Source organism: Erigeron canadensis, chromosome 7 (genome assembly GCF_010389155.1).
Source record: "Erigeron canadensis isolate Cc75 chromosome 7, C_canadensis_v1, whole genome shotgun sequence".
In the NCBI taxonomy this organism is placed as follows: Eukaryota; Viridiplantae; Streptophyta; class Magnoliopsida; order Asterales; family Asteraceae; genus Erigeron; species Erigeron canadensis.
The window spans coordinates 8,623,819-8,676,407 of record NC_057767.1 but is presented as its reverse complement, the minus strand read 5'-3'; the positions used below and the strand labels follow the sequence as shown (position 1 = coordinate 8,676,407).

Below are 52,589 nucleotides of genomic sequence, written 5' to 3'. Positions count from 1 at the left end.
GATCCTAACACATTGAAACCCAGTTCCTTTGTGTCATGCCATCAACAATCATAAATGTTAAATTAAAAATTCATACATTATATATTAAATATAAAATACATACTAAAAAGTAAAAAATATTACGTTATCCAATGGACGAATGAATTGTTTTGTCATACCAAGTCTTAGGAATTTTTCATCATACAAAGATTTAATTTCTTCTTTGGCTTTTTGTAATGGTGTGATATTCTCAAATCCCAACCCGAGAAGATGATCCTTTCGGTCAATTTTTGACTTGTTGAAATAGGCAGTGAAATCTAAAAGAGGATTTTGTTCAACTTTATATAGCTTTTCTTGATAGAAAAGTATATTCTTTTTAAATTCCTCAATTTGTTTTTTAAGATTTTCAATCTCAATGCCTTTTAGAAAACAATTATGATTTAAGTCAGAAATTTTTCTTTCGAGTTCAACATTGTTTGGTTTAGCTTCTTGAAGCTTTTTGTTAAGAATATCAACATCCATTTGTCTTGCATTTACCCGAAGCCATTCATTGGTCTTTTGAATTTCAAGATCTTGATTGGCTTTTTCAAGTTCATGAATGGTCTTTTCAAGATTTTGATATATTTGTAATAACTTAGGATCCGGAGAGGCATTCAACTTGACTCATGATTCAACAATCTCCAATGTTTCTACACACACACACTCTATTCATTCTCTGTTCAAAAGGAACATTGAGAATTACGTCATGATTTAACTTCAAGAAGTCCAAGACCAAGATTGATTCAAGCTCTCCAAAGACAATGAGAAAGCTTTGAAGACTTGTTTCAACTCACCAATTGTCTTCACCACCGGGCTCATCAACTTCATTCCTACAAGATAACATAACACGTACTTCATTCATTACAATATATCACTAAGGGGGATAGAAGGTTCATTTTTTTTAATTTTTAATTTTTAATTTTTCTTATATTTTTATATTTTTTTTCAACATAAACCCATTCCAAAAAAAATCAAAAATTTTTTGAAAAAATTAAAAAATTTAAAAAAATACAACTTACACATATGTAGATCCATTTTTTTTAGTAATTTATTACTTTTTGAATCTACACGTGTGGAGAATTTTTTTTTTTCTAATTTTTTAAAATTTTAATTTTTTTTTTTGAAATGGGTTTTCACTAAAAATAAAAATAATAATAATAAAAATAAAATAAAAATGAAAAATAATGAAGAAAAAAAAAATTAAAAATCAACATTCTCACCCTTCTCTCCTTAAGCAACCTTTTCATTTGATCTCTCTCCTTTATATATATATATATATATATATATATATTAGTTTTGGAGTAAAAAAGGTAAAAAAATAAAGAAAAAGTAAAAAGTAAAAAAAAAAAAAAAAAGTGGAGGGAGACACATGTCACAAGTCCCCCCCTCCATGGATAGTCCCCCTCCCCCATTTTCCTACCAAATTCTTCTTGCTTACGTGACGCCACATGGCAGAAGTCCCCTTCATAAGAGCTTGCCTCACTCCTTTTAGTCTAACTAATAAAATGATATTTATTCATATACCCAACCAGATTTTAATTTTGTCTTTAATAGTTTAACTGATGAAAGAAGGTCAATTTACAGTCTATAAGACTCTCACCTGGACTTTAATTTGGGGGAATGATATATCTACAATAACTATTTGTCATCCACAACAATGTATGTTTTACGCAGTTGTAAACTGTGTGCAGTAAAACATGTACATTTGTTGTAGATGGCTAATAGTTATTGTAGATTTATCACTTCCCTTTAATTTGTATAGGGAAGTGATATTGTGTAAGTCCCAACTATTACTAGATGGGTGCTGAAGACACCTCTATGTCGATGGTGAGTGAACTTTGCAACACAATCAATTAATCTGGATATGACCAGTTTAGATTGATTGTGTACCAGGTTAACTGGAGTTAATGTATTAAGGTGACAGAATGTGTAATACAATGCAATAATATAAATGACAAGTATATAAATTGGTGAGACAATATGTAATTTTCAATTGTATTTTATTTATTGATTGTTTAAATAAAATACAAGGTTGTTGCGGAACCAAGATAATACAAGAATGTAAATATCCTAACAACCCATGAAATACAATTGATCTAAACTTGGAAATTCTCCTTAACAATCGAAACACTTAAAGTTGTGAAATGTTCCTCTTTGCGATTGAGAGAATATTGCACAAGTTCACCAATATTGCAGAATATATGTATTTGCAAAGTTGTGAAAATGCTTGTGCAAGGACCTCTATTTATAGTCGAAGATTGAGTATAGGGATCTCAACTTCGACGTACAAATATGGTTGACAGCACACAAAAGTATTGTTAAATAATTCTTTGTGTGTGCTAAATAAAGTAAGACAAAAGATTACTTTATTCAACCACTCTACATCTTTGTACTTTTATCTAGAGACAATATTATTGTCCGGTTAAAAGGATGTAGTGTAAAAGGTCCTCCTCGTAATCAGTGTAAAGCTTTGTAAGAGCATTTACACTGGAGGATTCTCCAGTTGATTGATCTGGTAGATTGTCAACTGGGCTTCGCTGCCATTGTCAATCTCTGTCTTCCATTTGTTGTCTTTGACTTCAACTGGAAGGTCTTCAGATTCTAGTCTTCAGATCTCAACTGGAGAAAGTCATCAGTTGCTAAAACTGTACAATGCAACTGGACTTCTAATATTTCGGACAATTCTGCATGCTCTCCAGATGTCGCTGGAGAGCTCCAGTTTATAGCTTAAACTGGACCTAACATATTGCAACAACAAATTTTAGTCATATACAACAAATCCTGCATAATATAGTTGCACACTGCGTAATACAATATTATACCTTTGTTGTAAATAGCTAAATTTTGTTGTACAAATATCACTCCCAATTTGTATATCTTGGACTTTTTGACACAAGACTACTGCCTTATGTTCCCCACCTTAATTATTTTAAGGACACAAGTGTCTCAAATAATACCGACTTGTTCTACCCAAAAACAAAATGTTCTTTCCGTCCAATTAAACCAATCTTTGACTTAAAGCTGCATGGAATGTGTGTATCATATTTCATATGATATTTGTAAATGTTAAGATGGTATGATTTTTTGTATGGAATTTGTTTGGAATTACTACATGTATGAAAATGAATATGGGTAAAAAAATAATATGAAATTTTGAAAAAAAAAAAAGTAAAATGACAAAAGCATTCTCATGTGCAAGCAGCGCCGGCTTAACCTTTTTGGTGGCTCTAAACGACACCAATTTTCGGGGTTTTTCTTTTAAATTCTAACAAAAAAATTTCTTTATATGTATATGTTACTTTCTGGATTTTTTGAAATGTTTATTTACATATTCAATAAAGAATGTAGATTTTTTATTTTATTTATTATAAAAATAGCCTTAACTATTAAAATATATGAATTTGATAATTACCTAACTTTCATGTAAAAAACAATAAAATAAAATTTTATTTTAATTCAAATTGGAGGCCTTATTATTATGGGGACCTTAGGCCCATGTCTAGTTCTTATCTATATTATAACTAAAAAAGCAGGTTCAGGTATACTTGGCATCCCTTAAAGCCCTTTTTAAACTTAAAACTCTCTCATAATTACTGTAGCTCTTTTTTTTTATTTTCTTATTAAATATATAATTATATTTAAAACTCTTTTATAAATCTTTTTCTATCAAAACAAATCTTTTTAAATTTTAAACATATATAATATATTTCTAAAACTTTCCCAATAAATATATATACAAGTTTTATAAAAATTATAATATCTACAACCTAAATTTTTATTAATTATTCTCATTCATATTATTTCTCTCTTTCCTATCTTTGATAAACAAATCAAGTTCAGTAAATTTCTAAACAAAAAAAACATACGGTTTTTTTATATCACTTTAATTTTATTTTTGGTATTTTGTTCGTGTTTGTTTATTATTTGGTATTAAATTGTTATGTTATTGTTATTTTTATCTCTTTTGATTTAGTTTGTTGTCAATTGTAGTTTGATTATGGCTTCTTTTTCTACTACAAAAGAGTTTATTTATTTTAAATTTGTTTTGTTCATGTTTTGTTATTTTTCACCTGTTTTGTTATTTATTATTTTGATATTTACTTTTGATATTTATATTTTAAGACTATCTTTTTATCGGACGGGCCTGAAGACTAGGACGCTATAAAGCGCCAATGTGTGCAAGTCACTTGATGGCCCTTAAATGGATAAGCTATAATGGCATGGACTGAAAAACGACTACAAGGAGGATTTAGGTAGTGATTTTGCTAGAGGGACTAAAATTGTGATTTTCGAAGGACTACGGTACATAGACATTTTCGTACTAACAAAAATATACTAATTCCAACAAAAAATCATACCATCTTCTAAAAAAAACTACATAACCAATAAATATATTCATGACATCTTCTAAAAATCAAAACATACACATACAAATCTTGATCTCCAGTGGTGGCGGTTCGGAGTTGTGGCCGGTGAATGATAGAATAGTAATGACGTTGGGGCATGATAAGACGGTAATTGGATGGCCCAAAAGCCAGTTTGCTGCAATTTGATTCTCCCATAAATGTTATATACACATCTTGTCGAAATGTACCTTTATTTTTCAACAAACCAAAAGTAAAAACAAATTTATCTTTCGATAAAAAAAAATAAAAATAAAAAAAAGAGAGAAGTAATATTCGAATAAAATGATTCATTTGCACACGAAAGTCCAAAACAATTACAATAAGCGACCCCAAAATCTATCGTAAAATATGTATCGTTTATACCGTCTCTGGTCCACCGGATACCAGCCATTTCGGCCCAAGACCACATACATATATTTTTCTGGACCTTGTTATTGTTTCTAGATCTACAAGTAAAAGACAAAATGGACCACTGGATGCGTTCCCTTAAATGGGCCATCGTTCTTATTTTCGTATAGTCTTTGATGTAAACGATGTAATCTGATATTAACATGTTTTTATGGGTTATATATTATTTTAATTTAGTTTTGCAAATTGTTGTGGTCATCGTGTAACATATCAACGTTTATTTATAGCAGGTCCTTCAAAATACCAATAAAGCGTTATTAAGCGCTTTGAATCTCTTGATATAGTGACAAGGACAATACAAGTATCGTTCTGAGAGAAGTGTAATTGGAAAGCACTACACTAATCCGTAAGGCAATTTCCTAAGAGTATCATTACCACTACTCCGAGTTACCGAGTAAGTTATCTTTATTCGTCCAATCCGAGATGCCATTCGATCGATCTTTAGGTACACATTACTCTCATTAATACCTATATATCTAACGTTAAATACGACAAGACATCGCGATCCGCGAATTATGATAGGTAATGTGCATAGCAATAATTCTAACATGCAAATAGGGGAGACCTTGATCTAGTTATCCATGTAATATTATAACAATAATAATAATATGCTTTAGGAATAATAATAATGTGCATAGCAATAATTTTAACATGTAGTGAATGTATCGCAAATGCATGTTCAACTTGGAACATCGGCACAATGCAATGCTTGTTAGTACCTAATAAGACTAGTAGCTAGGGAAATCAAACTATTTCATGATCACCATGTTCAATGCGTGCATTTTCCGCTACTTCATGTCTTTCGATAAATAGAGTCACAAAGACACAGCACGCGTTGAAACAGTGGCAAAACGAGTCATGCAAGAGATCTACGACTACAATATATGCTGTGTACTTATGATGGAATCTGATACAAGTTTTGTGCACATTGAACATGATTTCATTTACGACACTCAGTATTCTATATGTTAAATGATGTATCGTAGAAGTACTCCTAGTGAGAGACCTTTACTTTGGTTAACTTTAAAATATGTAGAAATAGCTTAATAGTTCTCATAGAATAAAAAGAGCCGTTCAAAGACATAACTATAAAATCGTTTTTCATGGCTTTTGTATGTTTCTGAATATGAATCGCATCTGATGTAATTTTATGTCAAACAGATCATTCTGTCGCTTGAGTGAGTTGACAATAGGTGTAGTAGACGCGTGAAAGACTAACGCGCATAAACAAAAATCATAAAAAGTGCTTTAGCAGTAACATCCGCAGACATTTATGATCTTGAATGCACTGGATGGGTCCCCATGATTGTCTCTATCTCCTTGTTGATTGGTATCATCTTCAATATGTAAACCGAATCTGATGCTTCAATAAAGAGAAGGGACATATGTAGGCGAATCAGGTTCCCTTTTATACTTGTAAACTACTGATCCTCATGAGTTATGTGTGTATATATGCACATTAGTTTTACAATCACAAAAGCATTCTTTTCATTTACTTCATCTAACTGAGTTTGTAGTTCTTTTGATTATATAACATCACCTTATAAAATTGCCATGTCTTCAGCCACTGATCGTACCTGCTGCTCTGAATGTCAAGAATTTGTTTCAAATGATGGAGACACACACATAGAATCAAGACGAGAGCGTGCTAAGTTTGTTAGTGATACAAAGGGTCTTGGTAGTCACCTTAAAAAGATGTTTCATAGAGGAGATATGCCAATTCCCAGATCAATGAGTAGTCCTGAGGATTCAACCCTTGAGGCAATAAGAAACTGGGAAAGAACAAAAGGAAAGCGTGCACTTCTTTGTGGTGTAACTTATGAAAGACAGAAGTATAAACTTAAAGGACCTAACAATGACGTGATAAGCATGCAAGATCTACTAATAAAACGGTTTGGGTTTCCAAGTCGCTCTATCCATATTCTTGCAGGTATTCCTAATCTTTTCAGTATGACTTGCATCGCATCATTCTAGAGATGGGGTTTTCAGTATATTGCTTACGAATGGTTATTTTTGATTAAACTGAATGCACAATATATTTCTAAGAAAAAACTATATCCTTGCTAAAGCAATGCACTTTATTTTCTTATCATAAGTGACATACTAGTTATTTATGAACTTATAAATTTAGACAGAAAATGCTTCAGGTCACTCTAACCTGCCCCGTTTGACTAATAGTCACCAGTTTTGACCTATTGCCTGACCCGCCCAATTTGCCACAACTGTTGATTATGGATACACTATCTAAACATTCCATGGAGTAATTAACGTTTGATTAGAATCACGTGATTGACATTTTGATATGACTTGCAGAAATGGACTCGTACCCTCATCCAACAAAAAGAAATATTCAAGAAGCTTTGAGGTTTCTTGTACAGGATAACCACAAAGGGGACTCGCTAGTGTTCTATTTTTCAGGTCATGGGTTAAGGCAACCTGACCTTTTTGATGATGAGATTGATGGGTTTGACGAAACAATATGTCCTTTAGATTTTAGGACTGCAGGAATGATTGATGATAACGAGATCAATGATACCATTGTTAGACCTCTCAAAAAAGATGTCAAACTTCATGCGATCATCGACGCTTGTCATAGTGGAACAATTCTTGATCTACCATATGCCTATAGCAGAAACGAGTATGTCTCATTAAGCATGTATATGAATATATTATAGATGTGACAAAATGGGTGGGATGGGTAACGGGTCAAATTGGTTAGTTGTCATGAAAGGCAGTGTCAAAAAATATATTACAAACAGTTAGTGCGTCAAATATGATAACAATAGCTACAGTATAACAATAATAATAATAATAATATGCTTTACGAGGTTTTGTCCAGAAAATATACTTTTTTTGGCCTCTTAAAGCTTGGGCAATCCTACCTGCATTGCGAGTAGACTAATCCCAAGCGATTCGCTTTGCTAGAGAGTTTAGGCTAAAGATATAGCTTGTGACTTCTACATTGAGATGCACAAGTCCTTACCAATCGATCGACCACCTCCCTAGTGGTTCAAAAAATACAAACTTTAAAGACCTTCAACACGTTTGACCCATTTACCTGTTTCCTTTTTAGCAAATCCATTTTTTAAACATTTGACACATCAGAGGTATTATAAAACCTTAAATGATCATTGATAAATATTTGGGTTGATGTTACCAACTCTAATATTGAAGGCAGATTGTTTCTTACTACCGGTCTTGATAGTAATTTTTTTTGTTAATCGGACAGGTATGATTGGTTAGATAACAACCCTCCTTCTGGTTTTTACAAAGGTACTAGTGGAGGACACGCCATTTCTATCAGTGCGTGCGAAGATAATCAACTTGCTGTAGATACATCTGTGAGTAAATCTTATTCACTAGTGCATTTTCTGGTTTACTTAAATCAATTTGACATTTTGGTTTTGAAACTATTATTCACTTGGTGCAGGCTTACTCAAACGATGGAAAGCAAATGGAAGGTGCTATGACTTACATTTTCAGAAAGGCAGTTTGGGGGAACACAAGACTGACTTATGCTAGTCTCTTGGCTTCTATGCATAGAGATATTTTGGTTGCCAGACAAAAATGTTTCAGTCTTCGAGGGATATTTCACCGTAACAGACTACAGGTGAGAACTGATTCTTTTTTTTCTTTTTTTTTTTATTTATTTATTTTTTTTTTGGAAAGGCGATATTTCATTATCATACTAGCAAGACGCTAGAATTAACCGTACAGATACAATCAAATAACAAAGTTCAAAAAAATAAAGTTACAGAAAAGAGAAATCATTCCATTGAGCTTCATTGAACACCACTTTCTTAGCTCGATGTCTCACCCAAAGATAACCGAGGGACTTGATCTCTCCCAGAATATGAGAGATCTCAGCCTTCTTGTGATTAAAGATCAAGTTGTTTCGGGCCTTCCAAATTGCCCAACACGACAATAAAATTACCGCCTGCACCATAGACTTACGGATCTTTGACCCATTAATGGTTTTATGCAAGAAAATAAGGTCCTTAGTAGAGAAAACAATGATGGGTGATAGATGACACCAAACTTCTATAGCATGCCACAACCCGTTAGAAATGTGATCCAAAGTTTCTGAATCCTCCTCACAGAAAGGACAAAGAAAGGACTCCACTTGAACATTACGCCTCAAGAGTGCAAGTCTAGTAGGTAAGCGGTCCATCAGAGCTCTCCATCCGAAAACATTCACTTTGAGGGGAAGCCAGTTAGTCCAAGGGAAACATCCAGATTAGATGAAAGAGAGGTAGAACATAACAGGCGCCTCGCTGATTTTACTGAGAAACCCCGATTTGCATCAATCTCCCAACACCAGGCATCAACTCTAGTATTAAGAGTGACCTGGTTTAAAAGCAAACATAGGTTATGAAACTCATCCATCTCTAGTTGGGTTGTAAAAGCTCTCCGCCATTCCCATATACATTGAGTACCATTCACCCCCATAGCCAACCTATTTACAAGAAACCATGTCTGTAAGTCTTCTTTTGACTTGTTTGAGGTTCAAACATAATACTTTCGTGTTTCAAATCTAACATACAATGGGCATTTATTGTTTATTAAACGTTTTTTCTGATCTTTATGCTGCAAAAAGGTAGATCCAGGGTATACTTACTGATCCTATATTCCTATGGGCTTATTGAACATTCAGGAACCCCTGCTATCATCTTCGAAAGTATTTGATCTAAACGAGCCGTTTGTATTATAATTTCATCACACCAAGGAGCCCCAAAGCTAACTTTGCAATAAAACGGATGTGTATCCAAATCCAGCTTTCAGAATCTGAAGAGTGTTCCCAGACATCAACTATAATCATCTATTCTTACAAACTTATAGATACATGAGGTCTCCCGCAGTACACTTACATCCAGGTTAAAAGCGGGTTGTACTAATGTATAGGGAATTCTTTTTACCACATCGGGTGTTAATTCTATTTTGTTTGGTTTGATGTGTTATTTGTGAGTGCCATGGGCATCTGCTTCTTTATCTGAATGTATGAAAAGGGCAACTAATAATAGATTCGTTTCACTATTCTTAGGTAACTACTTATCATGTCGAATCAAATTTGTTGTTTTTGGCTTAGTTAATGTCAAATGAGGCAATTATACTAGTGCTAGTCAGCAAAAGACTAACTACTATAAGAAACCAACTTTAGTTAACTTTATGATATAAAGTGATAGACTAATAGTGCTCGAAGAATATAAAGAGCGGTTGAAAAACTTAACCAAAAGAATGGTTTTTTAAGGCTTTTATATTTTCTAAATATGAATCATATCTGATTTAACTTTACGTCAACCAGATTATTTTCATTTGAGTGAAGTGGCAACAGTTGTAGACGCGTGAAAAACTAACGGGCATAAACAAGAAGGGAAAATTGCCAAAAAAAACAGTAACCTAAAAGTTATAAATTGAATTTCAGACTCCTTTTGGACATTTATAAATTTTAGGTTTCTTAAAACAGGATCTATGTTTTCACTATTGAATTCTAATACTCTAATAAATAATCAAAACTTACTAAAGAAAATAAATGAATAAATAACATACCTTTTAGTTGTTATAGTAAACAACTAAAATTATCCCTCCGAATCTCTTGGAAGCAAGCACCACAAATGTCGTGCCTCTAATGGAATCACACCCGGCGACTCAAAAAATAATAACTAAGTGTGGATGAACTATAGAAGAGTTCTTTCAAGAGGAGAAAGAAGGAGGCGAATACTCAAGCCAAGAATGTGCAAAAAGAATGAATCCCTAAGGCCTTATATATAGCCTTAGATAGCCTCCATAGTTTTCCTATCCCACCGATGTGGAACAAATTTCTCAAAAGAAATTTTCTTCTCCTTTATTGCTTCTATTCTATTTGAGTCTCGAGGGCAACCCAAAAGGACTGTGCTTTTATCAATTATAGTTATGGCTTAGACACCTAATCCAACAGTCTCCCACTTGGATAAGTCTAATAATTATTATTGCCAATATAACTGCCTAATTGATCAGCAAATTGTAGCCTCCAAAAGCCGTTGTCGAACTCTAACCTAGTTAGTTACGTGTCCTTAGATAAGAGATCATATAATCCTTCGTTCTACAAGATATCATTTGAACATGAGACATGGAACATAATCAATCTCATTGTCCAGTACGTTGTTTCTCGATTTCTGATTTGTAATGACATAGAACTTCTAATTGAACACATCAATTTAGTCCTGGTCGGGCCCGACACTATATGTCAACATCAAATCATCGAGGGGCCCAAAGATATCGCTTTTCCCGTTAGGGCAAAAGGAACGAATAAACTTTGACTTATATGCTTGCACCATTTATTCATCAAATCATGCACAACAATACGTTTTATAACATCAAGTTACTGATGCGTTTACATATTATCAATGCACAACTGACTCGTAAATCACAACTCATATATCTCCATTTAAAGATTATAAGATATTATCGTCTCAGAATTACTCGTGATAAATTCCATGAAGTAATTCTCTGACCATGGGTTAATCCAATACTTAAATCTCCATTTCAAAGTACTCACGAACATTGCAGCAATACCATTGCTATGTCTAAAACTCTTTAGACAATCTACAAATCCATTCATGACAGTCTTTATTCACTACTTACTTCCGAAAGTATGATCGACTGTGGAATTCGAATAATCAAATTATTCGGGAAGTAAAACATGCAAAATGAAACACAATAATAAACAATTGACAAAAGGTAGTAAACAAACTCATAAATAATTATCTATTATTTAATCACCAAAAGTCAATCACATTTATTTGTATAAGTTTCAAACTAACTATCTAACTACTAAAACTAACATCATCTCTCAGCCCAATGCTCCTAGCATGCTGATTGTGTTTAACCCTACTCAGACCCTTTGTGAGTGGATATGCAGGATTCCCTTCAGATGAAACCCTCTTCACTACGAGGTGACCTTCTTCTATTTTGTGTCTGATAAAATGGTATTTTCTGTCGATATGTCTAGATCTGCCATGATCTCTTGGTTCCTTTGTCAATGCAACCGCTCCTTCATTATCACAGAAAATTCCCATTGGCTCCTTGATGGTTGGCACAACTCCAAGATCTCCGATGAAGTTCTTCAACCAAATTGCCTCCTTTGATGCTTCGCTCACCGCTATGTACTCTGATTCACAAGTAGAATCAGCCACTGTGTTTTGCTTGGAACTTTTCCAAGTAATTGCTCCTCCATTTAAGGTAAAGACCCAACCAAATTGGGAACGAAAGTTGTCTCTATCTGTTTGAAAGCTGGCGTCACTATACCCAGTTATTCTCAATGTATCACAACCACCAAGTACTAGAACCCAGTCCTTAGTCCTTCGCAGATACTTGAGAATATTCTTAACCGCTACCCAATGAGCTTTACCTGGATTTCCCTGATAACGACTGACCAAACATGTTTTAATCACGGTCTGTGTCACTTTCACCTTACAAACATGTTTTAATCACCAGAAATTCCAAATTTTAGTTCTCTAAGTTATTCCAAATCCCAGTAGCTATGAGAAGTCAACTCATGAGTCAATAAAAAAGTGGGAACCGAGAAAAGGAAAGCGGGCACTTCTTTATGGTGTAACTTACATTAGGCAGAAGTATAAAGTTAACGGAACTAGTAATGATGTGAAAAACATGAGAGAAGTACTCGTAATACGATTTGGGTTTCCATCTAACTCTATCCGTATATAGTCTTGCAGGTGTGCCTAATCCTTTCAATAGAAATTATACTAATACTAGAGGTGGCATTTTCAGTTCGTTACTTATGACTGGGTATAACCTATTATGTTGAATCCATAAAACTAGCTTACAATATTTTTAGCAATGCATAAAACCTCCAAAAACAGTTTATTAAAAAAAAGTATAGTAACCAATTTACTAATAGATGAAGTGGTATCCGTTACCAATGGCTCACATGTGAAGTTGAAAGACGCGGGTTTTGTGTATATATAAACACTTTTGGGACTTTCGACCCAGTTGGCCCATTTTCTTTTTATCAAGTCTGTTTTTCATCAAAGATAACCCAAATTTCGACTCATTCTTAAATTAATGGATTGACGTTATCATCTCTGATATGACATCATACTACCAAATGGCAGAGTCTGGCGGGTTATTCATCAACCAAAGTGTTGTAGGTTCTAGTCCCATTGTAAATATGTGTGGATTTGTTTAGTAATTGTCTTTAAAAGAAAGAAAAGTATATTGATGTCATATTATTTCAACTACTAGTATAGATCTTTGAACTTGATAGTTCATTTTTAAAATGCTCGGTCTCCGAGGGATGTTTCACCGTGAATATCATCTAATTTGTTGATGTTGGTGTATAAATAGTACAACCCAACGAATATCTATCCAAATCTTGCTTACAAGATCCAAAAGAGGGGGTTGGTAGACATGAACTGTAAGTGACACACACGCGGTAACAACAATCCTCGTTTGATCAATAAGAATTATTGGCTACAATCTCACCACATCATCCTATTGATCGAATCATATGAGCCAAACAACACCGCATAACAAAATTACCCTAATTCAATCATATTATTGCCAGAACTTAAGGTAGGGAGGAGTACTCGTGAGTACCTCGAACCCGATCGGCTACACCGCCGCAACCTATCGGGTAGCGATCGGGTATGTGAAATCGGGTAGGGAATCGGTTAGTGAAGCCGAGCTTGGGTTCAAAATTGGAACGTTAAAACGCGTGGGTCCCCTTTCGATCTTTATAGTTTTGACCGTTTTATAAGTAAAAAATAAAATAAAATTGAAGTTGCAGGTGACTTGGCCGGTGAGATCTACGAAGAAGAAGGGATAAAAATTGAAAACATATATACATTAATTAATACATATATTAATATATTGCAAATGTTTCAGAAAGACCCCTTGTTTTTTGTTATATTTTTGAGTTTTGCATGACAAATTTGAAAAGTTTCTTTGTTTACCCCTAAACTATAATTTCTCAATTATTTTTGTGTTTTACGAGTATGGTTTTTATTATTATTATTATTATTATTATCATCTAATGTTTATTTTCAATGAAATGTATAGTGTTTTAGGTTTATATAGTTTCAATTTATGTATATAATATATTAAAAAGAAAAAGAAATTGGGTATGTATTGCTAGTGATTAGGGTAAGAATTGGGTAGTGGTAAATGATTTGGGTAGAGAAAATGTACTCCCTCCTACCTAAGAGATTCTTTTTTTAACTAGTAAAAAAAGGGGTAATATTGTATTTTACATATAACAACTCATGTTTTACAACTGTCGAATTAAATTAAGGAATCATATATAGTTATGTTTGATACAAAAGCTTGCAGCTGAGGCTATAGTTAACGGCTAGGGGCTGGAGTTTGAGGTTGAGGCTAGGGGCTGAGACTTTTTTTTCAACTCTCTTCCTACGAACTTTTAAAATAAAGACCTTTTGGGGCTTTTAGGAGTTTTTCGGGGCTAGAGCTTTTGATTTTTTATGTATTACCAAACAGGGCTATAATTTTCAAAGGAGCTTGTTTTTAAAAGCTACGGGCTTTTACGCCCTTAAAAGCCCCTAAAAACCCTTTGTCATTATTTGGTTACGTATAAAACAAAGGGAATTATGAAATGCAATTTTATGTAATCTATATACAACTTATTAAAGCATAAATTATTTTATTTATTTATTTTTTTTATCAAGATGATCCAATATATCTAGTTTATAACCTTTAATTCAACCTACTTACCATAATATCTTTAATAAAATAATTTATACAATATATCTTTCAATTTTTAAAATAACTATATTATCTCAATTTATGTTAATTACATTTATGTACTCGACTACTCGTAGTCGTGGGTCACCATCAATCGTCGCCATATAGCGTGCTCAAAAGTCTAATCATTATCGAAGAATCAAATAGTTTATTCAGCTTGTTATTCTCTGTGTTTAATTAATCAATTTCAATTGATTTAATGTATTTCATTTGTTTTTGATAGTGATATTCACATATTACGTACATCTCAATAGATTTATTTCACTTACATATTTTTTGATATTATTTTACTTCATCCATATAGCTTAAACAAGAATTTTAACCTGGGCGTTGCCCCAGAAGACATAACGATACGTAAAAGGTAGATCGTGTATAAGGTCCCTGACACATACATAACAATAAACATACGATAAAAACGGGAATAAAAAACTATTTGAAAACTAATTATTTAGTTCGGACGGAAACATTACATTATACTCTAGCTGTTAGTGGGTGATTATCTAGCTGTTAGAATCATTTAAAAGAAATAATTAAACCAAAAAAATGAAATATAAAAAATATAGCATTTTCTGACAAATAGCAAAGTTTTAAAAATTGAGACTTTTGTTATAGCATAAAAAGTAAAATATACTGTTATATTTCTCTGTTAGTCTGTGGGTACGTGGCTAATGCCCGCAGTAAAAAGTATATATTTTTATTAGTTAAAACACTTATGTAAAAAAAAAATATTAGTTAATAGAAATAAGGAAAAAAAGAAAAGAAAAACCAAGAACAACAAAAAAAATAAAAATAATTATGAGCGGCAAAGAGTATTGAAAACCGAATGTTAAAAAAAATATACTAAAACAATAAAATAAAAAGAAGAAAAAAAAACAAAAATTACATGTGAAAAAGGTATAAAAATCAAATGTTTAAAATACACAAACGAATATATAATGAAAAAAAAAACAAAGAAAACGGGATAAAAAAAAATTATATAACATTTGAGTAAAATATATAACATTTAAAAGTGTAAAAAAAGTATAAAAAACAAATGTTAAAAAAGATTTTAAAAAACCACAAATTATTAGGATAGAAATAGTTGTATAAACTTAAGGGTTAGAAATAATAAAAAAACAACGGAGGGGAAGAAAAGTAAAAAACAAAAAAAGGGGATTAAAAATGCAAAAACCCAAAAAAAATGAAAGAAAGGAGGGACAGGTTTCAAACCCAAGATCTTCACCCCCAATGTGTAACACATAAACCACTCCACCAAACCTCACATTTGTTTTATATTTGACAAAGATTATATATATATTAAATATTAAATGGGCAGACGTGGACAAAAAACTACTATTGTTAAGCATGTGCTTCTTTGTATATACTAGTAATTTTATCCGCACTTCGTTGCGTGGTTAACATATAGTAAATAAACTTCGTTAAAATATAAGCAATGTTTGATGATAGTTACAAAAAGTATGACATTAGTTAACATATCTGTAGTTTCTATTACAACAAATTTTTAAGTTTTAAAAAGAAATAATTTAAGTAAAAAAATTAGATAAACGTTAGCATTAAACAATGCAAAATAAATTTAAGCATTAAGGTTTGCAAGTGGCATATAACTCATGTAGGGATCACATAGACAATATTAATTTGGCACAAATACAATACACTCTAATGGCGATTACAACTCAAAATAACAATTAACGATTGTTTGTTAAATTGGAAGACCGTTAGGCAATACTAATTTAACACAAATACAATATAGTTTAACGGCGGTTACAGAAAACGATAGATACCCAAACAGCAGTTAATGGAGAAAAGGAGGCACAAATATAATATACTCTAACGGCGGTTAGAGCTTAAAATAACAACTGACGATCGTTAGTTAAATTGTAAGACCGTTAGACAATATTAGTTTGACACAAATACAATATACTCAAACGCGATTACAGAAAATGTTAGATACCCAAACAGTAGTTAACGGCCGTGGACGTTCGTTAGAGAAAAGGACCTAATTTGCAACCTTTTTTGAACAACAAATAACGACCGTTAAAGATAGAGGAAACACAAAATTGTTGACATCGGCATGATGTCAACAAGTGAATAGTAGAATTTGTGAGGGGGCTTAAGTTACTTTTTAGAATATATATAATATATATTAATGACTAAATGAGTATCATTTGATTAAAAAAGTATCTTTAGATTAAAATTCAAGTGGCACCACTATATCATTAATCTATAGGCCTCATACAATTTCTTTTCCTTATAAAATGGTTTTCGCTATCATATAATATATATATATATATAGCCAAAAAATAAAATGAAAACCACATAAAATGTCAAGAACTGCGAGAACTAGTTTTAAGTAAAAGGGGTAGGGATAGTATGGTCAATTGATAAATACAATTATTATATTAATTAGTAAAAGGGGAAAAACCCACATGAATCGTTCATCATCACCCCCACTTGTACGCTTCTTTTTGTTATCAGAGTAGTAGTTACAAACAATTCCCCCTTTATATCCATGAATTCGTCTATACATAAAAAGGATTTACCATAGGATTACAAATCAGTTTCCTTCAAAAAATAGGTAAAAATGTACTATAAATAATGATATCATAATTCATTCGGATTCAATATATGCATCAATTTTCCTTGTTAATAATCATGAAATGATTGAAGGTTTTCATAATTCGTCCCTTTTTTTAATTTGTTTTCTGTTAGTTGGTATAATATTGGATATGCTTGATTGGTAAAGTTTGTATAACATTGGAGTTGCTCGATTGGTAATCTAGTATATATGAACATGTGAATTCATTTTACAATTCAAATATGTCACTAAATTAAGTATATTATAATCCTATTCATGTATCTTCTTTGAATTTATAATCCAGTTCTTATCACAATTTGGAGACGACTCAAGTGAAAATGCAGGTGGGGAAGATCCTGTTAATACTATAGATAGAAGAAACAAATTGCTAACTCTGTGGTTATCCAGAGTTATAACATTCCTTAGCACAATATTAGGAATTGCATATACGATCATAAGGGGAAAAAAGGGTAACCAACTTTGATCAAATTTCTTTTTCAGATAATAAACTTTGGTTGCCCAGAAAATATCTTTAGCTTTTAAAAGTTTCCATCGAATGTAACTCGTTTACAGATACCACTCAAGTGCCAATTCGGAAAAACAACATGGTCGGAGTAACTGGTACGTCAATGACACATCACCATCATCATTTTGACCTGGTAGCATGTAAGCATTACCTAAATTCGATCTTTCATTAAAACTTGATGGTATTTTCCAGTGAAATTTTCATATTCGTGGCAAAAAAAAAAAAGATTATTACCTGAAATAGGGATTAGATTAAAGTTGGTCACCATGTTATGCAATTAAATCTGATTAGAACAGTGTAAAATTTGCATAAGTTTTGAGAGTGCAACCCTCCATCGAGTCAGAAAATTCTTATCACTACATGTATGAAGGGACTATAAAAGTCGTAATTGTTTAGGTCATACATATGAATTTTTCACCATTACATATCTACTTTTCTCTAAGTACAACCTTACATGATATGTTACTCAGCCCTTGAACTCCAAAAAAACAGTGAGCGATCTCAACAGCCGAGACATCATAAACTTGACTGGCAAGAGCAACAAATGTTGCATCCCTGCAAGTGCTCACAGTCGTATTATCCCAAGATCTACTAAGTTCTTTATATACAGGAGCAACATTCAAACACTTTCTACAACGACCTTCACCTACCAACAAGGAATTAGCCTAGTGGTAAGGCAAACACTTGATGACCTTAAGGTTTCAGGTTCGATCTCCGCTTGGGGCAAAAATAATTCTTTAAGGTACCCGTTACCAATGAAGCCTGGACCCATATGTGAAGTTTAAATACGTGGGTTCGATCCTTCGGGGTGCCCAGATCATGTGGGGATTATAATGGAGGTATTGTACCGGCATCATATGGCTCATACGAGGTGAGTCGATGGGTATCCAATTGTAGTACCGGGGCTAGGGTTCCCTCCATTACCATTTTAACAACGACTTTCACCTAATGGCGCCTTACAATTTAGAGTGACATTAGAAAATTTTGGAGATTGAAGCATCTGGTTGACAATTGTTATTCCGAGGCACTCATAATTGACGAGAATTTTTGTTCCAATTTCACATAAAGCTGAAGCATTTTTTGTCATTCCATGAAGTTCTAAGGTCTCTGATAAAGTCTCGAGGCATATTGGGGATAATTCTGGAGAAACTCCAAAGCTGCTAGTTGTGTTTGCATAACGAGCAATAGAAACTGTAACAATGGCGTTGATATAACGACAACAACTTGCTCTAGCTTGTGGGTCGGAACAAAGGATGGCAACACGTGTAATGTTAAAGGCACGTATGTTTAACGGGCAATCTGCTTTGGTGGAGGACGATGGGAACAAACTATTTATGAGACAGTTGTGATGCTTTAATAAAAAAAGAGGACAAAAGCCATACACATCAAATGAAATGCTGAGATTTATAATCATCAGGATAAGTAGACCTACTGGTAAATTAGGTTTTTCGTTAATCCATTTGGACACAAATCATGACCCCTTCTTTTCTTTCCAACTCGTAGCACCTTTTTACTAATAAACAAAAGACACATGACAAGAACACCAAAGTTTACAAGTAAAACGTGTCCACCAGACTACAAAGGTAGCCATATGTTATTACCAATCATAAAAGATGCAACCACACGTGTACAGTAAGCCAAACCCATCAGATCACCACTTTTCAAGTCCGAGGACGTTGTGCTCAACTAGCATCAAGACATACGAACCCAACAAACACATGTCTGAAACACAAGTAAAAACACGGAAACTTATGTAAAAACAAATGTGCACGTAGCGACACATGGGTCTGCATCTAAAAAAACACATGTTTGCAAAATCAAAAACTTGTGCTCAATTCCTACACCATACTTTGACCAGCCTCTAACATATATTATACCTATTAAAAAAAATAATGAAAATAGTACCATGTGTGACAAAAACCGATACATATTATAGCCAACACACATGTTCCCAAAAGTCAAAAACATGGGTTCAAGTACCTGAATATACTAGATTAATTCAGAAAGACATCAACATGCCCACTATATATGGATTTCGAATTGTTCCAAACGCTATGAAGCTGACTTTAAAATTCCAGTCCGCCATGTCTGAATTTACAATTCTGTCCTTCAGTTCGACAACAGTAACACCTTTGTCCCCGTTTTGTTTCATCCACTCGTGCAAAATAGAACCTTCCTGGGATTCACTTTCACAGCCTTTTGTTTTGGTACTCTTGTGTTCACTGCCTCCTTTCTCTCTCATTCTTGTAAACTGATTATGCCTTCCTTAACCATTGACTTGAGCCTTGGTGACTTTCTAACAGTTTGCTCCTCCACATCAATCACATTTTTATCGTCCACCCCTTTGCCTTTTTGTTTCCTAATCAATTTGTTGATGTGATTTCCATCCACTGTCCCACTTTCTTTACTTTTCATACCCCTGCCAGTGTTTTCGTTGTCTGCTTGTGTTCCTTTCCTTTTACTCTCTATGGCAATTTTGTTATTCACATGACATTGTTCCCGTGTACTTCCTTCGTTGATAAGTTGACCCAATGGTAACTCGTGTACATCTGTGTACCAGATTCTACAGAACAAGTAAAAAAAAACAAAGTTAACTTGTCAACCATAACCATTTACAATAAACCATATGTACACTAAGGCATACCACAATTTAATACATCAATATACATTATCATGACACATATGTTTGCATTTTTACAAAAAAAAAAAAGACTTGATTAAATAAGACCTTATGCCTAACCAACTCTAAACCATTCGTGAAGTTCAAAAACAGAGGTCACTTGATAAGGTCCTTACTTCGTGTGATATGCATAACACATTTGCACCACACTGAAACCAGGTTAACGATTTTGACGCCATAATTGCACCACACATGTTCGGTCTCCTACACCCAACACAAAGAAACTGACATTGCAAGCAATTTTTATTCACATATTTTAACCCGATTAACCTTAAAACCAGATTACCTTTTTCGACGCCATACAGTTTCAAACGCACGTGACCGACTTTACTTACATACAAATACTCAGAAAAAAATTAAAAAGAGGGCAACATGTGAATCACCAAGAAACAAATACTCAGGAACACATATTATCACTAGGGTAAAAAAAAATTTAACAGAAATAATCAGATACACATATGTTAACATTTACAGGAACCTGTGTCCATGTTTACTAGGACACCCGAACACATATGTTAAAATTTGCAGGAACATGTAACCATATTTACTAGGGTAAAAAAAAAAGGATAAAAAAAAACACTTGTGTCCCTCCCATCAAACAAACAATCTGGTACATATGTTATTACTTACAGTAATACAATACCTTATTAACAGCAAACAACACAATCTATATACAAATCCATAGATAGTTTTATTGGATGTACCTTCATCAGAATCACCGGTTAGATCAAGAGCCGTTTCCTTCTTATTGGTGTATTTGCTAAACGATTTCACCATCCTTATCCTGTCACTCATTCGGACTGTCACTACCGACGAACGAAACAAGAACACAATAAGAACCTAATAGAAATAAGAACCTAAAAGAAATAAAACACATATACACCACCAAGAAAAAAAATTAGGGTTAAAAGTTACCTTTGTTACTCCTCATCAAACGGTATGTAAACCGTAATATTTATTCTATCAGTTCATCCTAGAATATTAGTCGCTGACACATGCACCATGGATTTTTGGCTTCACTAGATGATTTTGTGTTAATTTTTGAATTGTATATGATCTTCATAGAATAGGATTTACAATGGGAGATATGTCTGGCGTGATTTCTTCGAGTGTGAAACACAGATGTCGTCCCTTTTCTTTTTTCTATTTTGTATTTATTTTTATATCAATGTTTTTTATAATTCCCAACATACCCTTCCGCGTGTTTTTCCTTTAGTCTGGTTGCACATATTTACAAAAACGCCATTGAATATTATTGGCCCTTGATGTAGTAGATCTAATGGACTAAATCAGTTCTCGCAGTTCTCGACCTTTTGATGGTTCTCACTATTACTGCCCTCTCTCTCTCTCTCTCTCTCTATATATATATATATATATATATGAGGGAAGTGAATGTGTGGGACAACACCACCCAACTTAGGTGAAAACCCATCACATTTTGATTTTTTATTCCATAAAAATCAGGGGGCCCATCATTTATTCATTAATATTAAAATATTAATATGTGAGAGGTTTTTTACCCAACTTAGGTGTGTGACAACCCCACACTCACTTTTCCTTATATATATATATATATATTCGAAGGAGTTATGTTATATGCCATATGGACATATTAATCGAAAGAATTAAAACATTAAATTTGTATCTGTAACACAAATTTATAAACTTGTTGATTATCGATAATGACTAGAATTTCAACTTTTACAGTATTCTTACAATATATTTATTAAAATATTTATATTCTCATAATTCATTACACATATATATAAGATAAGATAAGAAGATAATATGCAAATAATACTGTAATATATAGTTTGTTGCATATGGTTTGTCACTTAAAAGCTATAAAGTAAATCTGTTCACCATCCATTTCTATGAATTTGTTAGGCCACAAGAAGTTAGAAAAACAAATAACCAAAAGCACTATTTTTACAATGAACTCCAAAAAATATATCAAAAACACTTTTAATTAAATTAGTTCCCAGCCAAAAAATTAGTAAGAAACTAACTTAATTAGATTTACATCATATTATAAAAGCAAATTCATGTTTGATTTTCAACATTAAACTTAAATTTTCAATATTGATTTTAAGTTTTAACATATACTTCTCCAAAATGCCCCTCCTATCTATTCTATATTTACCTAAAATAACTATAATACATTTTCTCTCCTCAAATCTCAACCAATCATTTTTTTTCTCTTCTCCATAAATCATTTTATTTTTTTAATTCATTCAAAATCTTTAATCTCAAAAACCGTACATCGTTAAATTATAAAAATTATATGGGTGTTCATAAAATTTCATGCTCTTTCATTAGAGTGGTCATAAGATATACTTTCGACGAATTTTTAAATCCGAGGACGGAGCCCGTCAGGTAGATCACCCATCACCGCCATTATTACCACCCCGCCATCACCTCCATCACCGCCGCAACGCGCGGGTACCGTTCTCGTCAATATAAACACTAAAATTATATGAAACATATTTATCATCATAACTCGATCAAATATATTTGTAAAAACTTTATTTTTTAAAAATTCATTTGATCTAGCTTAATGTACTCTTACAAAGAAAATACTTAGTTCTTGACCATCTGGAGCACCTTCAGGATTAATCATATGAAAAGCTTCTGAATCCTTACTTCCCACAACTCTTTCAAACCTTCCTCTCATATAAGTCATTTCTCCATCCATCGCAGTTTCCTTTTCCGACAATCCAGGAAGAACTCCTGCACCCATTGACACGCCTCGCAACGATTGCATCACATGAAACTCGTCATCAGTCATTTGTTTTCTCCTAATGGAATAACCATATTTCCTTCCATTACAATAAACTCCCCACACAAATTCCTCTAGTACTTTTTTTTTATTTGTTTTTGTCTCACTTTCTAATGATAGTCTAACAATATCAGATGCCATTTCCTTTTGGAACGCAACCGAGCTCATTGGAAGCTCGATTACAAAGATTGGAAGACGGTGTGGATCTTCTTGGATGGCTAGGCTTACTCTTCCTCTTCTATGACCAAATAAAGTTCCTGTTGTCGCGTGATCGGTTAAGAGTTGTTTTCTTGGCTTGCCTAATAATGTTACCATTTTGCATCCGGAAGTTAACATAGGAAGAAGCTTGAACATACGAAAAAGTCCACCGGCACTGCCGGTCCCACTTGTACGACTACGACGACTATTTGATCGTTTTTCTGGATTATTGGAGGTATTGTGTTGTTGTAGTAAGGATGCAAATGCTGGATTTTCTGCTTGATAAAATGGGCTAGAATGAACATATGGCATTGTGCTAGCTAGTTAGTTAATATATATTAATGAGTACTAAATAATTGCAATTGTAGAAAAAATTATGTGCGAAAGTTGGCAATATATATAGTTGATCGAGTTGGAGATTTAAAAGTAGGTATATATGGTGAACACAGAAGAAGGATTGTTATGGAATTACTAAATATTTATGGAATATGATAACTAATATAAATATAGATAGGGTACCAATATATAATGCAATTATATATAAGATGCCTTGAAATGAAATATAGTTTGGTGATATGCATGGTATCATGTACTATCTATTTTTTGACAAACGTAATTAGACTTCTACCTAATAAACTCGATTGTTATTATTAATTATAATCGATTTTTATTAATTAACATTAAATCAAATCAAATGTACGTACACGATTTTTATTAACATTAAATAAAATTAAATGTACATAATACGTACAATGATGATCGAAATCCGATGAATTATAAATAAGATATATTCAGCAGGGTATATATATAGAGCAATTCAAATTTCTTATGTACAATATATCATTCGATTATACTAACTTTTAATGGTATATTTGGTTACAACTTATCGATATATAGTGTCAATTTCGATTATACTAACTTTTATAGTGTCAATTTTTATATGTCATTAATTGCAATTTATTTGTTTTGAACATGGACCTAAATTCGTGTCTTGCGCATTGTTATTTCGTTTTACAGACATTTAGACTTTTAGTTACTAGCACGGTACCCGTGCTATGCGGCGGTATTCATGGCGGCGACGGTGTTAGTGGGTGCGACTATTGGTGGTAGAGGCGGTGAGTGATATAGATAATTGATGTAAAAGTCTTTAATATAAAGAGTTAATTGAGATATTTTAAAAGATTAAGGACTAATAGTGTAATATATCATTAAGGGTATTTTAGACATTTTCTCCCATATAACTTTCAACATGGGGGCTATTCTTTTTATAATATAGTATAGATACGCTTCCGGTGAGTGTATTGTACGTGTAATACGAAAGTATAATAGTATGATATCATCCATATACTCCTTCCGTCTCATTTTAATTATCCAAATTTGACTTTCCATGTCTTCTGCCTTCAACTTTGACCATAAATATCTTTTTATTTTTTTATTACATTTGATATAAAATTTATGAATAGATTCAGCTTTAAACATATTTATTAATTTTTTATTTATATAAATTCCATCAACTAATATATAACAAAACTAAAGATATATACGGTCAAACTTTTAAGTAAAAGACTTGAAAAGTAAAAATATGAAATTTAAAATGAAACAGAGGATTATACGATTCAAATTATTTTTATATCCAAGTGTTCATTGAATCTGTTAGACCAACCTAGCTAGATTTTATTGATTTATTACTGTATATTTAGGTTGACAATGTATGGAAACAAAGGTTGGGTGAGAGGGTCCAAAGGTTGATGTGACGACCAAGTTTATAGTGATGATTGAAGAAAGAAATAGAAAAGGGAGAGGCTTTGAATATGATATATAGATAAGGGGGTGGTGGTTGGACCACAACTTATGTCGGGAAATTTTGTGATAAAGTATATTTTGGGGTATATATAAAGATAAATTTTTAGATGGCTATCCATCCTTCTTAATTGAATCCATAGACTGAATGTCGTGTGTTCTGTACCGTACTATCTTAAAAATTACCATAATTTGTACCATACTTTCATATCATAATCTTAAGAATTACAATAACAAGATTTAACATCAAGTTTGTCTACACTAGTTCATCAAAAGAATTATTTTTATAATCTATTATCCATATGAATATTTCTATTATAACTCATTTGAAAACTAAAATTTTCGTGAAAACTAGGAAAAGTGATCAAAACACACGGTGATCTGAATTTATCACAATGTGTTTTTAATGTGTTGAAAGCACATAGTATTAAGTTCATATCAAAGTGTGTTTGAACAACTTTCTGATTTTTTACGAGCTATTAAAAACACAATGTGATTTAAAACTTAACATAATGTGTTTTTATTTAAAAACACATTGTGTTAGATTCAGATTACAGTGTGTTTTGACCAGTTTTCATAAAACTTTTAGTTTTCAAATGAACATTTCACATAAATAAATAATACTTAGTTTAACGGTATCTAAAGTAATCATTTAGTTATAAAATACCAAGTATAAGTTATAATACAAAGAAATATAAGCAATAGATCCATACTCACGTAAGCCTTGAGTCTTCATTTAACATAATCCTTAAATTTATAATGTTAATTTACTTAAAACAAACTTTTTAAAGTGGTACTTGTGTCCCTCAATGAAAGTTTGGCTGTTGGGAAGAGCTAATTTGAGTCCAAAAGAGCAAAAATTTTACCTATAATAACTTGTGTTTTTTAAGTATATTAATTAAAGGGTTTTTCTTGTAAATTCTACGATGACATCTGTCCCAAGTGGGTGCAGTGACCATTGGGTATAAACATCTCTACCATCGTATGTTAAAATATATTGCCATTTTAAGAGAAAAAGATAAAATAAAAAGAACAAAAGAACAAAAGTTTGGTATCTATGAGCATATGAGCCGTGGTGCTTTTCTGAACCATTTAACATGGGGTGTTTTTCAACATTTCTTTGCTTTTAATTTTATGCCTTTTCTTTCATTCATATTTTCAACAAAACAATCAGTATTTTTAGATTCTTGATACATTGCCAATGAATCTTTATTGAACTTCCATGGCTCTGTAAATTGTCTTTACATCATCAGTTATGAATAAAAGACAGTAAAAAAGTGTTTATTGTTTCTAATAGCTGAATATATTACTAAAATGCTTCAACAAGACTGAAGTAATAAAAAATTACATCAAATAGTTCGGGCTAATTTGTCATAAAGCTAAGAAAAAAAAAATACAAAACATGTAATTATCCAATAATAGGAAGTTTATAAAATTTTATGGAACAAATCTTCACTCATCGCATTACTATCTCGATAATAATGGACATTGTTTAGATGTTTCCACAAATACCACCACCACGCAGATAATAAGATGCCTTCTAATATCCTCTTATATTTCTTATTACGATTCTGGTTATCAAGCCTCGGTATAATAGATCTTTTAGTGCACAAAAAGGAAGGTCAAGTTGAACCCAATTACCTGCTAAAGCTATTGTTCGAAAAGCAAAAGTTCCAATAAAAATGGGTTGCCCAAAACAAAATGCAGCATTCCAACATTTGTAGCTCAATTCCACGCGAACTCGGATTGAGACGAGTAGGGAAAGCATCACGAAGTAAACATAGAACAATTTTTACTTTTTTTTGGGCAAAAGCCGATTCCATCTGGTGGTTTACGTAGCTAGCGGCAAGAAGGGTATGACCAAGTGACCAACAGCGGTACCAAAGGGGAGGCAAGGGGGCTAATTCCCCTCTTAAAATTTAAATCTTGTCATATACTTTTAAATTTTTCATGGATTCATAAAATTTTATTAAAAGTTTTAGCATTTTATTCTCTTTTGGATTTATTTTTCATCGATTTTTTAAATCTGTCCCTTTTGAATTTTCTTTTTTTTGGGTACCGCCTCTGGGTATGACTATCAATTGTTACCTGAATATTTCGAACAGTAAAAAATTTCTTGCCTTTGATAATTATATCCATATCCATGAATCTTGTTGGTCATTTAGTAATTAAATTCTTTTATTATGCTAAATTAGAATGTATATGGGAGATGTGTAATTTGTCACTTTGCGCAGAGGTGATATATTTCTAGGTTTCGCTATCAAATTATTGGAACTTTTAAAACATAAATTGTACTTTGTACTTTTACATTAAGATAAGCTTGCAACGTATTAAGATGTGTGATTTTGATATCTGAATAATAACCAATTATATAGAATGATTTCCAAGTTTTGTAGGAATCCGTCACACTCAAAAGAGCGAGGAAATGATTACCAGAACATGGAATTACTTTTTGCTTTTTTTCGATTTCGTTTTCATGTCTATGATAAACCAATTATATCGATAGATGAATATGTGGCCTCAAAGTACGCCATGTGAATGTAAGTAATTAAGTACCATTAGAATTAGAAACAAAAACATTGTCACTATGACAATTTAAAAGATGACATAAACAAAAGGTTTCAATTCGAAGTTACCATCAATTCATCATCTCAACATAATGAGTCGCTCATAAGTCGTATCAAGAAAAAAATGTATATATGCGTACTAAGTCCCAATAAAACAGTCATCATTACATGCATATCTTCATATGTGACCAATGGAAATGTAAACAATCAATATACCATACCTATGCATTTACATTCCAACAGTTGTTAGTTTTTACTTAGAAAGCTAATCATATTTCTCAAATTCTCTATGTGAAACAATTGATAATTGTTTACATATATCATTTATTAAGGTTTTTTTTATGTGTCTTTTCGTTGGAAAAAAGAAAACATCATAATTTATTCAACAATTGCTAAGGATATATCATGTGTTACTAAGAGTACTCTAACCGGTTACCTACTGAGATTCATTTATAAAAATTCAGCTAGTATAAATGTGTGTTTTCTTATCTAAGTTCGATTGGCTCTTGGGCGTTAGTAAATGGCCCATGCTCTATCATTTACATCAAAATGTTATGGATCAAAAAACGAAACATAAGGCCCATTTGAATCGGGCTCTTCAGTTTCCAATCCAGTAGTCAAAAACACACGAATTTTGCTTGATTTGGTACGTATGCATTTGGTTTACTTTCGTAACTACATTTCCGTGTTAACATATGGACTACGCAAAGTAAAACTATGTTGTAATTTTATTATACTTGATAAATAGTTTACATGGATAACTTTATAACGACCTGATATTTTGATGTAAATAGTTAGTACATACTAATAATAATTTGTAGTAATTCTAAGAGATTATTATACGTATCTTAACGATATATTAACATTGTCGTTTATCATCATTGTTATGTATCGAATATAAAATTTAACAACTTAAATGAATTTAAGGTTTGGACTTCGCTGATATATATTTAACAAAATCAAAAGTATAAAAAAAACTTTACATAAAGAAAAATTACATAACCAAAATATATAAAGATGCATCAATGAGATTTTTTTATGTTACAAGAGATATGAAGATTTTGAATTTTCTTTTATAATTATTTATATATGAGAACCATTAAAAAAATTGAATATACTTTTGTTGTTGTATTCAAATATTAAAGATACAAAGACATAAAATATAAAGAATTTGAGGAGTTTTATACAATTACTTAATTAGTAAAAAAAATATGATGACGTAGATTAACTAATTAACTTACATTTTATTAATTGGAAAACAAGGTATTTTTTTTAATACGAGGGTTGATGTCTGCGCATTGTGGCGGTTAAACGGTGATGATAATACAAAACAGTGAAGAATAAATCAATATGCATGTGTGTAAATAGAAATGAGAGAAAGAAGTGACTGTGTGTTAGATCTTGGTAGGGTGTTTGTTTGATTATGTTTAGAGATATAAAATTAGAGGTAATGTGTAAATTAGGAGCAATATGAGAATATTGAAAAGATTGCTGAATTTCCAAAAATAGGGAGTCCAATATGTTTTATAAGAGATTATAAAATAGAGCGAGATTGACTAATTCCCTGTAAAGGGGTGAGAAACTAAGTTGAAAACCCAACCACTTAACACTTAGTTTGGTTATTGGGCCTATATCATTTTCTAAAATTAAAACAATTTTCAAATTCTTAAGCTCTCTTTTGTTTCATGTGTAAAAAAATGTTTAACATGAGGCTTTATGTATTACATGCTCTAAGTATATCAAGATGACACATGAGATCAGAGATTACTGACACAATTATTTTTTTTTGATAAATTAATAATAGGTAGTGTGAACAAATAGAGAATTACAACATAATTATGAATATTGATGCTAAAAAGTGTGAACTTTTAAATCTACACACTTTTTAGTGTGAACAAATTTTTACACACCTTTAGTTCTACATATTTTTACACACATAAAAGCGTGACAAAAATTTTTAATTTGTTCATATTAACTAAAAGTGCGGACAAATGCAACATTATTTGTAGTGAGAATTTATATTTTAGTAATGTAAGGATAATGAAATAATTAAAGCGTTATTATAATTTTTCGAAGAACATTTTAATTTTGTTATGACGTTTTCTTCTGCTGCAAAGAAGATGAGGTAAAAAAGTTAAAACTATGGGTGATGGAAAACTCATGATTTCTATGAAAATGAAGAAGATGAACTACTCGGTTTGTGACAAATTATGTAGGGGAAATTCGTTATTAACGAACAAATAACCGGATGTGATCAATCTTTGAAGGCACGTAAACGCTTTCAGATTGAATCAATTTGGCGGTTCACCCAAACTATTCAATCGGATACAATCAAAGATTAAGAATTTTCTGTGTGGATGTGTTTGAGGGAAAAGAACCAAAGAAAATAAGAGATTAATTGGATTATCATACGGGTTGTATATATTGATATATATACAAAACACGTTGGCCCATTAACTGTCAAAACGACAGTTTTTACAAGGTTTTGAATTGCCAGCCAGGGCGTTGCCCCCGGACCACCGTTTCAATTCGTCCCTAAGGTCATAATAAATTCAAATAGGCGTGCATTCCGCACCACTAATCCTATATGAAATATTATTATGACGTTATTGATCAAACAAGTTAATCCAATTGCATTAAAATATCCAACAAATATAAGTCGGATAGAAATAGTGCTCTAACTTGTGGTAATGCATGTTATGTTGAGGTAATAACTTGGTTAATTATATAAATGTAGTGTTGGATTTAGCAGATCGAGATGCTAAGTTATATTTTCCATAGAACAACAAATCGATCACTAGCCTCAAAATGTAATCAAGTGCGTTGTTGAGTTTTTATCGGTTGCAAAACTATGAAACAAAAACGAAAAAATACATTTATAGATCTTAGACGTCATGTGACCTAAATATGGCTATCGGCTATGCCAACAAATCACTAGCCTCGATATGTAAATAACCTGCGAGTTGCAACGTACTGCCCATAACTTTAATTTCCTTCTCATTTTGTTCTTTTTCCTAAGAAAATATGTACTTACAGGCTAATAACTACATTATTGCTAGTTTCAGGGGTCACTTCTAGAATATTAAGATTTGTTGTTTTACTCGGCGAACATGCTAAGATGCCTCATTAATTGGATAACTTATTGAAACATATTTGTTCAAATTAAAATTAATTGCCATTCCCAAAAAGAATTTAAAATAATTCAACATGTGTGTATATAGTTACAAAATTTCAATTTTAAATATATTATAAATTCTAAATTAATATTTTTCTTGGAGCTTACGATATTGAAAAATATAAAAACAACAGAAAAACAAACGTTCCTCCAAAAACTAAACAACAAGACGGCAACTTAGACTGCCACATATTTCATTTATCGGTCAACTTTATTAACCTCAATGAAACTTCCTCCATTTTTCTCAAGTCCAAATCCTTGTGGTTATAACCATAAACCATCGATCTTCATGTTTCTTATAAATTCATATTCATAGTATTTATCAATTTCACAAACATTATATCGACCGGTTTATCACACACAATATAATGGACGTGGCTCCGGCGATGGATTTTGACTTTAACTTGTCATCTTATAGTTACACCAGTGCCCCGTCTAGTCCAACTCGTCTGACTGAGTTATATCACGGACTTGACGAGTTGTTGATCTCCCCTCATGCTGAACGGAACAGTTGTATAGCCACTGTTCCATTTGCATGGGAGGAGAAACCTGGTGTTCCAAAAACACCTGAAAATTTATATGAAGATGACTTTTCTTTTGATGTAAGTTCTCATTTCAACAAAAGTTCAGTCTCAGCCGAAGATTTGTTCCATGGAGGTGTAATCAAGACCGTTGATTCACCATCACACAAGAACGAGAGAGAAAGAGGGAGAGAAAGAGGATTTTCATCCGCTTCTCGGTTACCTTCTTCAAGAAGTAGAAGAACAAGATCATTGTCACCACTTGGAGCCTCGGATCATCGTAGAGAACAAATGGTGACACCCTCTACAACATCTTCATCCGAAAACGGGTTTAAGAAATGGAGCTTCATGGATTTTCTGTTGTTTAGAAGTTCTTCAGATGGTCGGGCAATGGACAAAGACCCATTGAAGAAATATTCTGAAAACTTTAGAAAACATGATCAGGTTGTCCGGAACTCTGGATCAATGTCGAGGAGAAGGGGACGATTATCGGCTCACGAGCTCCATTACAATGTTAATCGTGCAGTTTCCAATGACATGAAGAAGAAAACATACTTGCCATACAAGCAAGGTATTCTGGGAAGATTTTCGTTCAATCCTTAGAGATATTTGCAATTGAAATACATGAATGCAATTTAGATGGTTACGTATATACATATTGTAATTATAGTCATTAATTTTTTTATTCTTTTGTTTTTTATTTGTACCAAAAATATATGTCCGAGGTGTTATACCTAAGTGATGATAGATTATCGAGTAAAATGTACGTTTGATGGTTGTTTATGATCGGTTTTGTTGCTAGCTAGTTGGAGTTATTCTTCAATATAAATTCAGTCCATCAATAACATTCGATAACCTTCCTCAATCTGTTCATGGGTTTTCCTTCTCGAAAACGCCAATGCCGGTAACTGACAAGAAAATATATAGCAATATATAACAATACTATACTAATACCAACCTGATGCGACGACGATGGAGGTAGTGATGGCGGGTGGTGACGGTGACGAGTATTATAGTTTATTTATGTAAAGGTTAGTACAAAAAAAGCTAATAAAGACCGGTTATAATGGGTATACAACCGGTCTCTATGACTAGTGGTTTTTCAAATAGAGACCGGTTGTCAACCGGTCTCTATACTTGTTATAGAGACCTGTTATATATATAAACACCGGTCTCTATTCTCTTTTCTTCATTAAAAAAAAATAATTAATATTAATCGTTTTCATCACAGATCTAAACTAATTCAAATTTCAAACCAATTTCATTTAAACTAATTCACAAATCTAAAAAATTTCAAATTTAAAACTAGTTTTCGTTCTATCCAAACAATACAACTTAAAATGTAAAAACATTCATCAATTCATACTATGTACACAATAAGAAATCAAAATAATAAGCTAACTAATATATGTGCAAAAATCATGTAAACTATGCTCCTATAAAACCTTCGAATCCATCATAAGCCGAAAATCCAACAATGGCATATGGGAAAATGAGTCTGAATCTTCTTGCTCCATATATTCTCAAACAAATAGACTAAAAAAAATCAAAGAAAACATTCATAACTTTAAAGTTCCTACAAAATAAAAATAAAAATAAAAACAAAAATAAGATTAGATGATATACGAGTATTTATATAAAGTAAATAAGATAAGATATGTATATATGTGGTATGGTATATAATAACTTCATAAGTATAGGTCTAACTTTTTTTTCTTCCTAATCTTGTTGGTAATGGTAATCCACCAAAGATAACAAAATCTCTATCTCCAACCATACAAGGTAAATTTGAATCTTGATCACCAAATCTAAAGTATCACAACCTGTGAATAACGAATAATTATAATCTTAAAGGTAGCCATGTATAATAACTTAATAAATAATAAAAGAGATGATGAACAAAATAAAGACCATCCGATCTACAAATATAAATCTGGCTTGATGAAGTGAAGTAATGGGTGAGATTTGATTTGTATGAGATATTAGGGGAGGGTGGGGTGGGGTTGGTTGGTTGTTTTTGACACTGATTAGAGCACTAGTGAGATAGTGAAAATGAGTGTAAGTTTTAAAGTAAAAGTTACACGATTGGAATAGTATAGAGACCACCTAATTAGAAAGGCAGAGGTCTTTAAACTTTTTAAGTTTAGAGACCTATTTTATTATAGTTAACTGGTCTCTATCTTTAATTTTTAAGTGGGAGCTATTAATGTCACCGATCTCTATACTTGTATGTGTATAGAGACCAGTTGTATGAGTTTAGAGACCACACTTTTATAAAATAACCAGTCTCTATTTTAAAAACCGGTCTCTATTACATTATTTTTGTAGTAGTGGTTATTGATGTAGAATGTAGTAGTTTAGTTATTTTAGAAATTGAGGAATAGATGTTGTAAAGTATTTAACTAAAAGTGTTTTTGGTAGACCATATATGTTAGGTGGTGTGTGTTTAGTGATGAGGGTATTTTAAGTATACCAATCCTGTAATTTGAGAAAATGAGTTATATGTTTCTAACATTCTGTAACACCCCGAACTAGAGCTCGGAATATTACGGAAAATAAATAGCGCATGACGGAATTATCGTAGGCAACTAAATGACATTTAATGAATTCGGTGATTTCAACAAGTTAAATCAATTACAACCACAAAATGCATAAGGAGCAAGTAGCCATCAACCTATCTAAAAATCAAGCCTCTTGTCTCGGGTTCACCTGATTTCCTGAAAAGTGTACTAATCAAGTCAACACGAGGTTGGTGAGTTCATAGTAATGGTGCACAAGGAACCATTTCCGATATAAACAATATCAAATCACATCAAAATCAACGGAGTAAAGTAATAACATGTAATAAATGAGTACAAGTGGTGTCAACGTCATATCAAGTATCATGTGTATGCAATGTCATAATGTATATCAAATGTGTGTCGACCACGTCATCAATACAATAAGTAAAATATGCTTGCGTGTGTACTGCGTAAGTAAAGTATGCTTGCGTGTGTACCGCGTAAGTAAAGTATGCTTGCTTGTGTACCGCACAAATCAAGTGTAACAATGCGTATAAGTTCATTTCAAACACAATCCCAACATTCATCAATTTCACCAAACAACACGTACATACATTTCGGAGGGTTTTACTTTCATCAAGTGATGTGTATTTTCGAGTCTTAAATTTATAGACACGAAATACCTAGCTACCGACTACTACACACTTGCGAGCAGTGCACCCGTTCATATGCAATATAGTTGACTTGGTAAACCGAGGTCGAAGACAAGGACTTATTAAGCAATTGTTAACAATAAAGTAATTCAAATGAAAGGGGGTTTTGTGGCCGAATTGCCACTTTGCAAAAGTTAGTAAGAATTAGTAATCCCGAAAGATTAATCGAAATGAAATCCGGTGTAACCGGGGCAGGGATCGTGCTCAAACGATAGAAAAATTATCTTATGACAAAAAAGATTTAAAAGTCATCCATCTTGATCTCGCTTAACACATATTCGGATTGCACATAAATTAAGTTCAAATTCAATTAAGTTGATAAAGATAATCGTGACAAAACAAAGACACAAACTGATACCACCAGCGTTTGTAAAATCATTTAAATCACCTAATTAATCAATTCCTTTGTAAAAGCCGGCACCACCAATGCTTAAAATAATTTCCCTAACCAACTAGTTTATTTGATTATCAAAATAACAATTGTACCTATGTGAAGATAACGTGGTACCAACAACCGTTACACAACACGTTGACAAAATAACTCATTTTATTAAAATAACATTCACTATCATACTATGAACTAGTGATAACTGTTTATAGACAAACAATCAATAGAAAATCACATACGTATTCAACTAGTACCACTAATGAAGAACACATATGCCACCAATATCAAAATAATAATTAATAAGGAGTTAAATCATCAAGATCTCGACACAACGATAATTGAAATAAACTTTAAATTAATAAAATTGTGCAATCCTACATATTGTCTCACTCCATTAAGATGGATGAATAAGAATTTAGCTACTCATATTAAAATAAATAAAACAAACAAAGATAGAAGAAATCATGTTATACCAATAAATTGAAAAGAATCGCTAACAACAATGATTGTAATCCAAGGCTGAAAAGATGAAAATTCTAACAGCTTGGTTGCTTTAAAATACTAAGAACAATGAATAATGCTAAGAAAATCTCTCCCAAAATTCGTTCCTCAATCCGAACCGTAATCAAGTATTTAAACAAAATCCCCGTGTAACACCCATTACATTTGTAACACCCGTTACAAAATTTGCGTGTAACACCCGTTACAAGGGAATTTTCTGAAACAACCCTAACGACCGTTAATATGACTAACGAGTGTTACATGCTTCACTTTTCGTCACGGCAGTTATGCACCCATAACAGTGGAGACACATGTAACGGGTGTTATGATTCTGAGACTCTTTTACATCATTAAAGGAGTTAGGTGCAAGTTAAGATCATCCAAAAGTTCGTCAAACAGCTGATTATTAAATCAAGTGTTTATTAGTATATACTACATACATATGTATATTTAGGTCACCTTACCCTAAACGTTGGCTTTAGATACAACACTTGACTTCAACCGACTATTGTGACTCATATATAACTTTACAGGAACCGAGAATGGACCCATTAGAGAGATACATATGACCTAAGGATGCTAGGCTTCGAGCTAGTTCAAAACAGAAAACAAAATGAAGGAGAGCAGCGTAAATTACGTTGTTGTGCAGCATTTGGTATGTTGCCACTTTATGGCTGGGCGTATGGTACTGCAACGATTGCGTAAGGGATGGTGGCTGGGAATGAACTGGCGTATAGTACGGTGATTCCACCGTACCTTACGCTGGCCTGCATATGTCAGTTTTGGCGTCTGGTCTCAAGAATAGCAGCGTAAATAGAAGATTAATTAGCGTACAACTTATTTGAGCGATAGAGATCACCGTAATATACGGTCAATTTGGCGTAAGAGACACCACAACCTTTCTCCACCGTAAGGCACGCCCCATTGGGCCGTAATGGGCGCTGGTTGGGTTAAGCCCAGCGTAAGGCCGTAAGGTACGTCGGTCTGGGCCAAAGCTGGACAACAACAACTCAAGTTTAGAACATGACCCAAATGCAACCAAAACCCATTTTTGAGGTTCCTAATCGACTGAAAAGCGTTTGCGACTCATTTTGAAACATTTTTAACCAAGTCTTGACCTAACCTACTTCATGAATCCATTTACAAAACATTTAAGCCATATCTAGAATCATTTGTACCTAATTTCCAACCCACATAAACCCTAATTTGTGTTACAAGTGTTCCTAGACCCGAATTTGTACAAAACTCGTATAATGGACCAAAAGCAAAGTTGTTAAACCTAAAATAATGATTTTAGAAGAGATTTAGTTTACCCAAATTCTCTACAAATTGCAAAACCCGAAATTGATCTTGATTAGGAGATTTGTTGCAATTTTGACTTTCAAATTTTGGTATGTTGCAAAGAAGATAATATAGATGATGAATCTTGCACTTAATTAGCTTGAACAATCAATAAATGATGATGGTTTGCTAGAAGGAGAGAGAGATGTTTTCTTGCATTCAATATAGAGAGAGAAAGGGAAGAATGGGTGGATGATAGAATGAATGATTGGGTAGAGAGGGTGTAAGGATATGTTTGGGTATGGGTTTGGTCTTGGGTCATGGATCATATCCATGGGTTGATCCATCACACTAACTAGTTATATAATCATTCGTTAAGCACCGAGTCACCTAATAAGTTGGTCCATTGACCCGTTTAACATGTTATCAAGCCAATTAATCACAAAATGAGCTCAATTATGTCATTAAATAAAAAACCGTTAGTACAATTACACACAAAGTCAAACGGGTCAAAATAGCGGATGTTACACATTCATTTCATGTCATATTCCTTTATAAGAAGACACTGCTACAAGAATGCTTAACCATGCTTCTTATTCCATCACCTGTTTCCTAAACTTTGACCTCGAGTTATTGAAAGAAATCAAGATAACCTTTTCAAAAGCAAGATTAAATTATTATCAAATTTAATTTTATCGACGTAATCATGTAAGTGCGCACCTTTGTCATGCGGTCATTAGTCTAATTGCTTTTAGTTGATGAAGATAATTACCGTGAAGGTCCCGAAGAACTAACATTGTTTCCTTATCTTGTATGTTTCATTTCTTAGATTTTTGGTAGGTCCCTTATTATTGATTGTAAATAATAAATATGGATTAAAGGGAAGTTTGGATGTAGGATAGCCAAATTTTTGTTATATGGGTTCCGCCATTTTTCGTTTCTATCATCTACATGGCGAACCTCTAAGTTGACAATTTTTTTTATTGTTCCTATGTTGGTTTTTAGATGCTATAAATGATTTTGGTTTCTCAATTTTGTAGGATTATGTATCGGGAATAAAAAGTCGGATTAGTCGAGATCAAGTTGAAGAGTACTGTTAGTTGCCAACTTTCCACTTTGTCTTCATACATAATTTTCTTTTTATAGTTATATTCTATTAATATGAGTTTTACACTTCATTTATAATGTTTCCAACAAAATATTTAGACTTTGATTAATGTAGGTTTCCCTACCTACAAGTTTAGTAGGACACAAACAATAAGCCTTTGAAATATTTAAGTATTTGTTAGAAATGACATTTCTTAATCATGTTTAACTTTTTGCTAGTCTAGGAAGTGGAAACCTTTGAGAATCGCCTTTGCCAACCAGGTGACATTCTGAAACCAAATGTATGCTACTGGAATGAGTTTGGCACGACAAAGGTGTGCACTTACAAATCTTTGTCATTAGTTGTAACACACTAACACCTTTGTCGTGCCCAACTCATTTCAATAGTATACATTTGGATCCGGAAAGTCACCTATCTTACCAAGGTCATTCACAAAAAATTTTCATTATCTTAGACTAGCAAAGAGTTAAACATGATTAAAAATTTATTATTTCTAACAAATAGTTAAACATTTCACTATTATACAAAGACTTACAGCTGTTGTCCTACTTAACTTGTAGGTTGGAAAACCAAAGATAACTCCCGATATATTATAACGAGATATCTGCGTAGAAGTTCAAAGTCTAACTATTTTATTAGTCCAAACATCATAAATGAAGTGTAAAAGTTATATTAAAAAACTATAATAAAAGAAGAAAACTATACATGAAAACAAAGTGAAAAGTTAGCAACTAACAATACAATTCAACTCTTTACTAACTAATTTGACTCCTTTATTCCGATATACTCTAGCAGAATTTAGGAACCCATATCATTTATAGTATCTAAAAACCAACAAGGGAACATACAATAAAGAAAAACAACTAAAATTGCTACCTTAGAGGTTCGACACATAGAAGGCCGAAAATAGAAATTGCAGAACCGATACATCGTTTTCCTACATCTAGTCCAAATAATTACCCCGATTCATGTTGAGACTTTGAAAATGTTGACACATATCTACGGGGTTGATTACTTTCATCTATCAATTCATTGATTTAGACATTAGTGTTACAGTAAGCCTTTACAATAATAATGATAATAAAGGGAACATGATATAAATAGAAGGTCATCTTATTCGACGTAGTAGATGATAAAACAACATAAGTAGCTAAAATCAACAAAGTAAACAATGTTGCGATAGCATTGGATAACCATTGGAAAGGACAAATGTATTACGAGATAGTGGTGAAAAACAAACCCTAACTTTGGTTGCTTAATTAGTCTTGGAAGTTACTAACTTAAGACTTAATTTACTTGGAAATTGTCGGGTTAAGAGAGTGCAGATACTAGTTAGAAGCTCATGGTTGATTTCACAAGTATTGAGAAGGAAGCAAAACCCTAATTTTAGTTGATCATTTTATCTTAGAAGTTGCTGAAATAGAATACATAACTGAAATTCATGGCTAAAATGGTTATTTTTCATAGTATTGCACAAGAAATGGATGTCACACTTAGAGAAGAAGTTGGTGACAACATTCATTCAGAAGATTACATTAATGCAAAAAATGCATTGAAAATATTTAAAAGATGGAATGCTATTTAGTAAGACCAACCACTTATGGAAAGATATCAAGTGATAATTCTTGATGATCAGAACTTTGGCTACTTATTATTTATTTGGGATCTCAAAGAAAATGCTTAAAAATAGTCCTAACCTTAAAGTAAACTAGTCATTATGAGTTCTACCTTAAAATATGTTAGGTTCACCCAGTAATGTTTTAGATTGTACATAGAGGAGCATTACTAATGATCTTTGGCCTCAAACTTACCTAGAGATTTTTGGTTCAAAACTTGCAAAAATGGTTTTTAGTCTTAAGAAACATGGTATCGATGATCTAGTTCATTTTGATTTTATGGACCTACATGACCCATGACTATGATATGTGCAATAGAGGTGTTGAATTATTTGGGAACACGAGTTCAGAAGGAAACTTGACGAATTTGAAAAAAAATTGAATTAAAATTCTTTACCAGATAGGGGAAGTTCGAATTAAATTCTATCTATCCGACTAAGATATCGGTTACTGCTTCGTTCGGCCCATGAAAATGAGAAGGTTGATGATGACACAAAAGCTCAACTTGTACACATCAATCTAACAAACCTCAATTCGGAGTATGAATGTTAATCATGCCACATTTGACGAGAGTTAGGTCCAAATGAGTGTTCCAAGATATCCCATGCTATATTAAACAAAGAGAAATCTCATGCTATATTAAACTTTATAACAACAAAATAAAACACCTAATTACAACAAAACTAGGTCAAATATTAAATAAAACGAAAAGATACATAAAACAATATATAATAACCTCGTACGGGCGATCTTTGATGACCATGTAGTTTCTTTTAAGGAAATGACTTAGTTGATAGCTGGTTGGTCATTAAAACATTAAATCACTTGCGTTTGATTTTTAGTTTGTCATCTAAGTGTGTTTTGCCTAATATATATATATATACACAAGGAGATGAAGGTGTTGGGTTTGGTATTGGATGCCTCATCCGTCTTCTCAATGTCATTATTTCTACATACCAAAAATGACATAAGGTACAAAAGATGCTCATATTAATAAACAATATATATTTATGTTAGGTTGACATTGGATGCTCGTATATGAGGAAAGTTGTTGATCAATGCTGCAGGGTATTAAATGCACTTTCTACCCACATTAATTATGGTTAGAATAAAAAACAATTTATATTTTGGACCTTTATCTAAATGTGGACCTTCAAGAAAAAACGATGCAAAAACAATATTGACGCAAATTAGAGAGTAGGTTGAACATTAATTTGAAATCTGAACTACCTCGATCGGAATTAGTTAACGTCCAAAAATGAATAAGTGGTACCCCATGCAGGTACTCCAGTTTTAATTCATTTAATTGTTTTATTGTAAATAAAAGCTAAGCATTTAACAACTAGGTGAAATTTGTACGTTAGACCTGTCTATTTTGTTTTCTAATAGATTTATCGTAGATGACATCTAAAGAAAAAACAATCTTATAGCTTCAAGTAAATAGGTATATATATATATATATAGATAATAAAATAAATGTCAATATAGATTAAACAATAAAAAGTCCACAAAACTTAAAGTATTAGATCTTCTTTATAAAAAAAAGTTATAAAATTGACTGAAATTGAACAAAGATTAGAGAGAAATTGTCACAAATAGTCCTTGTGGTTGTCATATTTGCATATTGGCTCGTGTGCTTTTTTTTTGTTACAAATTGTCCTTGAATTTTTTATTTTTGTTGCCAATTAGTTTTGATCGTTTAAACCCTTCATGTGCGAACTGCGTGAGGTATAATCGTCCTTATAGTAACCACTGAGAATATATGTAATAAAAACTTTTTTCAAGTAAATACATATGTATTTACATATATGTATCTATATTTTATATTTTTTAGATCTTTTTCAAGAATCCCATTTAGTTTTCCACCAACTCTAATCTAAGACATAAAACTCTATGTTAATTAAAGTGTTTATTTGAATTTGTGATTTCTAGATTGTTTAAGTTATTTTTGTTTTTATTTTTTTAGATATGAAAATCTTGAAAACCAAAATTTTTTATGTGAAAAGAAACAAACAAAACTATGTCTGTCATCTCCAAAGGTTAGAAACAACAAGGTAACAGATCTAAGGACATCAACATCATTATAATTTGATACGATTGTGCTAAGCATATGGTATATTAAACTTTTTATCGTTTACAATTTTCTCTGAAATTCATATGGATTTTTCATTATCTTTCAAAATTATATCAACGGGGAGAACATGTACCACTATTGGAATTAGACAACGTGTTTTTTGTTGTAAAGCTAAAGAAACCAAACAATAAAAAGATAAGAGAAAATAAAGAGAATGGAGAATTGTCATTTATTCATTTCATAAAGAAGTATATATAATTACAAGTTGCAGTAACCTTCAAGAATACAATCTCCTAAATATGTACAATATAACTATCCAATATATGGACATCCATTCCATAAATATTGTTTTTAACACTCCCCCTAGGATGATCATCGACTAAAGATAGTATGCCTCGTTAAAACCTTACTAGATAAAACCCAATGGAACAAAATTCTAGTGGGACTAAGCCTTGCTCAAGGGAAAAACCTTGACAGGAAAACCCAGTGGGACAAAGCGTTGCTCAAGGGAAAAATAGTGCAACGCGTATCTTCTCCCCCTCATGATCACATCACTTAAAATACTTATCATTCCCAAACCTATTCGATGTTTGGCATATTAAGTGTTTGAATTGAGTATAAATCTCTTTGCTTCGATTTCAGTGCTTCAGTGATACTTTCAGCTCAACATTTTGAAAGTCAAAAAGGGGCATTAGAGTATCATGACCTCATAAGCATGAACGTCATTTATCTCTAAGATTCATAAACAAGACAAACCTTGTCTTTTATTTCATATTTAATTATTCAATCGTCATTGGACACTCTCTCATATTCTAATATTCAAATCATCAAAATACATTAAACTTATATCATATTCATATCCGGATTTCTTTATAAGTTTCAAACATAATATTTTCTATTCTTGAGAACTTTTCACACGTGTTTCAAGCATTCTAAATCATGAGACATGTTTCATTCATTTTATATCCCTCATGGAATCTCAATATCAAATGAGCTCTATTCTTATTTTTTTAGATGCGACAAAAAAATTCTCATATTGCCAGACTTTTAATTTATCGATTGTTGCTTCCACCATATAATTTCTGAACCTTCAAGTGCATTGACTTCTAGTCCCAAACTACTAGCGTCTTTTAATCTTGGCCAATCATTCATAACATATCAATTTATGTGCATGCATGCTTTCAGGATCCTCACATTATTCAAACTCTTCGCGCTATCATATTCAATCAATTTCGATGTCGCTTTTATTTATTTTTCGATTCCACAATTCTCTAGACATGTCATAACTCATTGAGATCTCATTATTTCCAGGTACCTGAGGTTTCTTAAAAACCTCCATGTCTAGTTTCTCATCCTCAGTCTCTTTTGGGGTCTTTGTACCTCGACTTTGACCATCTAAATTTTATGCTACTTTTATTTCGAGGCTTTTATTTTGGAATCGACTTTTCTATCACTTATTATCAATCGGAGTATAAGCAGCTTTTGGTCAGTTAACATTGCTGGCAATTACTAAATATTCTGAATGAATTATCCCACAAACTTTAAGCTTATATTCATTGGTGTTAGGATCTTTGATAATTCATTCTTACTTCTTTAGCTGCTTTCCACTTTCCCTAATGTTGGGAACATCTCCCCCTAATGTTGGGAAAATTAAATCATGTCAATGATAAACTTAAGTCATATACAAATCTTTCAATGATAGCTTTATCAAATACATACACCCCTTTCATATTTTAACTCATACCCAAAACAGCCATACTAATGTTTAGTGTAATCAGACAGTTTCGAAATGAATCAAAGCATAAGCCCACACACTTCCAAGGCACGTCTATTTTCCAACATTATTTCCAACATTTTTTGAAGTTTCATCTTTGTGCATTGTGGTGGAGCAACTTAATCATATATTGCACACTCAAAAACTCTTATGAGACATATGTGGTTTTTGACTATAAACCAATTTCAATGGGGAGGAAACATAGTAAATTCTTGGCATGGTGCGAATTCAAATTATTGCATGTTAAATAACATGGCCCCAAAACTACAAGTCATCCATTTTGCTCTCAGGTGATTTTTATCAATCATTATTTCCAATATACAATATGGAACATGCTCCCAATCTAATCAGATGAGCAATTAATCACGCAAACTTTATGTTGCGACTTTGATGACCCATTTAGACGATGCATCGATTTAAAACACTAAATGGTCAATATGGACGATGTATAGACCTACTTACATCTCTTTTGCATATGTTCCAACAATTTAAAAAGATACAATCTTCATCCTACTTGGCAGATACTTTCTTATAGAGCAAATCACCTCAATTTATATAATCACTTAGAAGAATCTCTTGACTCTTATATACCTTGTGCATCATCATTGACCCGATATGGTTCAACCGGTCATGCCAATTAATCAACATATTTAACGTCTATAAACTTTCTTTTAGACTCATATGCTTTGTACGAGCCATATGTACTATCAAATGTTGTTTCTCATCTCAAAGACAATCAAATAATTTGACTTTTCCTAATGTAATAGTCACATTATTTAATAATACTTAAAGTAATAAATCATATCTTTTACTAGTAAAATTGTACATGTCTTACAATTGATCAACTAACGAAGCACCTCACAGATAAATCACATAAGCAAATCACATATTTTATCATTGCATTATTAATTATCCAATCGCCCATTATCAAAATTACTGGTAAACGAGTATAATAATACATGCATATACTAATGTATTATTAGATATTTCATAGTATGTCACACTTTATAAAATAACTTTCATCATTATCTTGCAAATGTTATAATGAGGTTTTTTTTTTATTTAATCGATATTCAACAAATATATATAATTATAGACATGTGCGTTCATGTTATAAAGTCCAAAAAAAAAAAGTCTCTTTAGCATGATCTTATTTATTGAAAGATTGTATATAAGCTAGTTACCATAAATAAACAATCTCATAAAACGCCTATGTAAATAAGCTCTAACATGATTTCATATATAATACTTCGTACAATGTAATATCGATTCAAAAACTTGGTCATCAAATCACAGAACAAAAAAAAAACATATTAATTCATCTTATATGCAAAATTCAGTTGGATATCATTCCGGCAAAGATCTATAAAATAAATTACGATATAAATTTTTCTTATTATTCATGCATATAAATTATTACATAAAATAATAATTCCATATGGTTGTAAAAACTAAAAAAAAATAATTCCGTTAACAACTCAATAGTAAATCTAACAAAACTCATAATCGCATAGCTAGATTAAGATTTACAGTGCTATCTCCATATAGTTAGGTGTTGAGTTATAGATTCGTTGAGAGACTCAGCAAGTCTCTTTTTCAGCGAGTCTTCAGCGAGTAACTTCTTCAGCGATCTCTCAGCGATCAATATTATCTTCAAGTTAAAGGATAAGTTCAATGACTCGCCGTTATATTTGTAAGTCAAATATGGGCGGGAAAATGAAAATAAGAAGAGTGGTCCTAAAGACATGTGTTGATCAAGAAGATTGAAGACATGTGATCATGTATCAAAACGGTACCTGGGTCTTTCTCTCTCATACCGGATTTGGAAACAAATAAGATGGAGACAGAGAACCCTGCAGATCTGAGAGATCCACCAATAGATGGTTGACAACCTTGAGGTGTCAACATCTATTGGGTTGTCATGTGATTCCCATCCCTGCCTATATAAAGAATCACTTGACCTAGCCGCAACCCTTGTTGGTGTAGTTCTGCAGTTGTCACTTTGTGTGTGTTTCTTATTGTAGAACATTTAAGTTTTTGTGTGTCAAAAATTTAATAAGTATTTTTCAATTTTCTTCTTTGTAAACCAACCATGTATTAATTGTTTAATTAATATACATATAGTTAAACGTGTTTACTTTCTTATCTTATATCTTTTATTTAATCTGTTTTGATTGTTGCAAACTCGGGACATTCATTAGGTGTAAAACAAAATTATATATGCACATTAAAACTTTTCAATTTAAGAAAACCAACTTCACAAAACATAATGCAAAACGCCAAAACTAGTAAACGTGGCACCTTTCGTTTGTAAAATGAGATCTTACAGCCACTAGCCCAATATATATAGTCAACAACTTTTGAAAAACATTTGCTGGTCAAGTATTGCAAGCAATAACATCATGTTTCAAGTTCGAAAAATTTTCAAAACTTTATTACTCCCTCCGTAATAACTACATAGCTAATACAAAGGATTATGCATGTACAAGGTTCAATTACGAATATAAGCATACTTATATAGTAAAGTCTAGCACATAAGTAACAACTAATAAAATCTTTCAAGATTGTGACTTTGTGAGTGTAAAGTCTTTGCTAGACTATTAATTTTTATAAGTTTTGAAAGTTACTCGCTATGCAGCACCGAAACGGATACGGCAAAATGATACGGGAACGATAAGAGAACGGGGAACGGCAAAACTAAAAAATTTAGGATTAGGATACGGCAATGAAAAATTTATTGATTTTATATAGAGAGAGACTTGAGACTTATGACATTATGTATAATTATCTACGTATAATTTTATAATATATGTTTGATGGTGACCGGTGATCACAATTAAATTTTTACCAATCAATTTTGGAATAGAAAATGCTCGATGCTAATTTCAATTGTATAATGTAGTTGGTTTGTGTTTGAGGGTATGCATAGTCGCAAGATGACAATCGTTTTTGAAATAGAAAAAGCTCATTGAAATCTCAATATTAATTAGATACGGTATAGAAGCTTCACAGAAACGTTTCGGTATATATGGAAACTTCAAGGAAACGTTTCGTACGTGTTTCGTACGAGTTTCGGTACCCATGGAGTTTCCAAAACAGATACGCTAACCTGTTTGAAGTTTCAGTGCATCATAGGTTAATCGTATAAGTATATCTAAACAAAACTTTTAATAACAATATAAGTTCTAAATTAATTAAATATATCAAGGTGATTCATGCATATCGATGAATTTAAATCCATAAATAAAGGTTTCAAACTACCATATGTTTCCAGAATTGAAATTACCTTGCGTCAGTACAAATTACCAATAATGGATGTAGTTCGAAACTAAAAGTTTTACGACCGAATCATCGATACACTTCGAAACTAAAAGTTTTACGACAGATATATCTAAAGTTATATTTTTAGTTATAGCTGGTTGATACCCGTGATAAGAAAATGACTTAGATAGATAACTGCACATTGTCGGAGGCGGATAGTGATTACCTTAATCAATCAAAAGTAAAACTTTGAAAATTTCAATCGTAAAAATCAAAAGCTTTTGGAAAAAAAAATATATCAATTTAGTTGTATAGCCAACTGAAACAAATTATTGTATAGCAAATCTATCTATCTCCTTAATAAAGCAAGGTTTTTAACATTAATCATTTCTAAAAATCTGCCAAGTGGCAGCCTAACCCTTTTATTAGCATAAAATCCCGTCTAACGTTAAACATGAGGGAGAAATTAATTGCAAACCTTCCGAAAAACAAAATAAGTTCTTTTATAAAAACCTAATTATGAACAAAAGGGATTATCAATAAAAGGCTGCATCAACAATAAGCTTTCATGGATTGTTTACATTCATTCAGCTAGCATGGATTTTTATTTGGGTCACTTCCACTTACAGGGATTCGTTTTTAAGATTGTTTTGGATGATCCTGTTAGAGGGCAAGATTACTGAATCTATTTCGGATACCCAATTCCACTTTCGATTAAGTGCTTTTTTATGCTTAATTTGTAGGGTTCTTTTATATATATATATATATATATATATATATATATATATATATATATATAAAGTAATTCCGCCTCTTATATAGTTATGTCTATTAATATTTTTATTTTTCCTCTAATTTCTCCCTTATGTATGCAATTGATATTTTCTTTTTTGTTATATTTGCTTAATAAAGTTTTTGATATTTGTTTATATTCTTATTTTGTGTGTTATTTTTGCATGTAATTATTTTAGGATTTTTGATTTCATTATATACAATTTATTGTTAGATGTTTTATTTGTATTGGATTCTGAAGATACGAAAGGGGGTGACAAAGATTTCCGGATGATTGAAGGAAGAAGATGGCGGTTATCCTAATTTTGTTAAAACAAGCTATTTGGGTGTTTTGTCAATGTAAGTTCGTAAATTGCAACACTTATAAATTTTCAGTAACGATCAGCAAGTTTTTTTACTTATATTTGTTCATTTATAAGGATTGTTTGATATTTTCTGAGGAATTGATTTATTCAAATGTTAATCATTATCTAGGGTTTATGCCAATAGGGTTTCAAGTATAACATTACAAACAATGTAGTGATCCTACTTTATAAAGTTCTAAATGCCATAGAGCTTACTAATCTGTTAATTATCACTCAAGCTTCATCATTAAGTACATTTTCTATCTTTGCCTTCTTAGCAAGTCTATAAATTGTGTAATGTAACTTTTAATCCCTTGGCATATATTATATGCCGAACTATAATATGAAATAGGTTCTTGCTTATGGATTCATTGTCGATTAATTTTGTTGTTTGGATTGGTAAGTCATTGGATTTTTACCCAATGATAAGTTGTTTAAAGAATTGGTACGAGTGTTAAAACATGATGGAATCATGGAGAAAGCTTTTTTCATCACGAAAAAGATTTTTCTTCAATTGTTCACTAAAATCAAACCAATATATATGCATAGCAGAAATATTATCTTTATCTGATAGAGTAATAGTAGCTACAACCTATAACACGTCCCTTCTCTCTAAACTCAAACCAATATATGTGGATACCAGATTATTCATTGTCGTTCAATGTTGCAAATGTCCTTTCGCTGTGTAACTTTTCTTCTTTTAAGTAAAAAAAGGAATACAACAGTAATAGTGTAGGGGCCATTTTTTATGATTAGCAATATCATAAATAATGTATGTGTTAGTATTAGAAGTTGGTTGTGGAATTGACTGAAATTTGGCATTACTTGCCGTAAAATATACCTATTCAACTTTGTTTTGCATTATATTATCCTCTAGGCTACGAAAGATTTTTAGAGTTGGCTAAATGGGAGAATTTGGTTGATCAGGAAGTTGATCAAGAAACACTTCTTGTCCATTTTCTACATCCATTCTTCTTAGATTTATTGTCTACTTTTTAAATTTAGTTTTGTCCTAAAACAGTTGTCTACATCCAAGAATGCGTAGGTATAGCTAACCAAGTTCCCCATTCTACCCATAAAAGTGGCATTCTGCTTAACTAGAAACCATATTAAATGTACATCCTTACTTCCTAATTTCTCGTGTAGGATAATTATTCTAGGTTGGAGTAACTTTATATATGAGGTTTCAAGTATACAAACATGATTTCAAACCTACGAACTCACCAACATCTGTGTTGACTCTTGTAAGTATTCCTTTTGAGGTAATCAATTAAGCAAATCATGGCTAGGATGGTAGCATGGGACTCGTAGCAGACTTCAGGCTTAAAATTTAGAGTTTTGCATGCTTTTCTATGTGCTAGTTGGCATTAAGTCTAATCGTTTCCCCTGCATGGGAACTTATCTTATGTCTTATTTGAAGATTATGGAACCTATGTTTGTGACTTATGTTTGGCGTATTTAAACTATGTATTCGACTGTTATGGTTAATCTATGCACTCATTTAGTTATTCTTATGTAACATCCATGTGCGTGTGTGCTTTATCTTGCACCCCGAGTTTTCCGCCTTACTCGGGGTGTAACATGTGAATAAGATAGTAGATCGATATTGAACAACAGCCGTAAATTCTCTAGCATATAAACATATTAGTCTTCAATCACGTCAAATGGATGAGTAGTTTCAAACCTATATCATTTAAGTATCTTCCGAATATATTATGTTAAAATAAAAATAAATGCAAAACATAATGTTAACTTAACTATAAGTTGTAAGACCCTACTAAAGCTTCACCTATCCTTATGCATTTTCTCAACATCTTTCGGGAGTCCCTTCTCACAATAAACTCAAAATGTTGACAAAATATCAGAGTTCAAGTAGCACCATTCATCCCTTCACATTAAAAGTTATACACGATAAGTGTATGTCATTGGAACTAAAGTAAGAAGTATCATTTGAGAATAACTATATTGTAAGTGAGATGATTTTGAGAATGAAACCAGTAAGTGAGATGATTTTGAAACATATCAACAAAAAGTAAGAAGTATCATTTGAGAATAACTATATTGTTACATGTTAACCATTATTGAGTATATACAACCTTTTATCTCTCTCAATGCAACAAGTACTTAGTTATGGACGACTTCAAAAGTTAACCCATGCTACTTGCTTAGATAAGCCTTATATTCGGAAAAAATGGGTTTAATTTACCCCATCAACCGTACTCATAATGTCACTCCATTACTTGACTTCAAGTTGCTCTGCCAACATATTTTAACTCTTAAAATAATAACCAAATAAAAAAAATAACATCAAAAAAATAGGTTGACGTGGTCACGTGGGTATTACTCAAATTATGTGGAACTACTTTGACCGATTATATGGGAATAAAATAACGGGTATATGTACATTGTTGAAGACCGAGATTTATGAGCCATATATAACTAAAAAAAAAGAAATAGAAAGATCCAGAGAGAGCAGAGAGTAACGTGAGAGACATAAAGAAAATGAGGGAAAATGATGAAAGAGAAGACTAGGAGGCTATTTCAATTCCATTTTCATGCCTTTAAGAGAGATTATTTTATAATTTCACTTTTAATCTACTGTAAAATCTCTAGTTCTTTTTGGGTTTTTTTTAACCTGAAAATAACATTTGGGGTTAAGATGATTAGGGGATGATTTCATTGAATTCAAGCATGAGTTTTCTTCTTTTAATGTTATTAAATATATAAAGATCATTTATTTGAAGTTTATATATAGATATGATAGAAAAATCATTATTTCTTGTAAATTATGTTATGAAAACTTGAGAATTTCCATAAAAGAAACTACTCATCGTCTTATTCAATTGAATAGGTTCAATTTAGTGTATTAAGATTAGACTAAAGCTTAAAGTTGAAAGAAGCTAACAAGCTTAGATTATGGTTATGATTAGTGTTTAACTTGGGAGGTTTGAATTTAAAAGGTTAAACTGATTTTCTTTAGAAATTGGAGATGAATGAGATTGATTAAGAAAAATTGTTCATATGTTGATATTGATGATTTCATGCTAATTGTATAGGTGTTAAAGTGGAACTGTTTATTGCAGCCGAAATTTGCTAATAAGTGGCTAAGGTGAGTAGTAGGGGGATTAAATGAGCTAGATGATTATGTTGTACCTCACTACATCTGTGTAAGAGATGCCATATAATTAAGTGGAGGTTTATGTACAAATTTTGTTACTAACCATTATAGTTGTTACGTATCATTTGGATATTCTATCTTTATGCTAGACTTTAGTTGTTGCTAGAATATACCTATGATGCAAAACAACTATAATGGTTAGTAACAAGACATGTACACATAACCTCCACTTGATTCTATGACACCTCTTACACGGATGTAATCCGGTGCAACATAATCATCTAGCTCGTTTAGCCCCCCTACTACTCATCTTAGCCACTTATTAGCAAATTTCGATGGCAATATTATCACTTATACAATTAGCCTGAAATCATCAATATCAACATATGAATTACTTTTCTTAACTAATCCCATTCATCTCTAATTTCTAAAAAAAAATACCAACCGAAATACTAATCATAATCATAATCATAATCGAAGCTAGTTACTTTATTTCATTTTTAAGCTTTAGTCTAACTTTAATACATTCAATTGAACCTATTCAATTGAATAAAACCATGGGTAGTTCCTTCTTTGGAAATCTTCAACTTTTCACAACATAATTTACAAGAACTAATAATTTTTCTACCATATCTATATATAAACTTTAAATAAATGATATTTGTATATTTAATATCATTAAAGAAAAAAACCCATCATTGAATTTAATGAAATGCTCCCCTAATCATCTTAACCCCTAAACTGATGTTTTTAAGTTAAAAACAACTCAAAAATTAGAGATTTTACCCTATATTAATAATCAAATTACAATTTAATCTCTCTTAAAGGCTTGAAAATGGAATTGAATTAGCCTCCTACACTTCTCTTTCACAATATTCCCTCCTTTTCTTAAGGTCTCTCACGTCAGTCTCTCGCTCTCTCCGGTTCTTTAGATTTCTTTCTTTTTCTTCTTTTCTTTAAGTCCTTGCTGTCGGGGCCATGGTGGTCGGAGATGATGGTGGTGGCGATGGTTGTCTCGCCAGAGAAGAAGGATGAGGTGGTGATGGTGGTTGTCTCGCCAGAGAAGAAGGTGGTGGCGGCGACTATTGTCTCGCCGGAGAATATGGAAGGAGGAAAATGCTTGATTTGAGCCTTGATCGGACGGTTGGGATGAATTTCCAGGTTTTTTTTTACCCCCATCCTCAAATTATCTTTTCCCTATATATATATATATATATATATATATATATATATATATATATTTAAATTTAGGATTAGTAATTAGATACCATTATATTTTAGGTGGGTATTTAAAAATCTAGTCACCAAACACTTTTCATGACTGTATTTTAATTTTATATTTTTGGTTTCATCTTTATACGACAACCTACAAATACGTTAATAATGTATGTATGTGTTAATAACAACTTCTTTGATATAAAATATTTATAAACATTACAATAGCATATATAATAATATACAAATACTTTAAAAGTTAGGGTATTACATTGTTAGTTGTCAACTTTCCACTATGGTTTTATGGATAATTTGCTTTTTTTTAATAGTTTTTTTTAGTATGACTTTTACACTTCATTTATGATGCGTGGACCAATAAAATAGTTACACTTTGATTTTCTATACAGAGATCTAGTTCATTTTGACTTTATTGACTCACATGCCCCTGAGACTTTGAAAGAGGTGTCGAATTATTTGGGAACATGAGATCAGAA

General features: G+C 32.0%; 3 protein-coding genes across 3 annotated transcripts; 2 read left to right on the top strand and 1 right to left on the bottom strand.

Annotated features, from left to right (window-relative positions):
* The first annotated feature begins 6,357 nt into the window (after positions 1–6,357).
* On the top strand, positions 6,358–9,880 carry LOC122608650 (metacaspase-1-like). The gene is made up of 5 exons (XM_043781741.1): positions 6,358–6,762; positions 7,146–7,470; positions 8,062–8,173; positions 8,263–8,442; positions 9,487–9,880. The coding sequence occupies exons 1-5, from the start codon at positions 6,387–6,389 to the stop codon at positions 9,541–9,543; spliced, it is 1,050 nt and encodes a 349-aa protein (XP_043637676.1). The 5' UTR covers positions 6,358–6,386; the 3' UTR covers positions 9,544–9,880.
* A 13,043-nt stretch (positions 9,881–22,923) lies between these two features.
* Positions 22,924–23,817, bottom strand: LOC122607633 (protein MIZU-KUSSEI 1-like). The gene has a single exon (XM_043780649.1). The coding sequence runs from the start codon at positions 23,656–23,658 to the stop codon at positions 22,924–22,926; it is 735 nt and encodes a 244-aa protein (XP_043636584.1). The 5' UTR covers positions 23,659–23,817.
* A 7,349-nt stretch (positions 23,818–31,166) lies between these two features.
* LOC122608404 lies at positions 31,167–32,192 on the top strand. Its single transcript, XM_043781506.1, has one exon. It carries the CDS (start codon positions 31,257–31,259, stop codon positions 32,010–32,012), a length of 756 nt encoding a protein of 251 aa, XP_043637441.1. The 5' UTR covers positions 31,167–31,256; the 3' UTR covers positions 32,013–32,192.
* The last annotated feature ends 20,397 nt before the right edge of the window (positions 32,193–52,589 follow it).

Bases quoted from the DNA above. Each gene is read 5' to 3' on its own strand.
- LOC122608650 (XM_043781741.1), top strand. From the start codon at position 6,387: ATGTCTTCAGCCACTGATCGTACCTGCTGCTCTGAATGTCAAGAATTT. The intron at 7,471-8,061 runs GTATGTCTCATT...TTAATCGGACAG, and splicing joins TATGCCTATAGCAGAAACGA to GTATGATTGGTTAGATAACA. The intron at 8,443-9,486 runs GTGAGAACTGAT...TTGAACATTCAG, and splicing joins TTCACCGTAACAGACTACAG to GAACCCCTGCTATCATCTTC.
- LOC122607633 (XM_043780649.1), bottom strand. From the start codon at position 23,658: ATGCCATATGTTCATTCTAGCCCATTTTATCAAGCAGAAAATCCAGCA.
- LOC122608404 (XM_043781506.1), top strand. From the start codon at position 31,257: ATGGACGTGGCTCCGGCGATGGATTTTGACTTTAACTTGTCATCTTAT.